The following is a 69,321-nucleotide window of genomic DNA, read 5'->3' as shown; positions in this document are numbered from 1 at the left end:
TGGCCTGTGGTTTTAGGTCCTCAGCACTGGCAGAATGGCAGACTTTGGGATCTCAGCAGGCCAGCTCGTGGCCGTGGTCTGGGATAAGTCCTCCCCAGTGGAGGCCCTGAAAGATCTGGTGGATAAGATTCAGACGTTAACTGGCAGCGAGAGCCGAGTGTCTGTAGAAAACATCAACCAGCTGTTGCAATGTAAGTGCCTACCCAGGTTGTCTTTACAGGGTGGGGTGGGCTGGGGACAATGGGTCAGTTTCAGCGGAGTGCTGCATTCCCATCATCCTTGACAGCTAAGTTTTTCTTTTGGATGGCACCTGACAGTAGAGCTAGTCACTCTCTTGTTTTTCAGTAGAGATATAATGGACTCAGTAGTGTAGCTGATGAGTTGTATAAGCATGTTTTTATTTCTTATTAGATACTCCAGATTTTTTTTATAAAAGAGCTTACTTTTTATCCAGCTCCTTTTTGACTTCTTTCCCTGAGCTTATTAAAGGCTGTGAAATTAGTAAGACCGAGGGAGAGCAGGACAGAAGCGACATTGCCCCTCTAGCTAGTGAAAGTGGTCTCATAGAATTTGCTGAATAGGTGGATATGCATTCTACAGGGCCAGGCCTGTAGCCTTCCTGGGGACTTGGGTGGGAGATGGCTTGTGGGGTCCAGGTGATGCTCATAGAATCTTGCTTCTTTTCAGCTGCCCACAAAGAATCCAGCTTTGACATGGTTTTATCAGGTGTCGTTCCTGGAAGCGCCACTGTGCACAGTGCTGAGACTTTGGCTGAGATGGCCCGGATCCTTCGGCCTGGTGGATGTCTGTTTCTGAAGGAGCCGATAGAGACAGGTGTAGGTAGGAAATCTTCACGTGAAAGGCTAGACTTGCACAGAGTTGAATCTTTAGGCGTGTGTGCTGCATCTCTCTGAGCAGGAGATACCATTTAGTAATCAATATTCCTGTAGCCGAACCTTCTCCTTAGAGATAGGTTATTGTCAAAATCTAAAGCAACACATCTGAAGAAACTGTGATCTTTGACTTGTTAGTTAGTACAACATTATAAAAGGAACCTGCCTATCTGAAACCGGCTGGGTCCTTCAACAGGTGAACAGTTAAACTTCGCTGTCTCTACCGCAGAAAACAATGCAACAGTATAAAAAGGAACAAACCTCATATAAGCAGCAGGTTGGATGAATCTCAGGAATCATGCTGAGTGCAAAAGCCACTCTTAAAAGTTACATGCTGTCTGATTTCGTTCATACAACATTCTCTTTTTTCCTCCCCTATATTCTTGAAATAACAATGTTATAGATGATGGAGAACAAGTTGGTTCTTGTGGGGGAGGCGGTGGCTGAGGGTGAAGGGGGTAATGGGACATTCAGTATCCTGATTGTGGTAGTGGTGGCACCAATCTTACAAGTGTGCTAAGATTGCATAGAAACACACACACGAGTATATGTAAAACTGGTGAAATTTGGATAAGCTCTGTGGACCATCAGTGTCCGTTTCGTGGTCTTTGTATTGTAGTAGAACTGTGTAAGATGTTTCCACGTGGAAGTGAGGAGAAGGCTCCTTGAGACCGCCCTGAACTTTTAACTTTCTGTGCCTACAGAGTTTTGGTTGAAAAATAGTGACTGGAATTCAGGGAGTGAAGAGGTAATTGATTCATGGGAAACTAATGATAAAATTCAAGAAATAGAAATCTCTTTTTTTGTTCAATGGAAAGCATCAAAGAATTATTCATTTCTGAATTTAAGCATATTTTACTACACTTTCTATCAAATTGTGATGACTTATTTCATCCAGTAAGATAATAGAAATGAAAGTATTTTGAAATGTATAAAGGTGTTTATGGGGAAACAGACTGTGATGTGTGTGGCAGATGTTAGTGTTCTTTGCTGGAAATGAAAACCTTGGGAGGCTAAACACAGTGTCTTTTGGCAGAACTATAAAGAGAGAAAACACTACTTGTTACTGTAGCGTTTCTAAGCCTCTTTCTCAGTCATTATCTAACAACCCCTGGAAGGTCAGGTATTTTGAAGAAGCAGAGAGCCCTAAGAACGATAATAAAATTATTATATAAAACTTAAGAGCATTGGTAAGAAAATTTTGAATAACCAAGTCAAATTAAAATATCACTAAAATATATGTATACATTAAGAAGAAAAGGTTATTGTTGTTGAAATCCCTGCTTTGCCTGTAAAGCTATTGATTGAGGGTTTTTCTCTTGGCAGTCGACGACAGCAAGGTGAGGACAGCCCCTAAACTGTGCTCGGCCTTGACTCTCTCTGGCCTCGTGGAAGTCAAAGAGGTATGTTGGTGGACGGCCTTCTTTGCTGGGTACTTAGACCTTGCGTCACTGTGCCCAGTGTCTCTTTGTCAGACGGTAGAAAGAGAGTCGGGGAAATGACAGACCTAAGGGTGAGGTGATAGGTTTGCTGAGACAGGAAATAAGTTGAGAAGTGCATTGCATGTGCGAGACATGCCTCAGAGGACAACTGGTGGGTAAGTCTCCTTGGAGAGGCGCGGCTGGGGCCTCAGGGTTGGGGCCTATTCTGGTCTCTGACCAGGTTTAGTGGTGGTGACCGCTGAGGCAGGCAGAGCAGGACACGGATCTCCTGATGGGTGCACATCCTGGGCCCAGCTGAAAGGCAGGCCCCTAGATCACCCTCAGCCATTTGGTGGGAGGCTGGAGTAGGCTGGAGGGGGAAATCCAGTGTTGGCAATTCATTAGAAGTTTTTGTTGTAGTTGTTCTTGTTTTGTTTTTTGAGAGAGATAGGAACAGACAGGAAGGGAGAGAGATGAGAAGCATCAACTTGTAGTTGTGGTGCCTAGTTGTTCATTGATTGCTTCTCATATATACCTTGACCAGGGGGCTCCAGGTGAGTCAGTGACTCCTTGCTCAAGCCAGGACCTTGGGCTTCAAGCCAGCAACCTTTGGGTTCAAGCCAGCGACCGTGGGGTCATCTCTATGGTCACACTCAAGTGGGTGAGCCTGTCCTCAAGCCACTGATCTCGGGGGTTTTAAATCTGGGTCCTCAGTGTCCCAGGTTGACTTTCTATCGTGTCCCACCACCAGATCAGGCTCAACAATCAAATCTAAGAAAACCAATGAATATGCAGAACAGACACAGACTCAGAGATACAAATAACACTTTACGGATGCCTGATGGGAGGGCGTTGGAGAGATGGGTGAAAGTGAAGGAGAAAGAAGTACAAATGGGCAGTTACAGAATAGTTGCAGGGATGTGAAATGCAGCATAGGGGATATAGTCAGTAACATTCAGTACCTGAGGATAGTGTCAGATGGGTGCAGTAATTATTGGGATGTCACTTAGTAAGTTACGTGATGTATAATTGCTGGGATGTACACCTGAAACTAATATAAAATAAAAATTATTTTAAAATGGCGGAAAAACAATATTCAGTGCTATAGATGGGCTGTGATTTAGTAACTGGTCTGTAATTGTTAGACACAGAGATCGCTACTGTTTTGGTGTCACATCACCCCCACCTATTCTACCGTCCGCTGCCGCCGCCCGAGGAACATACAAAGCATGTCCTCCTCTGTGGTTCTTTTCCTCGTAGGATGTGGATTTTACTCTCTTGATGGTGGGCATGCTTCCCCACTGTAGGTTGGGGTCCTAATCAACAGGACCGTGTCTGATTCATCTATCTAATAATCACCCCAACCCCTACAGTGACTCACATAGGGCCGTATACCTAATAAATATTTAATAAATATTTTAAACTTTCCAAAAGATAGGCTCAAAGTAAAAACATAGGCAAAAGTTATACTGTAGGGTTCTTATTTTTATTTTTTAAGACTTTATTCATTTTAGAGAGGGGAGAGAGAGAGAAAGGGGGACAAAAAGCATCAACTCCCATATGTCCTTTGACCAGGCAAACCCAGGGTTTCGAACCTGCGACCTCAGCATTCCAGGTCCATGCTTTATCGACTGTGCCACCACAGGTCAGGCTGTAGGGTTCTGATCAATGAGAAAAGGATGTGAGGCATGAGGTGGTGTCTGTTACTGCCTGCTGCTGTCCTGTGTGTCATCACATCCCCCATTCTGTGTACTTCAAATACAGAAATGAGGCCCTGGATGGTTAGCTCAGTAGTAGAGCATGCCTGGCATGTGGAAGTCCCGGGTTCGATTCCCAGTCAGGGCACACAGGAGAAGCGCCCATCTGCTTCTCCCCCTCCCTCTTTCCTTCCTCTCTGTCTCTCCCTTCCCCTCCTGCAGCCAAGGCTCTATTGGAGCAAAGTTGGCCTGGGCGCTGAAGATGGCTCCATGGCCTCTGCCTCAGGCACTAGAATGGCTCAGATTGCAGTGGAGCAGTGCCGCAGATGGACAGAGCATTGCCCCCTGGTGGGCATGCCGGGTGAATCCTGGTCAGGCGCATGTGGAAGTCTGTCTGCCTCTCCCCCCTTCTCACTTCGGAAAAATACAAAACAAAACAAACAGAAAAACAGAAATGAGTACTTGATGCAATCTAGGTGGGCATAGAACATCATTTTGCAGAAATAGTGTGGTCTGAATCTTTCCATATCTTGAATTCCAGCTGCAGAGGGAGTCCTTGAGCCCTGAGGAGATACAGTCTGTCCAAGAACACCTGGGTTACCATAGTGACAGCTTGCTCTCTGTGCAAATCACAGGCAAAAAACCCAACTTTGAAGTGGGTTCTTCTAGTCAACTTAAGTTTTCTGTTGCCAAGAAGTCTTCTCCTTCTGGTAAGACCGGCCGTTCGTCTGTCTCAGTAGACCCGGAAGGACACCTTAGAAATAGAGCCAGTGAGCTGAGTGGGGGTGGTGCTAGTATTTTAGAGGATTATTAGTCCTTCCTTCATGTCTGTCGTTTCCAAAGGGAAGAATGTTTAATACGCTGTTGTCCTGGGCATTTTCCAGCCCCAAACTGAAATGATGCCCAGAGACTGTCTAGTTTAGCCCCTCTGCACTGGGAGACATGCGGCCTCCAGCTTTGACAGGCCTGAGTCAATGGTTTTGTTATGAAGTCTTTTCAGGCCCCAGAATATTGACATTTATCCTCAGAAGACCTCGTGGTCATGGTCGTGGTCACTGTAGATATGAGTACCCTGCTCCTCTTCCCACGTGTCCTCTACTTTTGTGCCAGTAAAGTCGGCTTTTCTTTGAGGATCCTAAGACACTTGTAAAAATATTTCTTCTGCTCAGAAAATTTTACTCTCCCATTCCGCTTTGTGTTTCCGATTAGTTTTTTAATGCCTGAGTTGACAAAGTTGTCCCAGCTGTGAGGTGCGCAAAAATTCATAGGTCTGTTCACACTGCTGTTTTGAATGTCCAGCCTACATTCAAGAAATCCTTTGGAACCCTAATCCTTGGGTTCATATCCAGGAGAGGTGGGAATAGTTTAGGTGAGCGGTTTGCCCTGAGAGGGTCTGAGCATGCAGTTCTGAATGTGATCACTAGGGGGTAGTCTTACCCTAGGCCAGGGGTTGGGAACCTTTTTGGCTGAGAGAGCCATGACATATCATATTTTAAAATGTAATTCCGTGAGAGCTATACAATGACCCGTGTACATTACACATTATCCAATAACAATTTGGTGTTGTCCCGGAGGACAGCTGTGATTGGCTCCAGCCTCCCGCAGCCATGAACGTGAGGGGTAGGAAATGAATGGATTGTAATACATGAGAATGTTTTATATTTTTAACATTATTATTTTTATTAAAGATTTGTCTGTGAGCCAGACGCAGCCATCAAAAGAGCCACATCTGGCTCGCGAGCCATAGATTCCCGACCCCTGCCCTAGGCCCATTTGAGGACCAGCCCCACATTGAATGGGGCTGTCAGCCCCTTCCAGCTGTTCCTAACCATCTCGGGGCCTATAGAGGAACTGAGGGGGTATGAGGTTGGTGTTAAACTGCCACCCAGGGCCCTGGAGCTTGTTTTCCTGTATGTAACAGGTTTACGTGAGGCTCACGCTGTGCTCTTCACAATGCTTTTTGAGTTTCCCGTTTAATCTTCAGTCCCCTGCAGTAGGTGGAGGGAGACCCGCTGGCCCCAGGTTCTAGGGTGGAAACTAAGATAAGGAGGGGAAAGCAATGTGGAGTGGAAGTGAAAGCATTAGACAGAATTGCATTTGTGGCTTTGTGTAACTGGCCCGAAGATCTAAACCTGCTTTCTCATCTTTGAAATTAGGATGCCAGATACCTCCCTCTTAAGGTTGTTGCAGGATTGAGTCAGATGATGTAGGTAAAATGCTCCATATGGTATCTGCTACAAAGCAAGGGTTTAAAGGATGGTGGCTTCCGTTACTATCATAGGGACTGGCCCCAGGTCATGGCTTTTGTAAGGGGTAGAGCTGGGCCTTGAACCAGGCCTTTGACTGGTTCTCAGTCCAGTTTGCTCCCCACTCAGAGTCTCGGTGGAAAGCACCTGTTTGCTTTAGTCTGTGTAAGGCTTCTTCGCAGAGCTCTCTTTCTTTTGTTGGTCGGACTCAGCGAAGCCTGCCGTGGACCCTGCAGCCGCCAGACTCTGGACGCTGTCCGCCAATGACATGGAGGACGAGAGCACGGTGAGTCGGCGCTGAGGTCGCTTGACCGCTTTCTTGAGGCCCCACACTGGGTGTGAAAGTGTGTGGTCTGGAGTGGCCTCCAGGACGTGTAGGTGTGGAAGTATTTCAAGCCCGCATTGTGGCTGTGCCTGTCCTTGTCCCCAGCATTCTTGAATAAGAGGCACCTCCCCACGAGTGGCCCTTTAAATTCCTTTTCAGCATGTCTTTCCCCACAGATTTTCTGGTTCTTACCTCATGTGATCTATGAGAGACTCTCATGGGGAGTTTGTCAGTGGAAATATTTTCAGTGGCTCCCTTGGGCGAGTCATTGACAGTCACTTATAAAAAGCAGTATGTACTCCTTTATCTTTGATCAGTGCTTCGATAAGAAAGTTCTTCGTTTCCACAACTGTCAAATTTATAGTGCGAGCAAAACAGGTCATGGGTCAACTCCCTAATAGGACTTGCAGATGAATTGCTCACACGTTCATCAGAGTTACAGAAATGGCCCTTTTCTCTGGAATTCTAGTGAAAATATTCCCCTTTTCTCCTGACAGCCCTTCATATACAGGGTAGGGCAAAAATGGGTTTACAGTTGTTCACGTAGAAAATAATGAAACAATTAATAAATAGTAATATAGGAATTAACTTTTACGCACTCACAGCTGTATACCTTCATCTGCCCCTCCTGCGTAACTTCTCTTTGCTGTTCCTGCCCCCTGCTCCCATGCATGACTGTGTTCATTGTAAACCAGTTCCTAGTCCTCTCACCTGGAGCCTCTTCTGTGGGCACGTAGTTCCCCGTGGTGCTCAGCTGGAACATAAGGGCCAACCCGAAGTAGGATGGTGGGCGCCCTCCTTCCACGATGGCATAGACTGGCCCCCTTCGCCATGACCGCCTCAGCTCTTCACGAGCACAGACCAGGACTGTCCCTAACTGCTTGCACACTCTCCAGGACCTCATCGACTCCGACGAGCTGCTGGATCCGGAAGACTGGGAGAAGCCCGACCCGGCCTCGCTGCGGGCCCCTTCGTGTGGAGAGGGGAAGAAGAGGAAGGCCTGCAGGAACTGGTGAGTGTGCAGGGCGCAGCGGCGTGCTGCTGCCGGAGGCCTGGCTCCGGTGGGGCGTCGCAGTGCTCTGCTGCGAGGACAGCACGGGTCTCGCTGAGACACCGGGCACACTTGCGGAGGGTGCGATGATCACGTAGTGAAGTGGACAGCACGGCCCCAGGTTAGGAGTCAGAGACGTTTCTGGTCCCTTAGCATCTCCACCATGGGTTCCTCGGCTGCCTGCCCCTCTTCCCAGCCAGGCGTCCCCATCCCAACTTTGTGATAATCATTCCCGGCGTTTCTGATAGTGTAACCACCCACATGGGGATCGTGGAGCTGGGAAGAACTGACTAGTAAGCCCCGCCCGGACTAGGCAAGGGAGGATCAACACTCCACGTCCATGGAGGCTCCCAGGGAAGATAAGACAGACAGGGCTGATGGGCCTGGCTCCTCTGGGCACGGCCTCGGCATTTGTGTTACCCGCCTGGCCCGTAGGCATTGGAGCGAGGACACCCCGGTGTGAAGAGAAACGTCCTCGAGCACATTTCGGCATGTCCGTAATTGGGAGTCTGGGTGGTGGCCAGCCTCACTCACCAGCTACTGGTTTCCCCCAGCACGTGTGGCCTTGCCGAAGAACTGGAGAAAGAGAAGTCCAAGGAACAGATGAGCTCCCAGCCCAAGTCGGCTTGTGGAAACGTAAATATCTTACCCAGTGCCCACGCCCCTTGGGGTATCGGGCGTCACCCCACACTACGCACAGACCAGCTCCTGCTGTGTGGAACTCACTGCCCCTGTATTTTAATAACAGGTGGATACATGAGAACTCGGATGTGGGTCGCCATGGGGGAGCGAGTTGACCTCTTAAGGGAGGGTTGGCATGCTCGTGCCCAGGCAGTGGCTCTGGTGCCTTCTTTTTGTCCCCGTCTTCCTACTTCCTGTGGACCTGAGGCTACTCAGCTGTCTGGCTGAGCTTGACTGTGAGTGGACCTGCTGAGAAGATAGAAATAGGGCTTCCCAGGGAGCCTCTCTAAACCGCTGTGTTCCTGCAACCAGATCTTAAAGACTTAGTGTTTGGGTCCCCACTGGCCCTACAGGTGCGCCCAGCCATTCCCTCGGGCCAGTGTGGCCGTATGAAGTTAGGGTTCCCGTTCTTCTGGCCTCTGCCTCTGCCCCTGCCTCTGGGCTAACTTCCCGGTGTGGTTGTCTGTTCTCTCAACAGTGCTACCTGGGCGATGCTTTCCGCTGCGCCAGCTGCCCCTACCTCGGGATGCCAGCCTTCAAACCTGGGGAGCAGGTGCTCCTGAGCCATAGCAATCTCAACGATGCCTAGGGGCCCAGCCGGGACCCCTGCGCCTCGGCCCGCTGCCGCCCTCAGGTCCCGGCTCTGGATTTGCTCCCTCTCTGCTGGAGCGCCCTCTGCAGGGAGGGTGCCGAGTGGCCGTGGGGTGCAGGCTGGGCAGTGATGCTGTGGATCAAAGGGCCGGGGTGTCATGGGGCGCAGCCACCCTGGCCAGGCCGGTTTCTTCACCCAGTGTTAGGGAAGCGGAACGTGTCCTGACGAGATCTCTCCCGCTGTCAAAGTGTGACCGTCACACTCCGAGCGCGTGTTCTAGCGTATTGCTTCTGTGTTCTCTTCCTCTGCAGTTAGTAAACCTGAGTGCTTCCGTGTGTCAGTTGTGGAGAGGGGCTGTGTGTGTGTGTGATGTCTGACAGCCAGCCAAGCTCACTTGGACCACAGAACTTTGTCTTTTGGAGAGACCTGTGTCACGCACAGACGGGGCCAGTGCTCCACTTAGGGACCGGTCCTCCCTCCATCTTCTTCACAGGAGTTCAGGGTGATGAGAATGTGGAGGAAGCAGGACAGAAGGGTGAACACACAGAACATCTCTGAGCAGGAGGCCCTCGGCTCTTGTTACCCACCCACACTGCTCGGGGTGGATCTGAGAGACTGGATTTTATATGTTACCCATAAATAAAAGTGTTCTGTGTTCTTAGTCCTGGGAACTAGGCTGTCTGTTTGCATTTGCTATCCTGGTTCCTGCTGGTATATTTCAGTTATGGGCATGGCTAGACTCTAGTTTGACTGCAAAGGCCCTGTGGTGAGCAGTTCTAAGATGACCCCCAGAGCCCTGTGCCCTTGCGAATGCCCTGCCTTGCATTTGAGCAGGACCTGTGAGCACGATGGGACCTCACCACTGTGGTGAGGTTACATTATGTGGCAGAAGCGAGGGGACTTGGCAGATGTGGGTTCCTAACAGACCTTCAGTGAACAGGGAGATCATCCTGAGTGGGCCTGATGTAAGCGTTGGTCCCTTTAAAAGACCTAGAGAACCAAGAATTTGTACTGTGGCTTTCTCTGGCTGCTGTGTTGTGGGGGGACAGCGGGCACGGAACTGCGAGCGACCTCCGGGAGCCGAGAGCAGACCTCAGTGACCATTGAAGAGGAAGAGGGCCGTCAGCCCTGCTCCCAGAGAACAAATCTGAACCGAGCGAGAGGACCCGAGTGCCCAGTGAGAGCCACCCAGCGAGACCCTGCTCCAGGCTGAGGGCTCTCATTGAAGAGCAAAGTCAGACCCCGCACTCCATTGTAACGGTTTCCAGGGGCGCAGGCTGACCAGCTGGAGGGAGAGCCCCACAGAGGGGCCGGGCCTGCAGGAAGTACCTTGATTGTGGCAAAGGAGGCTTTGTGACTATCCAGCCAGCGGTCAGTCGTGTGGAGGGAGAGGAAGCTACTAGAACCGTTTCCAGCTGCTGCGAAGTTATGCCGGGTGGGAACTCACACACTTGGGGGATTGGTTTGGACAGTTACACCCGGTAGCGTCAGCTTCTTGCCCAGCCCTGCTCTGCTCTTCCCGCAGACCCCCTCGGGCCCACCCTGCCCGGCCTCCCACCAGGGCCTGCCCACACCCCCTCTAAGGCTCGGGTTTTTTTTGTCCCGGTCGAGGGCAGGGCAGATGTTCTCCGAGGGCCCCTCCGGGTGACCGCCTGGGGTGGACAGAGTGTGCTGACCCAGACTGAGGAAGAGAGACTTTAATTGGGGACTTTCTAGGCCGGGGTTCCAGTTCGGAAATGAGGACAGGGCTCCCCTTTGTGGGGTCCCCACCGGTCCCGGGCAGCTGGGGGTTGGGGTAGCGAACACTGAGGCCATCGGAAGTTTCCAGATGATCCCGGGAGATCTCAAGGCCGCACGGTTTGCAAGTATTTGACTGCCTTCCTGACCCTGGCGTCCTGGGGGTTCACGCAGATGGACCTGCCCCGGGCGGTGACAAACCTACACAGGGAGAGGACCGTCGGGGCGTCAGCGTGGGAAGGCCCAGCAGAGCCCTGGGCAGCCTCGTTCTGCACCAACCAGAATGAAGTCACCTGGCCTCAGTGGGAAATCTGGGGCATGGGCGTTGTCCTCTGTGACTCCTGACCCTCCCAGACACCTGGGCCCTAGAACCTCTGCCCCCACCCACCGCATCCTGCCCAGCCCCCCTAGAGCCTGGGAGGTCGGGGTGCACAGGAGAAACCTGGTGCTCAGAGCCCCCCGGGGCTGGCTCAGGCCCAGGCCAGGGGAAGGGACTGACTGACTGCCCGTGTGACACGGGGCTGTTTCATCTCGCTCAGGGCCTCAGTGTTTCTCCATGAATCAATGAAGAGGGTGGGCCTCACAGCCTGGGCCTTTGGGCATTGCAGAGTGGGGTACAGGGCAGGGCCAGGTGAAGGAGGGGTGACAAAGGCCATGTTCTCTCTTCCCAGTGGCCCCTCTGGGAGCTCCAGGACCTCCCACTCCCACACTCAGCCCCCAGGATCAGGGTGGGGGAGGGAAGGGCAGACTCACACAAGGGCTCTCCTGGGGCAGTCCTCTGAGGTCCAGTGCCATGTCACCAGCTTTTTGAAAGGAATGGCTCCTCTGAAGTACTCCATGCAACACTCCTGGCCCACATTAGTCCCCCGGGCTACGAAGGAAGACATGGGAGCAGGTGTTCGAGAGGGTCTGTGGCTATGGGGAGGGTCCATGGTGTGTCTGACGGCACATGCACATTCATGTGTGCATAAAGGGGTGGGCCCACGTTTGGGATGGGTTTGTGTGTGTTTGTGCTTTTGGAGGGATCTGTGAGTGTATCATGTGGGGGGTGTCACGTGTGTGTCTGTGATGTGCACATTTGTGTGCTTGATATCTCTGGGCTTTAGGAGGTTGTGTGTGTGTGTGTGTCTATAAATGTGTCTTCATATGTCTGTGTGTGTGTGTGCATGGAGGGTTTGTGTATGTGTGCATGAATGTGTCCTCATATGTCTGTGTGTGTGTGTCTGTGTGTGTGTGTGTCTGTGCACACTCAGTACCGCCCCGAATCAGCACGCGTGCACCCTGGACCAGCCTTCAGGCTGAGGCTTCCCCAGCAGCAGGTGGCAGTCCTGACGGCACTCCGGAAGAAACCCCATTTTACAGATGATAAAACCGAGGTCCACGGTGTCAAGACACTATTCCATGGCTCAGTTTCCTCATCTCCGCACAACAACAAATATCCAACACTTGCAAGAAGACAAACGGGAGACAGACTAGCCTGTTTACTAAGATGCCCTGGCTGCCCTCTGGGTGTCCGGGGGCTGTCACCTGTCTGTCTCACTCTCAGAGCTTAGCAGGCCCACCATCCCCCAGGAACGAGAGCAAACGTGCAGCCCACTGTGAAGGTGGCCCCGCCCAGAAGGTGACCTCAGAGACCGCCCTTGGGTTGCCAGGTGGTCACTCCCCAGCTTTGCGCCTGATTTCAGCCTTCCTCTCCCAACTGAATGGGAGAGTTGCTTTTTTCCACATCCTCTGGGAAAGGATATGAAGATATGAAGACTCATTCATAACACATACACTGGCAAATAGTTTTGAGAACTTTTCACTTTTCGCTGCCAAAATGCAACCCCAGTCACTGCCTCACACCCATTGGAGTTTGAGGTGTGGGCGCATGTGTTTTTCCCCACACCAATCCCGAGGTACTGGGCCTCCTCTTCCTCCCTCTCCTCATCAACTTCATGGCCTTTATCACCCTCATCATTATGCTCCTCTGAATGCCTCCCTCAACATCCTATGCTGCCGACCTCGCACATCTTTGCAGGAATAAACGAGGCGCAGATAACACACAAACACGTGTGTGTGTCTGCTGTGGCCTCAGTGCCCAGCCCGTCCTCTCCTCTGCTCTCACCTGCACGGGTTTCCTGCAGGAAAGCCCCCAGGAGGAGGGTGACCAGGAACAGCACCTTCAGTGGGGTCATGGTACCAGGAGCCCAGGCGACGGTGTCTGCGTGTGGGTCCCTCTGCTCGGGGAGACAGGATGAGAGCCGAGGGTGGAGGCGACCTATTTAACTTCTTTGGGGATCTTGCCCCACCTTCCGTCACCTTGTCTTCCCATCCTTCCCTAGACCAGCGGAGTTCGGAGAATTTGAGATGATTCATTCGAAGTCCAGCCTTGGAATGTTTGTGGCTTTTCAGAGAGAGTGGGCACACTCAGTTGGGGACATTGGTGGGGTACGTGTCCGGGGACCATAACAACACACTTCTCCTTTTGCCGGGATACTTTCTTGGTTCCTCTATTAGAAGAACAAAAAAAGTTTTATCCTAAACTGGGCTCGTCCTGCTTTGAGCCTCCCTTATGCACGGTTGTCCTGGGAGTGGGGATAGCCAGGCGGGGGCCCAAAGAGGCTGCTTAGCTCGGCCCGCAGGGGCTCAGGGTGCAGGAAGGCCTCTCCTCGCCTTACGGGACTGGCCGCATGGGCGCACGGGCATCTCCCTGCAGGGGGGGCCACAGCTCCCATCTCATTCTGGAAAGGCCTGAGGCCCGGACAACTTTGGTTGTGGGTCCTTCCCCAAATTCAACTTCAGGGTCTTCCCCTGGGGCACAGAAGGCCCGAACCTGCCAGTTTTAACTCGTCATTTAGTCCAAATGTGCATTTGTCTAAACTGGGCAGCCACATTCGGCAGGAGCAGGTGTTCAGACCGTAACCCGACGGTGAACCTGAGAGAGGAAACCGGGACACTGGGCTAGACCTGAGAGAGGAAACCGGGACACTGGGCTAGACCGTGGGAGGGACAGGCCAGGTGCTCCTCCTCCTCCTCCCCACCCAGGGCCGCCTTGGGGGGCTGCGGCGGCTTCAGTTCCCGGGCACAGGGCGTCGCCCTGCCCGTGGGAGAAGCTCCCTGTGGACAGGAGCCTCTCCCGTCACCTCGCTGCGTGGCCTCGGGCAGCTCCCGAACCCACCCCAGGCCTCAGTTTCATCACCTGCAGAGGGACATTTGGACTGTCCCAGGGCCCCCACGGAGATGGTAGACCTGAGGAAGAGAGGGTCCTCCTTTAGCAGACCTCACGCCAGCATTTCTTTGCTTCTCTTAGGGTCTCATCACCTGCCAGAGACCCCTAGCCCCACCCCCTCCTCAAGCCAGAGCCTGGGCCCACTTGCTGCCCCAGCCTGCCTGGCTGGACCGTTCCTTCTTCCCCCAGGAAGCCTTCCACGTGCACACGCCGTGGAGGGGCGGGGGGTGGGGCCCTCCTGCCTGTGTTCACGTTTGCCACCAGCTTCCTGCAGAGGTCGGGGCAATCACTACCTCCAACAGGAGCACCCCGCACTCTCCGACCTGCTGAGGCGGAGGAGGCCAGCCTGGGGGGCGAAGGGGTGCTGGTGCCCTGCATACCCTGGCTGGGGAGGGGGAAGCTCCCGCTGGAGGCAGAGCCTTGGGCCTGGAGGAGTCACGAAAGCCCAGAGGTCCCTGGGAGGGCCTGGGTCCAAGGAGGAGGCGGGGGGAAGGTGTCTGCTGCTGCTGACCGTCTCGGATGGAATGTCTCCTGACCTCTCTGTTCCCCACGACCTCTGCCCAGTGGCTTCTGCCCATTGTCTGTGGCTTCTCCACCTGCCACAGAGGTCCCCGAATGCTCTGTGCAGGACAACAAGGGACTGTTACGAGGATGAGTAGCAGTTTGGTAATGGTGAGGCCCCAACGCCCACTGCTGGGGAAACTCCCGAGTGGGTTTCAAGTCCCCCCAACCTCAGCACTTTTCTCTAGAAGGACCCAAATTCCCCTGTCCCTTCTAGGGAACATGACAACAGCGGGAACAGAAGGCCTGGACTAGCCCCGGGCCGGGTGCAGGCTGCTTGGCTGTCTGGGGAGGGAGGGGAACAGAGCAGACAGCGAGCGGGTGCGTGCCTGCTGTGCGTCTGGCTGTGCGGGCTGTGCTGGGTGGTGGGCCGCAGAGGTCAGATGCACCCCCCGCCCTTGGGGGGCTTCAAACCTGGTGGGGCTGGATGGCAAGGCCTGGCTCCACATGGGGACGTGCAGATGAGATAAAGGACTGCAGGGCCCAGATAGGGAGAGGATGCTACTGGCTAACTTGGAAGGCTGCTTGGAGGCGGTGGCCAGTAAGCTGGGCCTTGCAGGTGGGAGGATTCATACCAAGAGGAGGGGCAGGCATTCCACTTAGCAGAGGTGCAGGGGAGGGACTACGCAGAGATGTGTGAGGGAAACAGCACAAAGCGCCGGTGGATGAGAAAGACTAGCCGTGACTCCGAGAGAGTGAGCCTCCTGAGGACAGGGGCGTGTCTGCTTTGCACACCTTCATGTGCGTCCGCAGCTCCAAGCACAGTGCCCGGCACATGGTGGGCTTTCCAGGAGGCTTGGCAGAGTGACCGCAGGGCCAAAGGGCAAGGAGCTGAGACTGAGCAGGGGCCGCAGAGAAGCCGCGGAGGGCCGAGCGCGCCCCTTGGCCTCACTTGGAAGGCCGCAGAGACCAGGGATATTTTTCAGGTGGTTTCCTCACCAGGGATTAACCAGTTTATCGGTCCTCGCTTCTCCCAGGCTGTGAAGCGGATTCTAAGGGACCTTCCAGATGAAATGTCCTGGAGCCCGGGCCTGTGATAAGGACCTCAAGACCTGTACGGTGCGGTGCGGACTCTGCCACTCGAAGGCCCACCAGGGGAACCAGGACTGCTCCTCGGAGTGGGCAGCAGAGAGGCAGAGCTCCATGGAGGGGCCGCAGGCCAGGTGGCTCCCGCTGGAGGAAGGACGAGGGCACAGACGGAGACGAGCCAGACATGGGCCCGTGAGAAAACAGTCATGGGGAAATTGGATCTGAGTGGGAGGAGACAGCAATGGTGACTCCCTGTCTCAACACCTCTGACTCGAGCCAGCCAGACACATGGCCTGTGCTCCTGCCACGCCCCCCCCCACATGCTGCCGCGGGAGTCCCTCTGGGTAGACCAGATGGAGGGAATCGATACCCCCCTATGCAGCACCCTGCTTCACTGCAAGGGCTGGGCCAGCCGGGCTCTGGGTCCTTTACCCTGGAAGGGAGGGAATGAGGGTTCCTGCGCCACCGCTGGCTCTACTGTGTCCTGGGGGGGACCAGGGGTGCTGTGTCTCAACGCCAAGAACTCAGCCCCAGGTTACAGAGCGGGAGAACTCAGCCCCAGGTTACAGAGCGGGGACAGGCCACTGGGGTGGAGGCACTTTATCGTCCTCCATGGCAAATTGCACATGACAGTGTCACTGGGATGGCGACGTTGTCACCGCAGGTCATTCCCGTGTCAGCTGAGGCTTCAAGAGGTGCAGTGACTTGCCCGGGTCTCACGTAGCATCTCGATAAAAATCTAGTCTTTTATCTACTCAGCTCTGTCCTCTGACAGCTACAGCCAGACCCTGCCCGTGGTGGCTGAGAGGTCAAGGTCCCAAGTGTTTTTCCCATCCCCCAATCCCAAAGTATGTCCCGCTGCCCTGTCCCAAGGGCCTGATGCGCTCTCTGATGAGTCAGTCGTCCCCGACAGGTTGTCAGTCTGATTCCTCAGGTCAGAGACGCAAAGGGTCACCTCTCCCCTCCCATGTGCCGCCAGCAAGACCTGGTGAGTCGGCCACCTGGATGTGACCCATCTCCTCAGCATCCACATGGCTGCCGCCCCATCTCTCTGCTGGACCATGGCCCCACATTCAGCTCCCCGCTTCCAGCCTTGCCCCTCTAGACTGTCCTCCTCCCTGAAGTCCAGTGATCTCTCCAAAACACAAATCTGAGCAAGGCTCCTCACTGTCAAAGTTCTTTCAATGTCCCCCCATTGCTCTCGGGGTGAGGTCCAGAGTACTGCCAACCTGTCCGGCCTCACCCTTTGCCGCCAGTCCCACCACCCACCACATCGCTGTGCTCTCGCCTTTCAACCTGCTTTCGGTTCCTGGAAAATGCTAGGCTCTCACTGACACCCCAGCCTGTGTGCAGGCCGTTCTTCCTGTCAAGGGCCCTCTCCTGCTCCCTCCCACCCCACTTCCTTTCATTCCCACCCTCCTTCAGATTTCGGCCGAAGCCCTCACTTCCTCCCTTCCGCCCCCGCTGTCCTCTGTGTCCTCCCAGGTCACACACTTCCCCATCACGCTCCCTTCACATTGATTGCATTGTGGTCATTGGTTCATAGCTGTGAACTCCTAGAAAACGGGATCTCTTTTATGTCCCAGCTTGTACCGACAGGACTTAGCACCCTGTAGGTGCTCCATAAAAATATGCTTATTTAATGGATGAAGAAGTAGGTGATTGGATGGATGGGTGGATGGATGGACGGACGGACGGATGGATGGATGGATGGACGAATGAATGATGGATGAGTGGATGGATGGATGGATGGATGGATGGAAAGATAGAAGGAAGGATGGATGAATGGATGGATGGATGGACAGATGGATGGACGGATGGATGGACAGATGGATGGACGGATGGACGGATGAATGATGGATGGGTGCATGGATGGATAGATGGATGGATGATGAATTGATTGATGCATGGACACTTACAAGTTTCTGAACTACAACAACCCAGCTTGTGTTCTATCCCAGGAGTGCCTTCACCCTGGTACAACTTATTTTTGACCCAGTGTGCCCCGCCAGTTCACGAGACACCTGGACCCCGTCCTGGAGGAGGCAGAGGAACCCAGCGAGGCACTGAGTCCTTCCCCATCTAGCTCACAGCCGCCTCGTGGGTTGTGTCCGTGCCCGCCTCCTTCAGAACCTACATTGTTCCAGCTGTGGCTTTTCACGCCCGTCCTTCTTCAGGTTGCCGCGCACACCCTCACTTCCCTCTCCGGCCCCCACTCTCCTCTGTGGCCTCTTTCCTTCTCCATCCCGAAGGGCCTCCTCCCCTCCGTTACACGCCAGTGTCCTGGCTCTTCACGCCCTCCCATCCCGTGGTCCCCTTCCCCTTTGCTGATGACATAATACAGTCTAGTCTCTCTGCTGCCACAAGGCCGCTCTCTGACCCCAGCACACCTTCCTCCTAACACCCAACACATTGCCCTCCTGTTTCTCCTTTCGTTCATGACCAAGCTTCTCTGTTACGTAGCCTGCACCTCCCACTACTGTTTCCTCTCTGCCCACTTGTGATGTGATTCTTAGTAATGTGGTTTCTGGCCCTGCAGCTCTAGGGACACCACGCTTTCCAGGCCTGTCAAACCCCCCACGGCCACTCCTTGAACTTGTCATCCCCTCGCAAAGGGCAGGGGTTACCAGCAGATGTGCTGGAAGCATTATCTACAGCTGTGGTCCCAGTCCCTCTTCTACCTGATCCTGGTTGTGTGACCAAGGACAAGCCTATGCACCTCACTCTCCTCATCTGTAAAATGGGCACGCTGGTAGATGCCCCCTTGTGGAATTGCTGGGAGAATGAACTGAGATGATGTCTGTAGAGCTCCAGGTGTCCCGCTGGTTCAGTGAATCTCTCTGTCATCACTGGGACCGTTTCCCTTCTCGACAGTCCTGCCCCCAGGATCTGGGACGTGATTCTTTCCTAGGGGAACGCGCCGAGGGGCTCTCTTCTCAGTAACATCCTTGAGCCGGCAGCCCGGGCAGGGCGGGCTTGTCAGCAGATGTCGCTGTGGGTTTACACTGTCCTCCCAACAGCCCTGGGCAGTAAGAACTATTATCCACATTTTACAGATGAGGCAGCCGGGGGCCAACCACAGTGGCTAAGAAATCGGTCCAAGGACACACAGAGCTAGAAAGGGGCAGAAATCTGCCTGCAGCTCTGCCCTAGGGGGTTGTCTTTTCTTCAGTCAACCACCTCTCCCTTCTCGATGTCATCCACTCAGGCCCTGGGCCTTCGGATGGACACTTCCTAAATCTCTGTCCCCGGCCCTGACTAGTGACTGATCAAACACAGCCCCCTGGACCTGACCTCCTCCTCTGGCCTCCTCTTGCCTGTAGCGGAGGAGGACTTGGCTCTACCTTACGGTCTAGCCAGCGCTGTGCACACTGTCGCCCGTGCTGGACTATGGGCTCCTGAGGAGCCGACAGCTGCTCCCTCCTGCTTCACTCAGCCCCAAGAACAAGAAAGGCTGGACCGACTTCCATCGCAACCAACTTCCCTTTTTTCTGTTTGGGCCAGCGTCATTCTGCGCCTCCTCATCCGTCCCACCAGTCTGGGTATGGAACTTCGCCCTGACTCATTCCTCGCCTCCGGCCCCCACAAGGCCGACTGTGCTCAGCAATACCTTCCACTGGGTGATGCCCAGCTTCCTCGCTCCCACCTCGTTCTCACCGCCTCAGCCCAGATCCTTCACGCCCAGGCGGGATCAATGACTTTTCTCCCTCTCCTGTGGTCCCGCCTGACCCCGCCCAGCCTGCAAGCCTGTGTCTGATGACTCTTCCTCCAGGACGGCTCTCACTAAGAAACGCCCTCCTTAGGAACTGTCATGGCTCCCTGCCTCCGTCTCCCTCCACGTGAAACTCACCAGGTCAGTCTTTAAGCCCTTCCGTCAGTCTGGTCCCTCCCTGTCTATTCCGTTTCACCTTGCGGCTCCCCAGGTTCAATTTCTACGAGGATCAGTGTGTTTCCTCACTATGTGACTTGCTTTGCTGCTCCTGTCATCTTTTCTGTATTGCCCAAACCTCAAACCAAATTCTATCCATGTCTCATAATGCCATGCCATAAGGGGGACACTGTAAGTCAAGGGACCAGGAGCAGACCCTCAGTCAGGTAATCGGGTGTGAATTCAGCTCTGTGAGACTTGGAGCGAGTCACTTCTTCTCCAAGCCTCAGTTTCCGCATCCGCAAAATAAGAGTAATCATCGTGACTTCACTAAAAGGCTTCGGTTCACATCAACGGGCTTAGAGCATCTATCTGACAAACAGTGCGTGTTCCTGACTTTAAATGTCATCTATATGCCAGTGACTCCCAGATTTCTCTCCCCGACTCCAAACTTGTATACCAGCTGCCTATTCAACACGTTGAACACCCACCAAGTCTGAAAATGAATTCCTGATTCCTGTCCGCCCCCACACCAGCTCCGCCCCCATTCTTAACCAGCCCCTTCTTTACGGTCACTCGAGCCAGAAACCGGGGTGCCGTCCTTGACGTCTCTTTCTCTTACCCCTCTTCCCATCTGTCAGGCGCTCTCCTGGCTCTGCCTTCAGAATCCACCCAGAGCCCGTGATTCTGCCCTGGGTTTCCAGCCTGTCTCCTGACAGTCTCCCTACCTCCATCCTTGCCTCCTGCAATCTCTTCTCAGCAAAGTGGCCACAGGGAGAGAGAGTGTCCTCTGTGCAGTACATCCCATGGCTCTCCACTGCACTCAGGAAAAGCCAAAGACCCTACAGTGGCCACGAGACCCTGTGTGTCTGCTCCCCTCCCCTTCCCCCTTACTCCGCCTGGGCCTCGCTGGCCTCCCCACTGTGCCTCCACCACGCCAGGCACACTTCCGCCTTAGGACGCTTGCGCGCTGTCCTTTCGGCCTAGAGTGTTCTTTCCCTAGACACCTGCATGACTCACTTTCTCATCTCCTTCAGATCTGTGCTTAAATGTCACCTTTCAATAAAACTTACCTTATTTAACATTGTAACACGCCCCCGTCTCTTCTCCAGCTCTAGTTTTTCTTTCTTGTTGCAGTACTTGCCACCCTTTAATATACTTAGTTATCATATCTGCTGGCGTCCTGGAAGGCTCATTCACGCACAGTCGATGCAGATGCGGATGACACAGATGCAGAAGCTGATGCAGAGGCTGACAGAGATGCAGAAGCTGATGCAGAGGCTGACACACATGCAGATACAGATGCAGAAACTGATGCAGAAGCTGATGCAGATGCTGACACAAAGTAGATACAGATGCAGAAGCTGATGCAGAGGCCAACACAGATGCAGATACAGGTGCAGAAGCTGATGCAGAGGCCGACACAGATGCTGATACAGATGCAGAAGCTGATGCAGAGGCTGACACAAAGTAGATACAGATGCAGAAGCTGATGCAGATGCAGAAGCTGATGCAGATGCTGACACAAAGTAGATACAGATGCAGAAGCTGATGCAGAGGCTGACACAAAGTAGATACAGATGCAGAAGCTGATGCAGAGGCTGATACAGATGCAGAAGCTGATGCAGATGCTGACACAAAGTAGATACAGATGCAGAAACTGATGCAGAGGCTGACACAGATGCAGATACAGATGCAGAAGCTGATGCAGAGGCTGACACAGATGCAGATACAGGTGCAGAAGCTGATGCAGAGGCTGACACAGATGCAGATACAGGTGCAGAAGCTGATGCAGAGGCTGACACAAAGTAGATACAGATGCAGAAGCTGATGAAGAGGCCGACACAGATGCAGATACAGGTGCAGAAGCTGATGCAGAGGCTGACACAAAGTAGATACAGATGCAGAAGCTGATGAAGAGGCCGACACAGATGCAGATACAGGTGCAGAAGCTGATGCAGAGGCTGACACAAAGTAGATACAGATGCAGAAGCTGATGGAGAGGCCGACACAGATGCAGATACAGATGCAGAAGCTGATGGAGAGGCCGACACAGATGCAGATACAGATGCAGAAGCTGATGTAGAGGCTGATGCAGATACAGATACAGATGCAGAAGCTGATGCAGATGCTGACACAAAGTAGATACAGATGCAGAAGCTGATGGAGAGGCCAACACAGATGCAGATACAGATGCAGAAGCTGATGCAGAGGCCGACACAGATGCACAAGCTGATGCAGAGGCCGACACAGATGCAGATACTGATGCAGAGGCTGACACAGATGCAGATACTGATGCAGAGGCTGACACAGATGCAGAAGCTGATGCAGAGGCTGACACAGATGCAGATACAGATGCAGATACTGATGCAGAGGCTGACACAGATGCAGATACAGATGCAGAAGCTGATGGAGAGGCCGACACAGATGCAGATACAGATGCAGAAGCTGATGTAGAGGCTGATGCAGATACAGATACAGATGCAGAAGCTGATGCAGATGCTGACACAAAGTAGATACAGATGCAGAAGCTGATGGAGAGGCCAACACAGATGCAGATACAGATGCAGAAGCTGATGCAGAGGCCGACACAGATGCACAAGCTGATGCAGAGGCCGACACAGATGCAGATACTGATGCAGAGGCTGACACAGATGCAGATACTGATGCAGAGGCCGACACAGATGCAGAAGCTGATGCAGAGGCTGATACAGATGCAGAAGCTGATGCAGAGGCTGACACAGATGCAGAAGCTGATGCAGAGGCCGACACAGATGCAGATACAGATGCAGAGGCCGACACAGATGCAGATACAGATGCAGAGGCCGACACAGATGCAGATACAGATGCAGAGGCCGACACAGATGCAGATACAGATGCAGAGGCCGACACAGATGCAGAGGCCGACACAGATGCAGATACAGATGCAGAAGTTGATGCAGAGGCCGACACAGATGCAGATACAGATGCAGAGGCTGAAGGTGAAGTGACACATTCTTTCTTCTGTCTCTTCCTCCCTAGACTGTTTTCTAATCTGCCTCTTTGAACATTTGAGCACTTACTGTATATTAGATTCTGTGCTCAGCACACACGCATCTGCTCTCGTTAATTTTCAACCTCCCTGCTAAGGGAGCATTGTTATCCTAATTTCACAGGCACAGAAGCTGAGAATCAGAGAAATGAGATGACATGCCCAAGGCCACACAGCGGCCCAGTGGCAGATCTGCTTGTCCTCCCAAGCCTTAGACATCCTACTTGTCCAGGCTGCCTTAACTGCCAGGTAGAAACACATGTTCCAAAACACATCAGAACCATGCTGGGGTTTACGTGAGCGAGAGACCATTTCTAACTGCATGTGATCAGGGAGGCTTCTTGGAGGAGGTGTCTCTAAGGCTGGTCCTCAGGACAGAAAGGGACAGGAATGTCTGGGTCTCTGAGGAAGGTGAGAGAGAGAGGGCATGAGCCAATGCTAGATGTCTTGCCTGGATGAGTCACTTAGGCTTTCTGAGCCTCAATTCCCTTACCTGTAAAATGGGCACAATAATACCTGCTTCATAGGGTGGCTGTGAGAATAAATAGTTCTAAATATCTGAACCCTCAGAGCAGGTCCTCCTTAACAGCAAACACCACTGATACTTTGGACCACATAGCTCTTTGTCATGGGGGCTGTCTTATGTCCTGCTTCCGTTCGACAGCATCCCTGGCTTCTACTAAGGTAGAGCATCCACCAATCAAAAATGCTGGGACAGCCTGACCCGTGGTGGCGCAGTGGATAAAGCGTCAACTTGGAACACTGAGGTCTCCAGTTCAAAACCCTGAGCTGTCCCGGTCAAGGCACGTATGGGAGTTGATGCTTCCTGCTCCTCCCCCTTCTCTCTCTCTCTCCCCCCCCCCCTTAAAATGAATAAATAAAGTGTTTAAAAAATAACAACAACAAAATGCTTCGACATTTGTAACAACCAAAAATACTTCCACAAATTGCAAAATATTTCCCAGGGGGCAACCACCCCCACCCCAGGACCACTGTCCTGGAAATATCCACGCAGCCCCTACCTGGCCTCCCCCAGTGCCCCCTTCTCGAGAGGGCTTTCCTGATGTCTTAACATTTCAATACCTCCCCTCCACCCCTACTCCCACTTTTAAAAAAAATCACACCACTTTTTTTTCCTTCTAACAGATCAAGTCGTTTACTGATTTGTTCTGTGTGTTGTCTATCTTCAACATTCGACGTTCGCACCCTGAGGGCTGGGATCCTCGGCAGTTCTATTCATTGATCTCTTCTTAGCGCCAAGAACAGTGTCTGGCACACAGAAAGCCCCCAATAAATGAGTCAACAAAATGCACACGAAAGCACTTTGTGACAGAAAATCTTAACCAATGGAGAAACAGGGGAATGTTTATTTAAATTAGACGGGGTCCTGGATCTCACACCCTGAATTTAACCTCCCCCATGTTCCCCCCTGCACCGTTGAGCAGGGGGCAGACCACAGCAGCTTAAAGCAGGGGTTTTTTTCCTCTTTTTTGCCAGGGCTGGAGTGGGAGTGAATGCGTCAGTGCTTGGGGAGAAAATTCTCTGCTCTGACTTGTATCTGCAGGCTGGTTATATAAAGCAGCGTTTTGAATGTTTAGATTTACTTAGGGAGCTGGTCGTCTTTCCCCTCCATCTTCCATCTACTCCTCTGTCTTTCCCATCCTTCAAATTCCTCCTCCCCCGGCCAGCGCCTCCTCATTCCTGCCCTGCTCGTGGGCTGCAGACTGGGGCTCGGGGTGATCGGCTCTCTCCGTGGTCTCAGGTTGGGTTTATTAACGATGTGCTCCCGGGGGTAGGGTGGGAGCCGGGAGATGGATATGGAAAGGGACCATGAGGCCGGGAAGGGATGGAAGGCTAGCAAAGGTGTGACCGCAGGTCCCAGGAGGGTAGCTTCCGCCTGACCACACGGGGGCGCCAGAACTCGAGTTAGAAGTGAAAGCCGCTGAAGGGAGTGGGGACCTGGGGGCCACCAGCACTGTTAGCCACTCCGGGGGCCACCCCCACCACGTGAAGAGGTAAATATTACCGCTCACTGAGGCCCCACGTGCCTCTCCTAATCCATCCCTCTGTGGAATAACGGACACTGAGCTGGGCGTTTGTTGGTCCCATGCATTTTTCCATAGTTTAGCGACGAACCTGTGTACATCCTTGAACGGTACATAGCCGTGTTTACACGTGTTTTTAAGCCTTTTGTTAATACAATCATGTTGTGTCTGTGTTTCCTCATCTAGCCGTGTTCAACTCGAGAGTCATTTGTGTTGACAGGTGCCTGTGTATTTTCTTTCTTTTCACTGTAGTAAGCTGACAGTCCATACAATAACTATTTATTATATAGTTATAATAATATAGTTCTATAATATATAAGGTATAATGTAATTATACCACAATTTACAAAAAAAGGAGGAAAAAGAATCGGGTCTCTGGAGTTAGTCCTGCTGACTTAGTCACTTGCTATCTATGTGACTTTGGGTAAAATCCTTAAATCTCTCTGTAACTCAGGACGTTCATCTAGAAAGGAGGGATTGTATTACTGAGAGCTGACGCTGAAATTAAATGAGAAAATTTAGTCCAAGCCTCACAGGGGTGCGTGACAAGGACAGTGAGGTTCACATGGAGAGGTCCACTGTCTCTGGGCCGCTAGATACCCCCACCCCACCCCCACCCCCACCATGGGCTCCTTCCTCGGAAGGCTTGGAGACTGTCAGAGCCTTGACCCAGTATGGGCTTTTAAGGGGTCCTGGCTGGGCCTAGGGAGCAATTTCTTGACCAGGATGTGATGATGGAAGGTCAGAGGGGTTCAGGGGTGACTTGGACGCATCTTTACAGATGGCTGCGTTTAGTCTCTGACATCCCTCTATAGTCACTAAATATGTTTCATCAGAAAATGCTGTGAAATGCAATTTCTCCCATGGACGGTGGGCTTTCATAAATCAGAAAGCTGGGTGGGACAGGCACCAGGTCAGACTGTGCCAATGGATACAGATGGCCTTTCCACTCTTTCACTCCTTCCAGGACGTGTGGTAGTCTCTGGGGCACAAAGGGGACCAAGGAACACACGTGCTTGCCTTCACAGATCTTACAGAAGCACTGTGAAACAAGCAGGCATAGCAGGGTCGCTGGAGGCTTGTGACAGGCACAGGTGGGGTGAGTCCTTATAGCAGGGAAACTTCCTTAGGGTAAGAAGTCAGGGAAGGCCTGCTGGAGGAAGCAACATCTAAGACATCTAAGCTGATGAGTAGGAGTTGGCCAGGAGAACAGTAAGAGGGGAAGTTATTCCAACAGGAGAACAGCTAGTGCAGTGGCTCAAAGGTGTGTGTGTGTGTGTGTGTGTGTGAGAGAGAGAGAGAGAGAGAGAAAGAGAGAGAGAGAGGTGTTGGGGAGGGTTGGGGAGATGGGGGAACCAGCATCCAAAGAAACAAGGTTGGAGCCAGCAGACCAACTGAAATCCTCCAGGAAAACAAAGACACAGAAAGAGCCCGTGTCAGCCCTTAGAACTGTGTGAAAACCCCTGATTCCTGTGCCAGCAGCCCCAGGTTACCCTGGTCGGGCTCCTGAGCTTCAGAGGTACATGAAAGACTGGTTGATCCAGATCATCTGGCAAACAGCTGGTGCTCACTAATGTTACTATTTTTCTCCCATTCTACTTCCTTGTTTGCTCAAGTGATCAGCAGCACATCTGAGCCGTTAGAACGCCATTAGAACCAACGTATTTCAGAGAAACTACAGAACATTCATTCCTTCTCTCCAATTCCATTCAGTGAGAATTCCAAACAAATTCACAGACAGCTAGCTGAGCTAAGGTTGACCTTTATTCTGTCTGCAGAGAGAGCGAATGAAAAGGTCCAAGCTACATGATGGAAAGCCTATGTATCCCAGGTAAGAAATGCTTCCAAGCCTTTCAACAGCAACACATAGGTTCTGACAAGTTATCCCTTGTGAGCGCAAGAAACAACAGACATTTTCTTCCTGACTGCTCGACCAGTCAGGATAGGCGAAGCTATGCGACAATAACAACTATTCTCAGACTCTCAGTTGCTTAAAACCACGCCGTTTTGCTGCTCTCACAAAGATTAGCCGGGGCTCTTTCCACGGCTGGCGGCCCTGAGTCATGTTCACTCTGAGACTCAAGATAACAGTGTCATCATTTTTTGCTATGAGGCCAGAGGCTGGGTTAAAGGGACTAAACATGTTCTCTCTGGCAATTAAATGTTTGAATCTTGTGACACATGTTCTTCCACTCCCAGCTCACTGGCCAGCGCTGGTCATTTGGCTCCAACCAACCCCAAGGGGGGTAGGGAGAGCACTCTTCCTATGAGTCCAGAGGGCAGCAAGCCAGAAATACTCAGGGAGCCTGACTACCACAATCTCCAAGGACTGGAAAACTAATAAACTTTCCTTCTGTACGAGGCTAAGACTCAGACGTCTTGCAAGTCTGGTTTTAATAAGTTGGAATTCATGAGTTTTGACCTTGCCAATTGGTTCAAAGGAATTTAGAAAAGTTACATCAACTTGAACAGATTTATTATTAACTTGGGGGGATATACAAATTATTCTTATCTGCTTAATGACAACATGACATTTTTTCACCCTACTTTAATGGAAACTAAGAAATCCCATAATTCCATAGTCTTTTTTTTTTTTTTAATTTACTCAGTGAGAGGAGGGAAGGCAGAGATACTCCTGCATGCACCCTGATGGGGATCCACCTGGCAAGCCCATCTGGGGCATGCTGCATTGCTCAGCAACCAAGCTCTTTTTAGCACCTAAGGCAGAGGCTACAGAGCTATCCTCAGTGCCCAGGGCCAACTCTCTCCAAAAGAGCTATGTCTGCAGGAGGGGATGGAGTGAGAGAAAGAGAGAGACAGAGAGAGAAAGAGAGAGAGATGAGAGGGAGAGGGGTGGAGAAGCAGACATGTACCCTGACCAGAATCAAACCCGGGACATACACACACCAGGCCAACACTCTACCACTGAGCCAACCGTCCAGGGCCATAATTCCATCGTCTTGTTTGGGTATCCAATAACAAAAGCCAATGGAAATAGGATGTTTCAAACCCTCAGGAAATATCTATGCATAATCATAAGTTCTATTTACCCAGAGCTCACTGTGGATTTGTCATTTTTCTAAGTGTTTTAGCAAGGATTATCTCAGGGCATCTTTACCCATGAAGTGAGTTGTTATTATCCCCATGCTACAGAAGAGAAAACTGAGACCCAGAGAGCTTAAGCAACTTTCCCAAAGTCACACAGCCAGACAGCCCCATGTTATATTTCATTCCTGTTTGCTTAAAAGCAAGATGCTTGCTGCAGATAATTTTATTCCATCCTCTGGGGACAACAGATCCCTTGAAGGCAGGAGAGGGGCCTCTCTTTTATAACACACACCACTCTGGAATACTTCTGCACTGAGAGGTATCGCCACCCCCCACCCAGACTGGTGAGATTAAGGCGACCCCACTTAGTCCGGCTGCTGAAGTTGGAGGCCAGCTCAGGAAAGCCAGCCTGGAGCCCGGTCTTTTCTTAAACCCCAGCAGCTGAAACATTATCCAAGAAAGCACGTGACTGAGCAGCAGCGACTAAGCAGGGCACGTACACACACACACACACACACACACACACACACACTCTCTTATGGCTCCCAGCACCTATTATTCAGCCTCGATCTGGAAATTCCCAGCCATTCGTTACTGTGTTGTTCTGCCAGGCCTCACCCTTTCTGGGGAATGTACAGACAGCACAGAACAGGGAAGGGACAGGGAAGGAGCAGGGGAGGGGCACAATGACAAAGGGCAGGGAGTGAGAGGCTAGAGGACCCTGCAAGCCTCGGCAAGGGAAGAGCCGTGACCTGCTGCAGGGGCTCTAAAACTTTGGGTAGCCGCCAAACCCCCTAACTTGGAGGGCAGTGCAGGGTGGAGGCAGCGAGGGAGGAGAGGAAGAAGGTGGGAAGGGAGCCACGGCTTGAAGGTGCAGATTCCCAGCGCCCCCCCTCCCCCAGTCGGAATTCAGTAGGTCTGCAGTGGGGTTCAGTGGTCTGTACTTTAAAGACTCTGTGGCTCATACTTTCAGAAACAGTGATTATGATCCCAGTTCTGGAGAAAGGCTTCGGGTCAGATCCTGACTCGGCCTCTAAAAGGCGGTGTGACCTTGGGCAACATTCATATTCTTAGAGAGCTTTTCTTTAACGATGGGTTGGTAGATGGGGTTATGATTGCCTGGCACGGCGGTGTAGTTCAGGCAGAGACTCCAGAGGGCTCCAGGTCGCCATCCAAGTCTGCAGTTATTGTGGGAGTCGCTTCAGCTAAAGTTTAGCTCTGTAACTGAGAGGGAAAAGGAAACACAGACACCCCCAGGTCCCCGGGGAGCTGCTCTGGGCTCAGTCGGAAGAAAGGCTCCCCTTCTCCATCCTCTTCCTGAGTAGGAGAAATTTAACCTTTTTATCAAATGACAGGAGCAAATATTTTCATCGCAAACCTGTCGGTGTTTTATGTGCTGAGAAGGAGGTGGTGTTGGGGAGAGCTTGCAGGGCTGCAACGTTGGTTTTGGGTAGAGCCCCTTCCTGGGGGTGGGAGTGGGCAGAAGCAGGCGGGAGTGTCTTTGGGTTGCATGCAAGGGATGGTAGAGACCTGGGGTCTCATAGCCTGGCCAGTCCCATCTGCCGTTCAGGCTCCGCCCACCATCATCCTGGGGCGGGGCCGACCTTCTGAGTCACCTGAGTGAACCGAGGAAAGTGGGTCTGTGTGTGTAATTTCCTGGTTTTCATGTTGCCTCTAATTTTTAAAGACATCTTGTTGACATAGGATCTGAGATGCCATTGAATGTAAGTTAATGAACATTCTGATAGTTAATGAACTAATTAAAAAAAAAGAGAACTGTTAATTAAGCTAATGACAAGTCATTGACCTAATTCCAGAGATCTCACGATGTGAAAAAATGTGCATCTTAGAACCCATGAAATACTGTATCAATAGCTTGGAGTCGGCCTGTGGTACCTTGTGCAGTTCCCAACCTACACACCTGTTCACAGCAGCTTTTATGATGCCACGCTGGGACAAAGGAGGACTTGGGGGCCACCAGGAGGTTGGTACTTGGGTCATATCTATGGATACCCAAGACCTTTAAGAAGTAATCAATCTTTATCTGGACCATGAATGAGTGAAGGCAGCAGCGAGGAAAATGTGGCCCCGTTTGCTCCCATGAGTCACTAGGTCACCAAGATGGTGGTTCGGTAGCATGTGGCAGGGTGACACCGCACAGCTGGGCGGAGCAGAGCCTGGGCAGGGCTCCGCCCTTCTCACTCCCCCCGCCCTCGGGGGCCCTTCCCCTGTTGGCTATAGAAGAGTCTACCATTCTGCTCCACGAGGACTAGACACAGGGGTCTCCAGGGCTGACACAAGGCATCTTGTCCCCTCCTTTGTTCCATTCCTCCTGAGGCTCTACGCCTACCCTCCCCTAGAAAAAGCACTTTTATTTGATTCACAAGACTTTTCTGTTTTATTAGTAGTAAAATACAAAATGGCACAGACATTGGGGATAGGGTTGGAAAAGCAAAAGGCTCAACCAGTTCCTTCTAAAGTCCTCCCCAAATGGTCCTTGATCGTGTCCTGCTAGGGGGACTAACAACGTCCACGGAAAGGGGGCCAGCTGCCCCAGCTGCTTTCTGACAAAGGAGGGGAGCGCCATCATGGGGACCCCGCCTCTTGAAGGCTCCCAGCCACGAGGAGCCCGAAAAAGTGCATTTGGACCTGCTGTCCCCCTAAAGTGCCCCCATGCCAGCCAGGCCCAAACAGGGGGTGCCGGCCCAGCAGGGTGTGCAGGAAGGCCGTCCTTTCTCTGTAAACCAGGGCTGTGCTGCTGCTGAGCCATCACCTGCAAAGAAATGTGTCACGTATACCTGGAGGAAGCCCGGCCCATGGGAGGTTTCTCAGGTGCAGGGCAAGGGTCACCTCTTGGGGACAATGAGAGGGAGGTGGGGAACTGCCCAGGGACCCGGAGGAGTGAGGCTTGCCGGCCCGGCCCTGACTGTGGGCCACTGGCCAGCCAGCCAGCCTCTGGCCTCGCCCAGGCCTGCCGGAGTCCTTAGCAGCTGAAAGAAAGTCTTGAATTCGTCCCACAACTTCCCTTCTCCCGCAGGTCCCCCCGCCCCATGGGCCAGAGTTCCTTTCAGAAATAAACACGAGAGCCTCAGGCATCAGCAGTGGAGTCTGAGCTCATGGGAAACTTCCCGGACATTCCTGGCCCTGCCTGCCGTGGGGGCAAAGGTGAGGAGACTGCACAGGACAGTGCTCTCGGGGAGCCCAAGAGGGCGATGGGAACCCAGGCCACAGGTGGGAAAACCAGCCGCTGGACCCAAGTCCCTGCCACGGAGCGTGACTGCTCTCTCCAGCTTCTCCCCGGATTTTTCTGTGGGGCCTCAGCACGCCCACCTCCTTCAGCCTGTCCCATGTCACCAGGGCTGTCTCAGTGTCCCCGCAAGCCTGGTGGTCACAGAAGAGCCGTTCCCAAAGTCAGAAAGTGTCCTTCAAAACTGATCTCTGCCCCACAAGTACCAGTCTGGGGGCCCACGGTGCCAACTCCCTCCAACAGGGTAGGACTGGGCTGTCAGGCCCTCCAGGTCACAGGGCCCACGGTGTGCCAGCCTCACAGACTGGTAGAGACTGGTGAACCTGCTGATGGCGGTTGTGAAGCTGTCCCCCAGGGTCTGGGCAAAGGGGTCTCTGGACCACTTAGTGATGCCCGCCAGGGGTACAGGTTATTGCCACGTATTTGCTGTCCCTCGTTCCTTTCACAGATGGGAAGCCAGAGGGATGGATGATGGCGGGCCTGGGACTAGAACCCCAGGCTTCACACCGAGAGTCCATGTTCCTTTGCTGCACAGCCCAGACCAAGGAGGGGGAAAAAATCAACACCACTGGGTCACTTCATGTTTCCTTCCCATGACGCCCAACCAAGGGCAGAGCCTTCGCTGAGAGCAGTGCCAGCAAACACCACATCCACCTCATGCAAGAAAAGACAAGTCCCGGCGGGGGAGTGGACTGTACAGGGGACAGATGACATAGCACCGCAGGTGGCCGGGGTGACTGGCGACTGCAGCGGGACCAAGAGACACGATGAAGTTGGACGGAGCGGGCAGGAGGGCCTGGCCTGAGGCTCACTTGTAAGAGGGGATGACCGTGGTACCCTCTTAGGGTACCAGAGAAGATGAGCGTTCAATAAATAATGGTTCATTGAGGCTGGGACAGGGTCAAAGGGAACCTCCAGCCGGCCAGCAGCAGCAGAGAGCTTTCTGACTTAGGGACATTGGTGTGAGTTGCGGAGACCACTCCCTCTGTCTTCTGCAGGTCAAGGATGGTCCACGGGGCCTCCCGGGGTCTGCCCAGGAACCGGAAGCAGTTCCACCTAGAGGATCCTGCCTCCCTGCTGTGATCATCCAGCTCAGGCCAGGCCCTTGGGTGAAGGTAGGAATGGGGGGGGGGGGGCCCAGGCAGCGGTTTGAGTTGAACATCTGGACACAGGTAGGTGGGCAGTTCACACTGGCACCAGGACATAAGAGTTACTGCCACAGCTCCGGGGGACATAACGAAATCCTTCCACCATGTCCCCCGCTACATTGCGGGGACAGCCCTGCAGGCTCTGATAGGCGAACATGGCCACCCCCAGGCAGAAGAGGAGGCCAAGGAAAGCCAACAGCCCCACTGCCTGCCTTCGGGTGGCCGCCTGGGTGTCAGGGACAGAGACATGGGGCATGCTGCCCGGCCCCATGAAAGCATCCGTGTGAGCTGACACGGGACCCATCGCCTTGGACCCTAGAGAGTTCTCTGGCATTGGATCTTGTCCATCGGTCCACACAGGTTGGCCTTCAGACCCAATACTGTCCTCTGGGGCTGTGTGTAAAATGGTGGGGGCCTGCGTGGAGGGAGTCTGGGGGGGGAAGGCCTGGGTGGAGGGGGCCTGGGTGGGGGGGGCCTGGGCGGAGGGGGCCTGGGTGGAGGCGGCCTGGGTGGGGACGGCCTGGGTGGGGGGGGCCTGGGTGGAGGGGGCCTGGGAGGAGGGGGTCTGGGGGGAGGGGGAAGAGGCGGATGTGGCTTCAGAGACCCTTCCCTCAACCCAGAGGTCTGAGCCAGGTTGGGAAGCAGAACTCTGCCAAGAAGTGGTGGTGGTGACAGTGGTGGTGACGACGGTGACGTTGAAAACCTCAGTTCTGTCAGGCCCAGCGGAAGGTTCTCCATCCGGAGCCTTTGAAGTGATTGCGGACCTGGTCCCCCAGGAACTAGCCACTCCTATAGGCACCTCTGGGGAGGTCCCCAAGGCCTTCTGTGTCTCCTGGCTACTGCTTTGCCCGGTGGCTTTGGGCTCGGAGACCGCAGACCTGTCCATTCCCGAGGCAGCCGGGGTGTTGGTGGCGCCGATCTGCTTCTCAAATGTGCCGCTACTTTGAATGGAAGCAGTAGCAGCCTTCTTTAGATGCTCCACTGCTTCCTGGACCCATTTTTCTTCTGGGTTAGCACAGAGGGTTCTGTTCTTGATGGTCGTCAGGCTACAAGGAAGGGAGACAGGGACCCAGTGGAGCCTGGATGCCACGCGGCGTGGGGGAGTCATGCGGGGGCTCTGCAAGTGAACGGGCCTCGCCAGAAATCCTGCCCCCACCATTTCCTAGCTGTGAGCTTGGCTAGGGTAACTTGCCTTTTCTGTCCTCACCTGAGAAGTGGAGATAAGATACTTACCTTCTGTAGGGTGACCAACTGTCCCAGGAAAACTGAGATGCAGGACTTTTCGTGAGAAAGTCTGGGCAAACAGGGACAAGTTGGTCACCCAGCTTCTGTGTTGTTGTATAAAACAGAAATGACCTAAAGCACCTGGCTCAGCATAGGGGCTCAGTAAGGGCTGAAAATAATACCAATGTTAATAACATTGGGGTTGCCATGAAGGCGGGAGTTCTGGGCTGTGAGTCTTCTGATCGGGAGGAGAGGTCACAGGTGTTCTCTGTCACCAGGTGTGTGGCTGGCAAGCCCTATGGTGAGACCTCCTCTCTCAGGAAAGGACCCAATGTCCCAATGTCATCTTCTTCCTCTCCCTCAGTTACTGGCTGCCCTCTGGACCTCTACCCTTCTCTCCTAGTGTGTGTCTTTGGGTTGAAAAAAACACTTATTGAGCTATAGGCATGCATACTGTAGCCTTGTTGGGACCCCAAATGCCACCCAAATCTTGAGCTTCCTCTGAAGCTGTGTGTGGCCAGTTCCCTGCTGAGGCCACAACTCAGAGCTGATGGGGCCCTTGCTCCATGCCATGGCCGCTGCTCGGGATTTTGCCTGTTTAAACCTCTCACCCCTCCTGCAAGGTGGCTACCACGATCATCCCCATTTTACAGGTGAGGAAATCAAGGCTCAGAGAGGTAACCTAAATGCTCCATGCTCCAGTGTACTGGGAGCCACAGAAGTCCAAGAAGCAAGCATGACCCCGTAGGCCCCAGAGGCACCGATAGGACCCTAGGGCTGAGATCTCCTCCTCGGTGCTCCCCACTTCTCTTTCCCTTAGAAAACGGAAGCAAATGTGTGTGGGGGGGTACATGGGGGAAGCCAGTCTAGTCCTGCATGGGGCAAGCGGAGATGTCGGAGAGAAGCACAACTGTCCCTCTTGAAGCAACTGCACAGTCGCTGGACAGTTAATGGGCAGCGCACGACTTCCTTTAGCTGAGCCTCTATTTCAAAGGGCCTCTGGGTCTGTGTCGCTTTAGGGCCCAAAAGTCCTTCTTGAAGAAAGGCCTCAGGGCTGGGCGATTGAACAGTACCCAAGAGGGACCCCAGAGGAACAAGCGGCCAAGATGGGCAGGGGTCCCTACGGCCATGGGGGGAGCTGGCTTGGTCGGACCCCTGCCCAGAGTCTCAGTGAGATGCTGTTTCCTCGTCTATCAAACGGAGAGGACAATCTCTGCCCCCCTCATTGTCAGCAGCTTCTGGGCACGCTGCCAGGCTCTTCGGCTGCATTGTCTTTTTGATCCTGTCAACTACCCATGCTACAGAGGGCAGGCCACGCAACCGGGGCCACCCGGCCTGCTCGTGGTAAAGCCAGGATCCGAACCCCATCTCTGCACTTTGAGACCATGCTTTACCTCCCCATGAAACCCAGCAGGCTCCAGAGCTGCACAGAACACTCTGGCCGGGGAGCAATGCCCGCCCCTTGAGGACTGCTCTGGGCCACGAGCCACGCAGGAAGCCACGTCCCACCTAGCATGTGGCACAGATATTAAGGTCAAGGAGGGGCCAGCAGGCCAGAAGCAGGAGAGCATTTGCTGAGGCCCGTGGCCAGGGGTCCGGGTAGGTGTGGGACGACTTGGACAGGGACTAGCAAAGGACCACCCCCAGGGCCTGACAGGAACGCAGAGGCTGGGAGAGAATACCTACATGATGGCGGATTTGCGGCAGGATGCTTCATTTCGTTGAAAGCTGGCGAGATTTTTCAAAGGGATCTTCGGGGTCCAATTCCCGCTGCATGTGTTGCTGCATTTTGACATGCCGTGGTGCTGTCCTGAGCCCACAGAGGCCCCCAGTCAGCAGGACTGTCCAGGGGCATCTGGTTGCCCAGCCCCGTAACAGTTTGTCCCAGCCACACCACCCAAGAACCGATGCCCTGCACTCCTGGCCTACAAGGCTGTTGGTCTCAGCCTCCTACTCTGCCCCCACCCCCAGTCCCATCCTTGGCCAAATCTCTCTATGCCTCAGTCTTCCCCACCTGTAAAATAAAGACAAGGATAGTATCTACCTCACAGCCTTGTTGTGAGCACTCATTCAAGTGAATTCTTTCTTACTTAAAAAGCTCTTATTGCCTGGCACATAGTGTTTATTCATTTATTTTAATTTTTTATTGAGAGGCGAGGAGGCAGAAAGACAGGCTCCCACATGAGCCCCAACTGGTATCCACCCAGCAACACCCTTCTGGGGCTGATGTTCTGCCCATCCGGGGCTGCTGCCTTGTTGCTTGGCAACCAAGCTATTTTAGTGCCTGAGGCAAGGCCATGGAGCCATCCTCAGCATCTGGGACCAACTTGCTTGAGCCATTCGAGCTATGGCTACAAGAAAGGGAGGGAGAGAGAGAGAAGGGGGAAGAGTGGAGAAGCAGATGGTCGCTTCTCCTGTGTGCCCCAACTGGGAATCGAACCCTGGCCTTCCACACACCAGGCCTATGCTCTACTGCTGAGCCAACTAGCCAGGGTGACCTGGCACGTAGTATTTAATTTTAAAAATGAAGTTGCCATGCTTGCTCTGTTGTAAGCAGAGGAGACTGTGCCTGAGAGTTACAGGGATCTGTAACTGGGGTCCCACAGACAGCAAGTGATAGAACAGGCTCTGCCTGAGGTCACACAGCAGCCCATCCCAACCTCCTGTTGCCTTTACCCCCGTATGTCACCTGCTCAGCTCACCCTCCCCCACACACATATACATTCCATCCCCCCTCTCAAACTGTCCATATTCATGGATTTCCATGACCTCTGAGACACATCGATCTCTCTCCATCCACATCTCATGTGCCTACCTGTGACTTGCTCACATGTGCTCGTACGCGCACGTGTGCAAGCGCACACACACACCAACACAATGGCATATATATATATATATACACACACATCGCCCTACACACAAACACATATATACAACCAAGACCACATAGCAGATAATATTAATAAAAAATTTTGAATATGTGAGTACAACTACCTGCTATGGACACTGTGGGGAGGGGTGACTATCCTTTGTCCTGTCAATAGGCGCCAGGATGAGTTTGAGAGAAGTGGCTGAGAGGAACTAATTGAATGGGCCATTTGGAGACCCCAGGGCAAGCTGGGGGAGCCGGAAGGAGTAGGTGCATGGGGTGGGAGCAGAGTGGGGAGCAGGGGTCTGCAGAGGGCTTCCTACCACAGGGAGTCAGAGAGAAACCCCAGGCAGGGTGAGGGGGACTCCACAGACAGCCGAGAACCCAAATATTTTATAAAAACATTTGAAGTTGTTCACGTTGCCTTTCCGTCTCCCCCTCCCCTTAAAATCTTCGGCAAAATTTATCGCAGCTGCTTGGTGTAAGCTGGGCAAGGGTATGTAAAAATTGAGGAAGAGGCTGAGTTTCAGTTCTGGGTCAAGGTATATGCAGCAGAAGCAAGACCCTGGAGGGTGTTAAAAAAGTCCAGAGGCCAGAATTTGCACGGCAGTGGAGTAGAGAGAGCAGCCCGACCTCATCCAGCTCCGCAGGGCCCTCAAGGCCCCAGCTGGTCCTAGCACTGCACCTGAACACTGCCCAAGCACAGACACAGGCCTGTGGGCATGCACACATGCCTCAGGCGGGGTGGGGGAAGCTCCCGGAATCTGGGTAAGTTAGATAAAGTCAGTTTGCTCCCTGGACTCAACCTCCCAGGATGGGGAAGGTCACTGCGTACCTCTGGGGCTTTAAGGAGCCACCATCAGCCTGTCCCCAACGTCCCCATCCTCTGCCAAGGTGTCTAGATGTTCTTGGCCAGGGAAGACTGTATAAATACCCAAGGAGAAAAAAAAAATACCCAAGGAGGATTTTCTTCTTGGAACTGAAGTTTTCCTTCTTGTAGGTGGAGATAATGCTTCCAGCCAGCCAGTCATTTATTGTCACATGAGTTTCAAGAGTGTATGGACTTGTGTGTCTTGGTGTCATAATGTTTTCTAGCACAAGGTGGATACTCAATAAATATTCACTAAACAAAATAATGTCTCAATCTACTACTTATCTGTCCACCCACTTATCCATCCATCCATTCATCCATCCTTCCTTCCATCCATCTGTCCCCTTTGTCAATCCCCTACCCATTCCACATCCACCCACATGTCTACCTCCCACTTATCCCTACTCCCCCATCCATCTATCTACCCATCCCCCACTCACCCACCTACCATCTGTTCATCTGCCACTCATTCTCTATCTCCTCTCATCTATCCTCTTATCCATAGCACACCAGTCCACTCACCCATCCTTCGGATGCATGCATGCATCCATCCATCCATCCATCCATCCATCCATCCATCCATCCATCATGTCCTGATTCAGCCAACATTTATTTGAACTACTTTTGAATATCTACAAAGACCCAGGTCCTCTGGTTCTTAACCCTGAACTCTTCTCCCACAGGTGTTGGTGCTGAGCTTGGGGAGATAACTTCAATCCCAGTACATGCTATTAGGGTCACTGTGTTTGCTCAGTCAACCAACAAATGCTAGCCCTGCCAGGAACAGTGGGATGAACGAGGCCCGTCTCTGCCTTCCGAAGGCTCCCAGCCTGAGGGACAGCTAAAAAACACCCACAGAGGATCAGGACATTTCGCATTTGAGCACGTACTGTGTATTAGAGCCTGTGCTCAGCACACACGCATCTGCTCTTGTTAATTCTCAACCTCCCTGCTAAGGGAGCATTGTTATCCCAATTTCACAGGCGCAGAAGCTGAGACTCAGAGAGGTGAGATGACATGCCCAAGGCCACACAGCGGCCTAGTGGCAGATCTGCTTGTCTTCCCAAGCCCTAGACACCCTACTTGTACAGGCTGCCTTAACCGCCGGGTAGAAACACATGTTCCAAACACATCCCAACTGTGCTGGGTGTTTGGTTTTTTTTTTGTTGTTGTTTGTTTGGGGTTTTTTTTTTGTGCTGGGGTTTATGTGAGCGAGAGACCACTTCCAACTACAAGTAATCAGGAAGGCTTCTTGGAGGAGGTGTCTCTAAGGCTGGTCCTCAGGACAGGAAGGGACAGGAATGTCTGGGTCTCTGAGGAAGGTGAGAGAGAGAGGGCATGAGCCAATGCTAGCTGTGTGTCCTGGATGAGTCACTTAGGCTTTCTGAGCCTCGATTCCCTTACCTGTAAAATGGGCACAATAATACCTGCTTCATGGGGTGGCTGTGAGAATAAATAGTTCTAAATATCTGAACCCTCAGAGCAGTCTTCCTTAACAGCAAACACCACTGGTATTTTGGACCACATAGCTCTTTGTCATGGGGGCTGTCTTATGTCCTGCTTCCGTTCGACAGCATCCCTGGCTTCTACTCTCTAAGGTAGAGCATCCACAAATCAAAAATGCTGAGACATTTGTAGCAACCAAATTTATCTCCAGAAATTGCCAAATATTCCCCGAGGGGGGGGGCAAACACTCCCCACTGAGGACCACTGCCCTGGAAATATCCACGCAGCCCTTCCCTGACCTCCCCCAGTACCCCCTCCTCAGAGAGGCTTTCCTGACCCCTTAACTTAAAATTCCAACACCTTCCCTCCACCCCACCCCACTCTCTTTTGAAAAAAAAAATCAATCACAGATTCAGTCATTTACTGATTTGTTCTGCGTATTGTCCGTCTTCAGCATTCGATGTTCACACCCTAGGGGCTGGGATCTTGGGCAGTTTTATTCATTGATGTGGTCTCAGCACCAAGAACAGTGCCTGGCACACAGAAAGCGCCCAATAAATATCTGTTCGGTCAAGAAATTGCACACGGGAGCACTATGTGACAGAGAAAATCTTAACCAATGGAGAAACAGGTGAATTTTCATTTAAATTCTACAGAAACCTGGATCTGACACCCTGAATTTATCCTCCCCCGTGTTCCCCGGCCACCCCCATCGCTGAGCAGGGGGCAGACCACAGCAGCTTAAAGCAGGGTTTTTTTTTTCTCTTTTTTGCCGGAGCTGGAGTGGGAGTGAATGCGTCAGTGCTTGGGGAGAAAGTGCTCTGCTCTGACTTGTATCTGCAGGCTGGTTATATAAAGCAGAGGAGCCTCCTGCTTGCCTGACACAGCCCCGCAAACCCACATTTGGGAACTGACGTAGCTGCCCTGCACCTGCCAGGGCAGCAGCCATGAAGCCCCCAGCCCCCCTCAGGGTCTCTCTGGCTTATGGACCACCCCCTAGTCCTGCAGGGGCTCTGGGAGGGGGGCGTTCTCAGAGCCATAAATGTCAGCTTGGGTAAGGACCTCTAAGGTGAGCCTGGCTGGATGCCCATTGTTACAGGAGGAGAACGGAGGCTCAGGAAGGTGGAGGTAAGGTAGGTATTTCCCAGCAAAGACGGTGACTAAGATTAGGACAGGAACCTGGCGGTCCTGAAGCCTTAGCATCCAGGACCTCCTTTCCACCCTAGCATAGGAGCGCCGCACCTCCACCCCCGGCTGAGTATAAATGATCTTCCTCTTCTTCCCACTTCCAAAATGCACTCTGAGGCACTGGTCCTCACGACACAGGCGGCAATAACTATATCCAAAGGGGCAGTCGCTGCGACCAAGGCAAGACCCCTGCCAGGGTCATGGCAAAGACCTTCCATCTGACTCACTCTCTCCAAGCGCCGTGGGCCTCAAGGTTCAAGCCCAGGAAGCGGGAAGCCAGAAGAACTTGGCTACCCCCATGCACCTGCTCCTCGTCCCTCTGGTGGGTTTTCCCCACGCAAAGGGACTCGGAAGCAGCTGGCTCCGTGGAGTTGTTCTGGAAGCTGGAGACTGGTGCTCATTCTCCCAGGCTCACTGTGTGCCCTGAGGCAGGCTGCCGCCCTCTCTGAGCCTCCACCTGCCGGATGACCTGGGCTCTCCCTGAGGATGGGGCTGACTTGCTCGGTTCTCCGAGGACACCGTGTGGCCCTCGGAGGGGGTGAGCCCACATCACTCTCCCTCCTGCAGCCAACCCCACCCTCTCCTGTCCTACTGCGGGCTCTGCAGCCTCAGGCCAGTTTCTAAACCTCTTTGGGCCTCCGTCTTACTCCTGGCAGGTGGGATGGCTGTAGCGTGGCCTACCAGGTCCCAGGCTCCAGAAAGCAAGGGACTGGAGGTGCAGACATCTTCTCAGCTCTGCTTGGACGGTACCATGGGAAAGACACAGGAGGGGGCTTGGGGCTCACAGACCAGAGCAACGGTGATGCGCCCACCCTAGAAGCTGCAATGACCTTGACCTCCACTGGCCCTGGGACCTTACTCCTGCGATGGCCTTAGAATCAGGGAAGGAGAAAGTCCCCACCGTGGCCTAGCCAGGGACCAGGAGTCTGGACTTCGGGTTACATATTAACCCTGGGTTTCCATCAAGGCTCCTACCTGGAGCTTCCTCTGGCTGCTCCCACCCAGCCCCGCCCTCCTGGCACCCGCACCAGGTGCCCCTGTGCCTCCCACCTGCTTCCTGTGCTCCGGGCAGCAGCCACCTCACCCAGTGAGCCAGACCTTTCCCCGGGGAGGAGAACCCCCTCATGGCCACGCTGCACCTCCCACAGATCACATCCCTCAGGCGGGGGCTGCCGCAGACCTCAGCCTTCCCCAGGAAGGGTCGGGTGCCCTGATGTCAGGCCTGCGGGGCTGAGGTGGGGTGGGGGCTCCCCTATCCCGCTCGTGCCCCGTCCAGCCCACTCACCAGCCGGCAGCATGGTTAGATGCCAGAGGGTAGCCAAGCGCAGCAGCCAGGAGAGCAGCGGGGAAGCCATGGCTGAGGGCAGGCGGGGGTCTAGGCACGGACCCAGGAAAGGAGACAGCAGACGGGCGGGCGGGCAGGCGGCTCAGTCCTGTCCCGCGCCGCCTGGCCGCCACCGTCGCCGATGAAGCTCCTTTTACAATGAAGCTCTAGCTCTTTTATAGTGAGTGCCTCCGCCTCCCTCAGGCAGGCAGTGGGAGGGGAAAGGCAGGGAACCATTGGATTCCTCAGGATGTTGCCAAGGAACGGAAGGAAGGCTCGGCTCTGAGTGAGAGCCCACGGCAGGGGGCGGGGTGGTGCGGGGTGGTACTGGGCTGGCTGCTCACGACGCCTCCTCCAACCCCAGCCTGCCTGCCAGGGAGGCTAGAGCACGGCTGCGAGGGTTCAAAGGGCCTTCTCCCTTCCCATTCGGCCGGTCACCTCCTTATTGGGAGCAGGCACATGGCCTTCGGTCCGGCCTGGGGCCCTGGCTCCTCAGTGGGCAATAAATGAAGGACAGAAAATTGAGACGGCTGGCTGCCAGCAAACCAGGGGGACCCAGGGCCTTGCCAGTCTGGGAAGCGCTCCCATCCCGGCCGTTATCCCTGAAAACCCCATCTCCTGGGGAAGCTTGATCATCAGTGCATCCCCCCAAGCCCAGCCTGGAGCTTGGTAGACAGGGGCTTGGTAGAGTAAGCGTTTGCTGAAAGAACAATCCAGTCCTACATCATAAGGGCAGATGGGGAAACTGAGGCCCAGGGAGGGGGCAGAATCACCCCAGGTCACAGAGAGAATCAGGGGGGAAACCTGCTACAGAAGAGACGACCAGGCGTGAGCAGGGAGGTAGGAAGCTCAGGACACAGAAAGGGCCTCCCTGTCTCTAGCCCCCCTGCCTGTCCTTTCGGCCTCTGAACCTACTCCCCTCTCGGCTCTGGCCCCTGTAAACAACGCAGCTACCAACCGCACTGCGGTAATTCGTAATTCGGCGCGCAGCGCATCCTTAACTCTGCGGTGTCCCCTGCCTCTCTTGGCGCCTCAGTGCTCACCTGTACAAGGCGAGAGCTGGGTCCACAAAGGAGGGAGCTTCGCAGCTGTGACTTGCCGTGACAGCAGGACCAGGCATGACCAGGCAGCAGCCCCGCACCCTGCAGGCCGGTGTGAATGCCTGCAGGGGTTGGGCTCTGCAAAGCGGCTCCACCAGCAACTTCCCCGAAGTCAGCCGCGGCACAGCCTGGAGCCAGGGGGGAACCGTGAACCTGCCCCATCCAGCTGTCTCTGGGCTGCCAGCCACCTGAAACCAGTTACTCTGGGAGCCACTGCCCCAGGCTACGGAGCCAGCTGGTCTAGGCTGGGCTGTGCAGAGGGGTTATAGTTGGCTCCCAAGGTTTGGGGACCTCTCTCACCCAAGCACGGTAAGGCTGCTTGGGGTGTGGGTCTCAGAGGTTGGATGTTGCTCGGCAAGGAGGAACACCCCCAGCATGGGCCGCCCCCTGTTTCAAGGGCTTTGCATGACTAAATCACATGATCGTGACAACAAACCCAGGGTGTAAGCCCAATACCATTGACATGGCCCCGTTTTATGGATGGGGACACTGAGGCATGCAGAAGTTAAGAAATTTTCTGAGAATCACCAGCCAGAAAAGAGAACACCAGGCTACCCCACCTCTCTTCACTTCCACTTTGAAGACTGCTGTGAAGATTAAGCCAGTTTATGCCAATAAGGTGCTGGTTCAGAGCCTAGCATGTAACAGATGCCAAAACACAGAGACCATCACTGATTTTCCTTGCTCAGCCCTTGCGTATGTCTCCTGCCCTCTCTGGCCCACTTTTTCCTCTCATAAAATTGGAATAGGTCCCCTTACCGACCTCATCAGGGTATTAAAGATTAAATGGGCTTAGATTCAATTCAAACACAGTATCCAGGCTTTCAGCTCAGCCAGACCTGTAGCCAAACATGATTCCACCACCTGTGAGGGGTAGCACCTTGGGCAAGTGACTTAACCTGTTTGGGCCTCAGCTTTCCCATCTGTAGAATGGGATGCTAATAGACACCTCACCAAATCAGTCACTGGAGGAGTTAATAAAACTAAAGACTTTCACCGTGGCTGGCACACAGAAGCTACTAGAGTTTGTTACTGAGCCCTGGTGTGTTTCTGGCGCTGTGGTGGGACAGCGGACCCAGAGGCGAAGTCATAAGCCAAAAGCCTTTCCCCAGGGGGCCCCAGCTAGGCAGAAGAAGGTGCCAGTCCTGGGGGAGGGACTTTCTTCTTCTTATCCAGGCATCTAAGAAGGCAGAGAGAAAGGGAGTGTTTCACTCAGAAGAGGGGCAGAGTTTTGTTTTGTTTCTTTCATAACATTATTTGAAAATGTTTAAACAATAAAAGAATGCTCATATCTCTGCCACCTAAATTCAACATTTAGCATTTTTCTATATTTACTTCCTCTTTTATTTTGGCCAGGCCGTTTCAAAGTGAATTATGGATGCCCGATGCATTGCCCTGACACACATCAGCGTGCCTCTCTCTAGTGTCAAGCCACTGTCTCGTATAAGGTGAGAGACTATTATCCCACCCTTTAAAACGAATAATCATCCCAATGTCACGTACTTTTCAGGTAATGTTAAATTTCTCCAATTGTTCCAAAAGTGTTTCGTTTCTTCTCTTTCTTCTATTCCCCCCTTCCTCCCCCCTTCCTGCCTGTTTCCTCCTTTAACTTTTGAAGCAGGACCCGATCTCGGTTTATGCACAACAGCGTATGGTTCTTTTATTCTACAACCTGACCCCCCGACACGTTCATGACATTGACTTTCTAACGCATCAAGACCTTGTCTTAATTTACCTCATTATGTCCTTGTGATGTCAGCTAATTAGTTCCCCTATCCTATGTTATTTCCTGTAAACGGGAGTTGTCAGATCGACGGGCTCAATTGGATCCCGGCCACGTTCTTGGCCAGGATTCCCTATGAGTAACGCGGTGTTGCACATCACGTCCACCACAACAGACAGGTTATTCCGCTGTACATCTCTGTTGGAGAAACATCTTCTTTGTGATTCACAAGTAACCTGCAGGATCTTCACAGACCGTTCAGGCAGAGGGAAAAGCCTGACCGAGGTGGGGGTGGGGAGTGCTGGCCCTATGCAGGGGACAGGGAATGGTCTGGTGCCATTGGCTCCCAGGGAGGACCAGACAGAGAGGCTGCCGTTAGACACTTGGAAACTGGAGTGAGAGGTGGGGATGCTGTTCAGGGGCGAAGAGGAGCTGGGAAGGGACTGAGGAATAAGTTGAGCTGCATGCGTGGTTGAAAAGTGGAGCAGCAGCTGGGCAGTAAGAAAGAGGGCTTCCTGAGGGTCAGTGGGGTGGGGGCAATGGAGGGGCCCCTGCCCATACCTTCCTGGGTGCCCCAGAGGGCAGGCAGCCTGCACTGGTCTTGTGGGACAGGCGGGATTCCCCCTACTGGCCCTGGAAGCAGAACAGAAACAGCTGCGGGGAACAGGGCAGGGAGCCCTGGGCACTCCTGCGGGGTCCCAGGATGGTAGAAAGGACAGGATGGCCACTGAGGTGGCCACCACCAGGGACCCTAGGGTTCAGCCTCACCTAGCTTTACCCTGCCCCCACCCAAATCTGCCCGGCGCACGGTTCTAACCACTAAGGAGGGTTCCCACATGCACTTGGTGCTTCCTCTGGCCCACAAGTGGCCACACCCTCTCTTTATTGTGGTGAAGTATACATAACGTAAAATGAACCATCTTAACCATTTCTAAGATGACAGTTCAGTGGCATTAAGCACATTCACATTGTTGTGCAACCATCACCACATCCATCTCTAGAACTTTTTTTATCTCACAAAACTGAAACTCTGGACTCCTTAAATAGCTCCCATGTCTTCCTCCCCCAGCCTCCAGAAATCTCCATTCTACTTTTTGTCTCTATGAGTTTGACAACTCTAGGAATCATACAATATTTGTCTTTTGTGACTGGCTCATTTCACCTACCGTAATGTCTGCAAGGTTCATCCGTGTTGTAGCAGGTGTCAGAATGTCCTTCCTTTTGAGGACGGAATACTATTGATATTTTGTTGTATGTATGTAACACACAGCTTGCTTATTCATTCATCCTTCAATGGATACTTGGGTTGTTTCCACCTCTTGGCTATTGTGGGGAATGCTGTGCTAGACATGGGTGTACCAATATGTGTTTGAGTCCCTGCTTTCAATTCTTTTGTGCATATTCCCAGAAGTGGAATTACTGGATCAGATGCTAATCCTATGCTTATTATTATTATTATTTTTTTTGGTATTTTTCTGAAGTTGGAAATGGGGAGGCAGTCAGACTCTCGCATGCGCTCAACTGGGATCCACCCGGCATGCCCACCAGGAGGCGATGCTCTGCCCCTCTGGGGCGTTGCTCTGTTGCAACCAGAGCCATTCTAGTGCCTGAGGCAGAGGCCATAGAGCCATCCTCAGCGCCCAGGCCAACTTTGCTCCAATGGAGCCTTGGCTGCAGGAGGGGAAGAGAGAGACAGAGAGGAAGGAGAGGAGGAGAGGTGGAGAAGCAGATGGGCGCTTCTCCTGTGTGCCCTGGCCGAGAATCGAACCCAAGACTCCTGCACACCAGGCCAACGCTCTACCACTGAGCCAACTGGCCAGGGCCCTATGCTTAATTTTTTGAAGAACCACCATGCCGTTTTTCACAGTGACTGCACTGTTTCTACCACCAATCACAAGGGTTCCAATTTCTTCACACCCTCACCAACCTTGGTTTTGTTTTGTTTTGTTTTTGATAAGATCCATCCTAATGGGTGAGAGGTGGCATCTCACTGTGGTTTCGATTTGCATTACTAATGATTACTGATGTTGAGCACCATGTGCATGTCTTCTCTGAAGAAACGCCTAGTCAAGTCTTCGCCCATTTCACTGTCAGGCTGTAGGTGTCTCCTTGCCTCATCAGGTTCTCACAGCCACCTGCACTGACATCTGCTTTTGTGCTCTCTATTCACAGAGGTAGAGACCGAGGATCAGAGGGATGAGGCAACTTGTTTTGACACCCGGACAGGGAGAGTTCCTAGTCTGTCTGAATCTGTGACATGTACCCTGCCCAGTGCGTCTTCCTGCATGCCCCCACCCCAGACAGGTACTCTGGGTGTCTGGAGCTACCACCGGGTAATCCCACTGTGAAACCAGGTCTGAGGGGGAGCATAGGGCCATGATGCCCACGGAATGGTGTCTACACAGAGGAAATACGGTGCCCCGAGGGAGAAGAAGTACTTTCTGCTGTCCCGGCAGAGTGAGCTGTGTCCAGGAACTCCAGGAAAGTGGGCCCTTTTGAGGGCCCAGGGGAACTCAGCACCAGATGAGCTAGGTGCTCCCCAAACCCACTCCCTTTGCCTCCTGGACACACGGCTTGGCTCTGCTTCCCAGCATCCCTTGTGGTCAGGGTGGCCATGTGACTGAGTTCCACCAATGGCGCGTGGGCAGAAGGGATGAGCCCCTCTTTCTCATCTGGCTTATCAAGCCCTCCCACAAACCTCTGTTCTCGTTCCCCATCTGCTAGATGATGGAGAGAAGTCCAGGCCCTAGAGGAGGGCAGGGGGCCATGAGAAGAAAGGAGCCTGGGTCCCTGAGTGATCATGTGGAAGGTCACCCACAGACCAGGAAGGCCTGAACGGACTTCACATGAGAAGGAAAAAATAAAAAGGTCTATGGAATTGAGCCACTGAGATTTTGAAGTTTGTTGCATACAGTGGGCTTTTCTGACCAATACACAATCCTCTTCCTTCGTGTCTACCCTTGAAGGAGAAAGGCTGAGGTTGGATTATTGAAGGAATGACTGAATGAGTGACTGCGCTGCTTAGAGCTCTAGACTTGGGACTGAGTGAATGATTTCATCAGATCCTCGTGACCAGTGGTCCCGGGGGGGCTGGGGGCTGGGGGACAGATGTTTGGGCTCCCTTCCTGGTACCTGCGCAGTTACTGCTCATAGCCTCATGGCTAGTCCTGGCTCCCCACCCCCTCACAAGGTGACTTTCTTGGGCAAGCCAGCTCATGTGTCAATGTCAAGAGCTTTCCCACTGGAAAGGAGGGGCACGGTGCCTCCTGCCCCACCTCACAGATGCAACAAATCTCAAGGAACAAAGCAGACACCGTTGTAGAGGATTTATTTTCTAGAAAGTCTGAGAGGCAGGCAGGACAGGAAGGTAGGGGGAGTCCCAGGACATTTGAAGGCTCTGTGCATGGACAGCAGTCAGGTTAACACTTCCAGTATCCTGGAAGACACTGAATTTTATGGCCAGCAAAGTCATTGCCCGGACCTTGGACCTCACTCAGCTCCATGGCAACCCTGTGAAATGGGTATTCTCATTCTCAGGTGAGGTTCAGGGAGGTTAGATGGTCTCCTCGGGGTCTCATGCCAACAGCCACCCCTCTGAGCTGCACTAGGCTCCCTTGAAAAGGGACAAGCAAAGGAAATATAAGCGTATTTCCTTTACCTGGGCACTCTGTTGTCCCCAAGGAACCACCGTCACCCACAGCTCTTTCACTTAACTATACTCCACATACCCAGTCCCGGGGCCAGAAAAGCTCTGCCTTGTTCCCTTCCCACACAGTTCCTAAAATTCTTCCCATCATCCATCTGGCCGCTTAAGCATTTCACCTACAAACATAACCAGAGCGTGTAATACCAAGCCAAGGGTAGTCATTCACACCATAGCATGAATTCACTTATCAGCCATTTGAGGAAAGAAGAAGGGAAAATGGGGGACTCTGAAAAGATCAGGCTTGGTTTTTGGAAGCTGGAGGAGCAGTAAAAACCTGAGGGAAGCAAGAAGGGTAAAGAGACCCAGTACATAGGTAAAATGGGGAAGAAAAGGGAATCTGGACAAATTAGAGGCTTCACCATCGACTCAGCTGACTTCTCCCTGGACGACCTTGAGCCTCTGTATTGATGTGTGAGGGCCTTCAGGGGGTGGGAGAGGGACACTATTTTTATGGATTCAGTCTGCACCCACTTGTTGAACCCTGATTCTGAGCCGGGCCCTGTGCTCTGTCCTGGAGGCCAGGAGACAAAAGTAACTCAGGTGTGGACTTTGGTCCTCACAGAGAGGCTGGAAGACAAGCAGCTCCCAAGTTCCCAAGAACTCTGGGAAGGCTGTAATCAGGGCAGAGGGCCAGCGGAAGCCTCAAAGATAAAACTCTATTACTTAGAAATAGTGTGTCGCTTTGGATTCTTTGGTAGAAAGTGATAGACATGGACTCTGTCAACCTAAGGGTAAAAGAAAAGAAAAGAAAAATAATAAGTGGAACTCATTTGCTGGCTGCTTCGGCTGAGCAAGGGCTTGGAGGGCCGGTGGGGTCAGGCGTGTGCAGGGGAGGGGGAGACATTCTGGGTGTCAGGCGCAGCACGGGCAGAGACTCAGAGGTAGAATCGTCTGGCATGGGTTTGGCGAACAGGGAGCTGGAATCCAACGTGCCCGAAGGCAATGAGGTGGGGCAGGAGGCAGCTCGGGACCCAGATGCGGGGCGCAGGAGTGCGAGGCGCAGATCTGACCTCAGCCCAGGGCTGTGGGGAGCCATGGAAGGGTTTCAAGCAGGAGACCCTCTGGCCACTAGGGGGGCAGAGGATGGGTTGGAGGAGTAAGAGGGGAGATGAGAGTGACAGTTGAAGGCTGTCAGCTGCAGGGACGGGGACCAGGGATTGCAGAGAGCGTCACTGGCTGGGAACAGCTGTGATGATGACAGGAAGTTAGAGCTTCACGAGTCTTCCTGGAGGAGCCACGGCCACGGTCAGCAGGGCAGGACCCTTGCTCATCTGTCCAGCAGCTGGAGCACCTTCTTCACCCAGGACAACCTGGGATTAGCGCAGATCTCCCAGCCCTTCCTGGTTACCAGGCTGGAAGGAGGAGATGCCAGGGAGACAGTGAGACAGTCTGAGGCATGCAGGGAAGATGCCACCCCCTCCCCTAGAAAGCTTGGCAGTTACGAGTCACCTACTGCCCATAGAAATACCTCTTATATAGAGTAGCTTAAGATTTATGAGCCACCTGCTGTATGCAAACACATTTCTTAAGGAGGAGAGAGAGAGAGATGAGCAGCAGAACTTCCCAGACCCTCAGTCCCTCAGCCTCAGCCTTGAGTACCAGGTCGGCTAGGGAATAGAATGCCCCAGAGTCTCATGATCATTGTTGACACAGCTTTGGGAGAGAGAGTATTGGGTAATGGCCAAGAGCATGAATTTTGGAGCCAGCCCTTCTGGGTTCCAATTCTAGCTCTTCCACTGGTTAACAAGTCCTTTAATTTCTCAGATCCTCAGTGTCCACATCTGTAAAATGGGGATGATAATCATGGTCCAACCTCCTAGGATTTTGATGAGATTTGGTGCGTTAATATAAACTGAAGTGCACAGCAGATACTAGGTACTGTAATTGTGCCAGGAGCTTGCCTGAACCCTTAACATTGATTTTCTTAATAAATTCTGACAACAGTCCTACGAGGTCGGACAATTTCAGAGCTGAGGGAAGAGGACAAAGCAACCTGCCCAAGTGCTGGTGCCTTAGCTCACTGTGCTCACTGTGAACGGGGTTCGCAGGGGACAGTGTCTTTGGAGAGTGTCCCCACCCAGGCCCCCCGAGAGGCCCGAAGCACAGGGAGGTGAATACTGGCCCAACATCACACAGCAACTGTGGTGAACAGCAAGCGGAGTCCTTGGGGCGCTCTGCCCCCACCATGATCGGTAGGACATCCCCCAGCCCAGGACTCCCTTCCTGCCTTTCAAGAAAGCCTGTCCTTGGTGCCAAGGGGCTCCTAGCTCCCTTTACTTCCCTGACCTGCCCCACCCCACAGACCACCAACGAACAGAAAGAACAAAGAAGCTGCAGTGCGGATCAGGGCCGCCCTAGGTCTACAAAAGGCAACTGTTACGCAACACTTTTCTCACTGCAGTTGAAAACAAAAAAAAAATCAGTACAACAAGCACAATCATATATGCAGTTTACTCAGTGTCACAAAACGACCAGAAACTGTAGTTCGCATCACAACTGCTGTGAACTAAGCTAATATCTAGCTAGGATGCTAGAGAAATGAAAAATACAAGTAGGCCCCTAGGCTTACTTAATTTTATCCAAAATATTTTGAACTTCGTGGATTAGTCTGCGGGCCGCACAAAATTGTTCGGCGGGCCGCGAGTTTGAGACCCCTGCTAGTATAACCTCTCTGTGCCCATTGTTTCACCTATAAAAAGGGATTGTAGCAGTGCCTACTACCTAAGGTTGTTTCAAGGGTTAAATGAGTTACTATTTATAAACTGTTTATAACAGTGTCTTGCACTTAACAAGCAGTCTCTACAAATTTGATAAAAATAAGTGAAAGTCATCATTTGGGGATCATGATGAGGAAACTGAGGTTCAGAGCTGCAGTGACAAGAACCCTGGGAGGGTTCCCTGCTTCAGCTTTCTTTGTTATTCGCCTGCTCACCCCTCTGAGGGCTGAAGATGAGTGCTCGAGGAGGAGGAAGATGAGAAGGTGACGGAGCCCCAAAGATGTCATGAGTCCCCCAGCCCAACCTCCCCCCCCCCGAATGTGTGGTTTGGCAGCAGGCTCTGCGAGACCGGAGCAGCAGCTGGGGGCTGCCCCAGGAAGGACAGGTGCAGTCTCAGGGACAGACACGGGGTGTCAGGACACAAGACACTGAGAGAAAGAAGCAAAGAAGGAGAAAGCCCTGAGGCTGGGCCATCTTGAGCAGGTCACTTCCCCTCCCTGAGCCACTTTCTCCATTTATAAAATGGGAATAATCGCACCTCCTCAGAGCGATGTTGTGGGGGTCAATGACCACCCAGTAACACTCAGAACAGTGCCTGGCCCAGATCAAACACTCTGGAAGTGTGAGTTCTTAATAGTCTTCTTCTGGAAAGAATAGCTACCTTGGGTAACTCCCAGGGCCTTGGGGAGGACCCAAGATGCTTCCAATGGGAGCATCTTTATCGGCTCAGGGACATCAGGCACACTCGTTATACCCTGTACCCCATGCCCTTGACCCTTTAGCTCTATACTGGGGAACACCTGTTCACTCAGCTCTGCATCCTCAGATCCTGGCACACTGCCTGGCATATCGTAGATGCCCCATAATAGCTCTTAAATGATCACACAACGTTCTTGGCACACCCAAGCCTGGCCTGGCCCATCTATTTCAGCCAAGCACTCCCGCTAGCATCGCAAGCCCAGCTGCATTCCCCCACCCACCTGCACCCGGGCTCTCCTGGGCCACACCGGCCAGGCTCCCCGAGGCCCTGCCTCCCCAGTGCCCTACTCACACCACACCAGGCCTCCGGCAGGAGTCCGAAGTGGAGTAGTAATGATCCACCACATGCCAGGGCAGGGCGTGACGGATGTAGCGCTGGCAGCAGACGCTGTCTTCCACGTTGGCTGCGTAAGGGCCTGGGAGAAAGGGGTGCTCAGAGGAGTCACAGACTAGCTGGGCACAGGGAGGTGTCCCTCAGCTCTAGCCTCTGGCCTAGTTTTTCTGTTCTCATGAGGAAGGTTGGTATCCAGGGGATTCTGAGCCCTCAATGTCCCTGACCTTGAGACTCTGAGAAGCCACTAAGGGCCCAAGGTCATTACTCTGGGTCAGTGAGTGAGGGATTCAAACAACTGAGCATTTATGCTGCCCTAAGCATCCAGATGGGACCCAGAGACTCTGAACAGGAAGGAGCCTCGCTCTTTAAGGTGAGGTCCACACATGGCCACCATCAGCATCACCTAGGCGCTTGTGAGCCACGCTGGGCTCCCAGCCCCAGCACTGCTGAGTCGCATGGGCCTTCTGATGTGATCCCAGGCAACCTTCTTCAGCTCGCATCCACCCTAACCCTCTTCATGGGGACTGTGGTTACACAGCACAACCCTGGAGAGTCGGGACAAGGGCTCGGACAGAACCCAATCACAAAAGTCCCCTCTGCCCCGAATCACCAGACCCCTTTAGGAGAGTCATTTAACAATTCTGAGGCTCAATTTCCTCTCCTGACCAAGAGGGTAATACTTGCACTGACTTTGTGGGGCGTTAATGCAGGAAAAGCATTCAGGAACCCAGTCACTGAGCAATTATTGTTCTTTGCTGCCTGACTCCCAGTCCAGTGCTCCTTCCCCACCCAACCCAGCAGGAGCGTTTACACTGGCATGGAGAAGAGAAACCAGGACCCCAGGGTTAAGGGCAGATTCTGGAACAGAAATGGGGTAGTGGGAGGGCAGGACCAGCTTTCCAAGGGAATGTTTTTTGCCCCACCTCCTGTCCCCCGCCCCAGCCGCCCATCTTTGGAAGCTCCTTCTCCATACCCCAAGGGCCCTATGCTCCAGTTCTCTGTCATAGAGGACCCCAGACCATGACTATCAGAACCCCTAATCCGGCTGAGACAGATCCTAGACTCAATCCTTTAAGACTACCCATTTCATAGATGGATAAGCCAAGGCCCAGAGAAGCATTGGGACTAGCTCAAGAGCCAGCAGCAGACTGGGGTACCTGCTCTCAGTCCGCTGTTCTTTCCGCTACACAGGGAAGGTGCCCCGGGGTGCGTCCCTGGCTTCTGCAGGGAGCCCTCCCTCGCCCCGGCCTTACCTGCCTCAGTTGCTGGAAGTACCGTAGCAAGGAGGATGAAAGCAGCCAGGAGCGAGGTCTGTAGGCTGGCCATGCTCCCGCCCTGTGTGTGTGTGTCCTAGCCCGGGTGTTTGCTGTCACCGGAAGACAGCAAGGCCTGATATATAAGTGCTCGCTACACCCACAGGCCTCAGACACTCTTAGTCACTGGTGAGCAGAGAATTCTGATATTCACATTATGAAAGAAGAACTCCCGCTTCCTCCAAATTAAAGGAAATTTTCTGTGGCTCAAAACAATCAGAGGGGACCCCCACCATCCTTCCTTCTGAGTCTCAAGAGACTTGCGAAATCCCCCTCGAGCCGGGCCTCTTGGAGGCCTGCACTCCCGCGCACCTGTCTGTGGCCATGCTGCTGGATGTCTCTGAACATGGGGAAGATGGTTTCACAGCCCTACCTTGTCACCTCCATGTTGGTCAGCAAATCAAGTGAGAATGTGGACAGGTGCTAAATAACCCCAGACCCTCAGCTGGAATCGAGACCCATCTTATACCCTTGACAGCCATGACCGGTCTCTCTTCCAGGGGCGATGCTTATGAACACTGATGGGGTTCAAATAATTTAACAACTGGTTCTCTGCTCTAATGACCGTTTTAAGTATAAAAAAATGATATACCGAAAAGTAGTTTATTATTTCATGCATTTAATACTTAATAACAATAAAAGACGGACACAAAACTAGATTGTTATAAGAAAGAGTTTTAAAATATTAATAAAAAATATTAAATAATACCTGACCAAAAAAAAAACAATAAAACTATTCTTTAAGATATTTTCATATTGCTTCTTGATTGGCATCCTTGCTTGCAATTTTTTTCACCTGTGGACGGAATGACCGTGACTACGGCACTTAGAGGACGCTGTTGCGCAGATAAATAGTAAAAAAGAGTAAGGAATGTCAGTTTGTGATTTCCACATTGGGCGGCTGCCCAGGTGCCCACCTTAGAGAGGACCCTGATGACAAGTGCCATTTTAACAACCAGTTTGCCGAACTCAACAAAAAATTAGGTATTTGTTCTGTCGAACCGGCGCAAACCAGCTGAATCCCACCACTGCTTATGGATGCACTGGGCTGGCTTCTCCGCAGCACCAGCCAGTTCTGAGGTTTCTCACCGAGCCCCGACTTGGGCCAGTTCGTGGTCCATGCAACAGCAGCAGCTGCAAGGCGCTTCCACACACGTGCCCCTCTCCTGTCTGCCTCCCCGGCGGCCCCTGGGCTCCTCCTCACTGCTCCTTCCCAGCCTCTCACTGTGTCCCACTTCCTAAACCTCTCTTGGTCTGTCCTCTTGTCTCTGTCCCCGTTGTCCCTGCCCAGTCCAGGCCGCTTCCATCTCAGGCTCGACGCTGGCCCCTCGGTCCCCTCCCTACACGGCAGCGGCCGGAGTGAGCAGCCCAGACTCCAGGCGGCACCTGTCTCTCGTGCTTCAAAACCCTGCTGTGGTCTCATGACCTGAAGGGAGAGCCACAGCTCTTGGCTGTGGCCTTCAAGGCCTCCTCTTGCAGACACGCTTCCGCCCCCGCTGGTCTCCAACCGCACCCCTCACAGTTCCTCAAAGAGCTCTGTGGCCTGTCCCGGCTGTGAATGCCCTTTCCACTTCTCTACCACATAAACTCCTACTCGTGCGTCAAGAGCCATTGGAAATGTCACCTTCTAGGTGTCTGGCAGAGCCAGTATGAGACGAAGAGATAGTTCTTCCTGCCGCCAGGACAATCAAGAGTTTTGATCGGACCTTTGAGCACACACGGAGATAGTGAGGAGCCAGGCGCCGAGCATAGACTATGGCGCTAAACAGATTATTGAGGAACTCAGTGCTTTGGCCTGTGACCTTCCACTGCAATGTTCTTCAGGTCCAGTCAGGGTTGATATGTCTCATTGGCAAGCCACAACTACTGGACCTAATAACAGCCCATCTAAAGGTGGTGTAGGTGGTGTATTCTTTTTCTTTTGACAAAGACAGAGAAAGAGTCAGAGAGAGGGATAGATAGGGACAGACAAACAGGAAGGGAGAGAGATGAGAATCATCAATTTTTCGTTGTGGCACTTTATTTGTTCATTGATTGCTTTCTCATATGTGCCTTGACCACGGGCCTTCAGCAGACCAAGTAACCCCTTGCTCAAGCCAGTGACCTTGGATCCAAGCTGGTAAGCTTTGCTCAAGCCAGATGAACCCACGCTCAAGCTGGCGACCTCGGGGTCTCGAACCTGAGTCCTCCGCATCTCAGTCCGATGCTCTATCCACTGCACCACTGCCTGGTCAGGCAAGGTGGTGTATTCTTTTTGACAATTTATTTTCCTACCAACTATCCTTTCAAACCACCTAAGTTTGCATTTACAATTACAACAAGAATTTATCATCTGCATATTAACAGTAACGGTAGCATTTGTCTCGATATTCTAAGATCACAGTGGTCTACTGCTTTAACGATTTCTTTTTTTTTTTTTAAGTGAGAGGTGTGGAGGCAGAGACAGACTCCTGTATGCACCTCAACCAGGACCCACCTGGCAAGCCCTCTACCTGGAGATGCTCTTCCCATCTAAGGCCGCTGCTCCGTTGCTTGACAACCAAACTATTTTAGTGCTGAAGGGGAGGCCATGGAGCCATCCTCAGCACCCAGCCAACTTGCTCAAACCAATGGCAATGGGAGGGGAAGAGAGAGAAGGGAGAAAGAGAGAGAGAGAGAAGGGAGATGAGTGGAGAAGCAGATGGTTGCTTCTCTTGTGTGTCCTGACCAGGAATCAAACCCAGGACTTCCACACGCCGGGCCAATGCTCTACCACTGAGCCAGGGTTGCTTTAATGATTTCTAAAGTTCAATTATCCATCTGTTCAGTGCTTTGTGACCCAAACTCAGATGACTGCTAGTGCCAGAGATGGCACAGATATATAAAACAGACAGTGATAAATACAACAGAATGTCTTGGGAATTGGCTCAGAAGTATGCCGTGCTCAAAACGGCAATGAGATACCACCTCACACCTGTTCGATTAGCTGTTATTAGCAAGACAGGTAATAGCAAATGCTGGAGAGGCTGTGGAGAAAAAGGAACCCTCATACACTGTTGGTGGGAATGTAAAGTAGTACAACCATTATGGAAGAAAGTATGGTGGTTCCTCAAAAAACTGAAAATAGAACTACCTTATGACCCAGCAATCCCTCTACTGGGTATATACCCCAAAAACTCAGAAACATTGATACATAAAGACACATACAGCCCCATGTTTATTGCAGCATTGTTCACAGTGGCCAGGACATGGAAACAACCAAAAAGCCCATCAATAGATGACTGGATAAAGAAGATGTGGCACATATACACTATGGAATACTACTCAGCCATAAGAAATGATGACATCGGATCATTTACAGCAAAATGGTGGGATCTTGATAACATTATACAAAGTGAAATAAGTAAATCAGAAAAAAACAGGAACTGCATTATTCCATACGTAGGTGGGACATAAAAATGAAACTAAGAGACATTGATAAGAATGTGGTGGTTACGGGGGGAGGGGGGAAAGGGAGAAGGAAAGGGGGAGGGGGAGGGGCACAAAGAAAACTAGATAGAAGATGACAGAGGACAATCTGACTTTGGGTGATGGGTATGCAACATAATTGAAAGACAAGATAACCTGGACTTGTTGATCTTTGAATATATGTATCCTGATTTATTGATGTCGCCCCATTAAAAAATAAAATTATTAAGAAAAAAATAAATAAATAAAGAAGTATGCCATGCTACTCTACCATCAAGTCAGAATAGCCTGCATTATAGCTGGAATACACTTTAAATCCTTGTTCCTTTTCTGATTTTCTTATCTGGCTGCTCCCCTAGCAGACCTCATCTCTTTTCATTTTATTTTTTGTTTACCTCCCTTCATTCATTCACATGCTCATCTTAAGTTTTTCCAACTTTGGAAAATAAACGCTTTTTAGAAACTGTAAAGTAATTACAAGAGAACAGTTGCCTGAGAATCAGAACTTTTTTAAAAATAGAGCATGTGTATTATGTAGCCATTGTCCTCGCTCTAACTTGGTTGTGAGGCTAGACTCATCCTCCGTGCTCTAACATGCTGAAGAAGTCCCGTGACGCGGAGGGAGACGGGTGCTCAGTTGTCCCATCTGAGGAAGCACGTTATTCTAGGAGCACCCATGATTGTTTAAGCCTTCCATGGTGAGAGAGACGAGGTTATGTGATAGACTTTATGCTCATGACTGATGCGGCTGGAGAATTGGTACTGAATTTATAGCATCAGCAGAACAACAACAAAACAATGTGATGTGTTTTCTCCATGACAATAAAGGAAGGACCTGTTCTTGTTTTACAGAGGAAAGAAACCACAAATACTTATGGAGACTTTTAGTAGATAGAATAACAGCCCGCCCAAGAAAATGTTCACTTCCTAATTCCCCAAGCCCCTGAATATGTGACCTTATATTTCAAAAAGGCTTTGCAGATGTGTTTAAGGTGAGTTACATAGAGTTCTTGGGTGATCTGGACGGCCCCCTGTAATCACAGGGTCGTTAGAAGAGGACAGCAGTGGGTCAGACTCAGGAGACGGGATGACAGAAACAGAAGTCCAAGTGATGCGAGACTGTGAGCCCAGGCATTCAGGAGCCTCTAGAAGCAAAAGGCGAGGAGACATTCTCCCCTGGAGCCTCCAGGAGCCCAGCCCTGCCGCCACCCCGGTCTCAGCTCGCTGACGCTGATTCAGGACTTCTGGCTTCCCGCCCGGGGAGCTAACTAACCCAAGTGCTAACTAACCCAAGTGTGTTGTTTTTAAGCCACTAGTTATGTGGTCATTTGTTGCAGCAGCAACAGGAAACGAATTCAAGCCCCTGCCAGGTGCCAAATGCGCTGCCAGGATCCGGGGTCACGGCAGTGAACAGGACCCTGCTCTCGTGCAGTTTACTCTGGAGATAAACAGACGAACAAATGCCAAACATGGTGACATCAGGTTGTGGTGACTGCCGTGAAGAAAATGGAACAGAAACACGGTGACTATAGGGAAGTGGTCGTGGGTATCCAGGAGAGCGTCTGTGAGGGGGTGACCTTGAAGCCAAAATCCAGAAAATACTATGGGGTCCGCCAGGGAGGACAGGGCAAGTGCAGAGGCCCTACCTAGCAGGGTGAGAGGGCTGAGCTGGGGCGGGGGAGGGGGTGGAGAGCAGGGGGCAGCCTAGTGGGAGAGGGGGCAGGCAGAATGGAGCCGCCTGATGGATATGCACACAAGGACACAGCATCCCCTGGGAAAACCTCTCGTCAGAGGTGTCACCCAAAGCCAGTCACAGCAGGACAGCCCCGTACAAACCCACTTCCGTGAGGCTCCTAGAGTCATCAAATTCATAGAGACAGCAGAACGGTGGTTGGTGGGGGCTAGGGAGAGGAGAGAAGGAAGAGTTATCATTTGACGGATATAGAGCTTCAATTTGGGAAGATGAACAAATTCTGGAGCTGGATTGTGGTGATGGTTGCCCAAGAACGTGAGCGTATTGAATGCCACAGAACTGTGCACTTAAAGTTGGTAAATTTTTTTTGTCTATTTCTCCAGTGAAAAAGAAAACAAAAGCATGTGAAAAGATGCTCCACATCATCTGTCATTAGGGAAATGCAAATTAAAATGACAGTGAGACACCACTACACATATATCAGAATGGCCAAAATTGGGAGCACAGACAACACCAAATGCCGGTGAGGATGTGGAGCAACGGGAACGCTCATTCACCGCTGGTGGGGATGCGAAGGGTGCAGCCACTTCGGGAGACAGTTTGGTGGTTTCTTACAAAACTGAACATATTGTTACCATAAAATCCAGAGATCACTTCCCACAGCATTTAGCCAGAGGAGGTGAAATTTTATGTCCACACCAAAACCTACATGATAGCAGTTCTACTTATAATTGTCAAAACTTAGAAGCAACCAAGATGTCCTTCACAGGTGAATGGATAAAGCATCTGAGGTGCACTCAGATGAGGGAATTATGATTTAATGCTAATAAGAAATGAGTTCTAGAGCCCTAAAAGACACGGAGGAAACTTAACTACATATGACTAAGTGACAGAAGCCAGTCTGAAAAGGCTACGTGTGTACTGTATGATTCCAACTATATGACATTCAGGAAAAGGCGAAACTCTGGAGACACATTGATACAGGGGGAGACCACGCATGTCAGAGGCAGGGAGTACACGGGAAGTCTCTGTACATTTCTCTCATTTTTCTGTGAACCTAACCCTACTCCCCCAAAGTCTTTTTTTTTTTTTTAAAAAAAAAAAGGAAAATAAAAAGCATTACCTAGAATCTAATCAGGTCTATAACTTTTCGTTTATAAGAAATACAGGGGATAGAAGAAAAAGATGAATGATCCTCCCAGAAAACAACCAGATAATTCTAGAAGGTAGAACCTTCCAGAACTTCAATAAGACAACTGACTGTCTCAGGATCAACAAAAAAGACCATGTTGTGTAAAAAAAAAAAAATTGGTTAAGAACATTTAAGATGAAAAGACATTTACGAGACAGCCAAAAAAGTGTAGTAAGTAGACTCTGAATCCTAGTTTTGAAAAACACCTGTAAAAGACCTTTTGGAGACAAGTAGGAAAATTTAAATATTAGATGACAATAGAGCTTTTTTGTTGGTTTTCTTAGATGTAATACACAGAGAGTATGCAGGAAAATGCCCTTGCTCTTAATGGATGCATACTAAAATATTTAAGTGTGAAGGTCAGGATGCCCTTACTTTCAAAGAGTTCATATTCAAAGGAATGTGTGTGCATATACAGATAAGTGTGTTTATGTGTATGTGTATATGTGCATATGCACGTATATGTATGCATGCATATATATGTACATATGTTTGTAAGTATATTAATTTCCCAAAGAGAGAAAGGGACAGACAAAACAAACATGAGAAAGTGTTAACACTGTTGCAGCTGCTGGTGGATATTCTGGCCATCACTGAACTAACCACTCAGCTTCCCTGAACATTTCATATGTTTCATAGCAAAAACCTGAGGAGAAAAAAAGAAATATTTTTTAAATGTGGAAGACATCCTTGAAAGACGGGTTGTGCTTGGAGGATTGCAACTGAGAGACAGAGAATTGATCTGGTGGCTCTTCATCTGAAATGGGGGTTTTCTTACATGGGGCCCTCCAGGGCTGGGGCCCTGCCATGGGGTAGGCTCAGGGGCTCCCCCGCGGAGAGCACCTGTGTCCCCAGGGACTCGCAGGGCCTGCCCTTCCTGCTGGCTCAGCTTCTTCCACCCTTCACCCCTCCCCCCTCCCCGGGGTAGAAGGAGGGCGAGTCACACCGGTAACCAGCCGCCCTCTGCTCCCCTAGGGCCTCTGGCTTCCCTGGAGCTGGACTAGAGGCAGGTACAGCATTCAGGGAGCCCTGAGCTCCCCGGCAGGGTGCAGGGCCGGCTTTCAGAGGAAGGAAAGGGGAATTCCTCTCGGGCTGAAGGCGGGGAGCCCCCGCAGGTGCGGGTGAGGGGGTGTGCCGCTTGTGGTAGTGATGCGGTGGCTTGGTCCCTGCCGTTCAGTACTCGCTGCAATGCGAGGGGACCTCCCAGTGCAAAACTTCTCCCCCCAAACTTCCTTCTTCTTTTATTTAAATTCATTTTTGTTTATTGAAAATATATAAAGGTGGAAACAACCCAAATGTCCATGGGCAGATGACTAAACAAAATATGGTGAATCCATGCAGTGGACTATTATTCAGCTTGAGAAAGGAAGAAAATTTGACACAGGCGACAACGTGGATGAAACTTGAGACCACATGCTACATAAAATGTCAGACACAGAGACAGATACTGTATGATTACACCTACATAGGCACCCAGAGCCATCAAATCCATTGACAGAAAGAATGGTGGCTGCTGGGGGCTGGGGGAGGGGCTGGAGAGTTATATTTAATGGGGACACGGTTTCGGTTTGGGAGGATGAAAAAGTTCTGGAGACGGCGGAAGGTGGTGCTTAATGCCAGTGAAGGGTATGTTAAAAATAGTTAAAATGGTAAACTTTATGTCAGGTATATTTTACCACAACAAAATATATCTGATTACAGATAAACATGTAATTACACAAATGCATAGTGTATATCTTGAAAGATACACAAGTGATCACATTAGTAGCCCTTGAGAAGGGAACCGAGATAGAAGGTGGGGACAAGTGACCAGAGCAGGAGAGATGTACTCCCCACCAAATAAATACCCTTCAGTATAATCTGAAATGTTTTTCTTTGTCCATAATTGACCTATTCAAAAGGATACAATTTTAAACTTATGCAGAACAAAGAGGGGTTGACTGGAAAGTACTTGTCCCCCCTCTGACCCATCACCACCACCCCCATGTTTCATTTCCCTGTCGCAGAGACAAACAGGCTTAATGATTCCTTTCTTTTTTTTTTTCCTTCTTTTCCAAGTGAGAGGAGGGGAGATAGAGAGACAGACTTCCTCATGTGCCCCAACCAGGATCAACCCAGCAACCCCTGTCTGGGGCCATGCTTGTAACTGAGCTATTTTTAGCACCTGAGGCAGAGGTCCATGGAGCCGATGCACTCTAACCAATCAAGCCATGGCTGCAGGAAGGAGAGAGAGAGAAAGAGAGAGAAACAGAGAGAGAAGGGGGAGGGGGAGAGGTGGAGAAGCAGATGGTCGATTCTCTCCTATGTGCCTTACCAGAAATTAAGCCCAGGGCATCCACACATCAGGCCGATGCTCTACCACTGAGCCAACCGGCAAGGGCTAATGATTTTTTGTTGTCCTTCATAAGCCATCTGTGCACATGCAAGCACCCCTGTAAAGGCATTCCTTTGAAAGATCTGGAAGAGAGGAAGGGAGAGAGGAAGGGAGTAGGGTAGCACATAGTTAATACAAAAATACTTGTTTTGTACCTTGCTTTTTTCATCTTGGAATCAGTTCCCTATGGTACATTTACGTCCACCTCGTTCTTTCCAATGGCCGTGTGCTTTTCTATGTATGGGTGGACCAAAATGTGCATAGCCCGTCCCCTACTGATGGACACTTTGGGTTTTCCCAGACTGTTCAGTCCAGTAAATAACCTTCCTTGAGCACAGTCACTAGAGGTACTGCATCTGGTGAACACATTCCTAGAAATCAAGTGGCTGGGCTTTTGCAAAGAGAAAGTCCCTGCCAAGAATGGTTGCCCCAAACTTCCTCTTTTAGGCAAATGAGGGGGGTCAGGAACAGGCTTCATGTAGGGCTCCTGATTTCTGAGTGGCTCTCTGTGAGCCTTACCCGACACCTCCCGGGGGGGATCCTGCCATCTGTCTCCTTGGGTTGAAGGAGACCAGCACCCCATCTAGCCCCAGGGGCCAGAAAGAAGGATGAACGCATTTATATGAGGGCTGATATGGTGGGCTGGCAAGTCTGGCCTCTCCTGAGCTAAGAGTGAGTCCAGAGCTGGCTGGGAGGCAAGGTCTTTGAAGCTGAGTCCAGACCACCACTGAGCCAGACAACTAGACTGTGAGGCAATTGGGAAATCCTGGGATGGATGGAAAGAAAGGGGTGGCGAGGAAGAACTAAAACATTGGGGGGCTAAATAGCCACAATGACAACCACTACAATAATGATGATGGTGATGATGCTGGTGATGGTGATGGTGAAGAAGACAACCAACTGGTACTTACTGAGTGCCAGACTTACTGTGTCTTGTATTTCACGTTCACCGTCTCATCATTTCCCCACAGCAACACTTAGAGGATCCCGCCATTTTCGTCCCCATTTCTCAGACAAGGAAAGTGAGACTGAGAAAGAGTGACAGTCGGCAGTTGGTGGGACTTGAATTTGTGCTCAGATCTGACACCAGAGCCCTGCTGCACTCTAGCAGCCCCCTGCCTGCAGCCGCGGTCAGGTCAGGAGCAGAGGCACCAGTGAGAACAGCAAGCCAAGCGTGGCGTCCATCTCAGCCGGTTCAGCCTGAGTTGCTGTCCCCTAGGATGAGGAACCGAGGCTCAGCGAAGGGAAGCCATCTGCTGGGGCCACAGTGAAGGACTCTGTATTCGACCCCAGGTCTTTTGGTTTTTACATTGAAATATAATTCCCATGCTATAAAAATCATCCTTTTAAAGGGTATAATTCAGTGTTGTGTTGTTTTTTTAATGTATTCACAAGTCATATAACCATCATGGCTCATTCCAAAATATTTTCATCACCCTCAAAAGAAACGCCATTCCTATCAGCAGTCACTCCTGATTTTCCTATTTCTAATCCCTGACAACCACTAATCCACTTTCTGTTTCGATGAGGTTGCCTTTTAAGGACACTTCATATAATCATGCAATCTGTGTCTTTTTGTCTTTTGCTTAGCCTAAGTTTTCTAGTCACATCTATGCTGTATTTTTTTAAACCTTTTTTTTTTAGATTTTATTTATTCATTATAGAGAGGAGAGAGAGAGAGAGAGAGAGAGAGAGAGAGAGAGAGAAGAGGAGGAGGAGCAGGAAGCATCAACTCCCATATGTGCCTTGACCAGGCAAGCCCAGGGTTTTGAACCGGCAACCTCAGCGTTTCTAGGTTGACGTTTTATCCACTGCGCCACCACAGGTCAGGCCTATGCTGTATTTTTTATGGCTGAACAGTATTTCCTTGTGGATAGACCATATTATTCTGTTTATCTGTTCATCAGCTGATGGATTTTTGGATTGTTCCCACTTTTTGGCTATTACTAAAAATGTTGCCATGAACCAGTGTCTATAAGCTTTTGTGTGAACATCTGTTTTCAACTCTTTGGGATGTACAAGTAGGAATGGAATTGCTGGGCCGTATGGTAACTCTGTGTTTAACTCTTTGAAGACCTACCAGACTGTTTGCAATTTGGCTCTAACATTTTACATTACCACCAGCAATGAATGGGAGTTCCAATTTCTCCATTTTTCCCCCACCAGCCCTGTTACTATCCATCCTGTTGATACTAGCCATCCTAGTGGGTGTCAAGTGGTAGGCCATTGCGGTTTGATTTGCTTTTTCTTAATGACTAAGGGTGTTGAGCATCTTGTCATGTGCTTATTGGTCATTTGTCTATCTTCTTTGGAAAAATGTCAATTCATAGCCCTTGCCTATTTTTAAATTGGGGTTTTTTTATTTTTTGTGGTTATTCTGTTGCAACAGTTCTTTATGTATCTTGATATTAGATCCTTACTTTCTCCTATTCTTTGGCTTGTCTTTTCACTTTAGTGGTTGTGCCCTTTGGAGCACAGAAGTTTTCATTTTGATGTCCAATTTATCTATTGTTTCTTTGGTTACTGGTGTAGGCATCATACCTAAGAAACCACTTCCTAATACAAGGGCATGAAGATTTAGCTTTACATTTTCTTTTAAAAGTTTTATAGCATTAGCTCTTACAGTTCAGTCTTTAATCCATTTTGAGTTGATTTTTGTATATGATGTGGTGTAGGTGTCTAACTTCATTCTTTTGTATGTAGCTATCTCATTGTCCCGGCATTACTTGTTGAAAGATCCTTCTTTTCCCATTGAATTGTCTCAGAACCCTTGTCAAAAACCAATTGCCTCTAAAAGTATACATTCATTTCTGGGCCCTCAATTCTATTCCATTGGTCTGTATGTCCATCCTTACACCAACCAGTACCACACTATCTTGATGACTGTACTTTGTAATAATCCCCCCAGGTTCCATTGTAAAATTTCAAAGGAAATCTTTCAAACATACAGAAACACAAAATCTTGGGATCTACAACCCAGATTTAACAGCAATTGATATTTTGCTATGTTTTGGTTCATTTCTCTTTCTTTCTTTATGAAGAAGTAAAATCTCTCTCCACAGGCAACCACAAAACCAACATCCTAAAGTTGCCCAGGGTTCTTCCCAAGGACGCCATTATCCTTTTACAGCCTATAATAAAACATAGTATTGCTTGGTGGTTCTTAACATTTTTCATGAGTAGCATCATACTGAGTGTAACCTTTCACAGCAGGCTTATTTCACTCAAATTTGTTTGTGAGCTTTTCCTCCATTTTGCTCCACGTGGAGTTAGTACATTCATGTTCACTACTGTTTGTAACAAACTCCACTTTGGACTAATCTATTGTTTATGCATCCATCCCCCTGGAGTGGGCATTTAGGCTGTTTCCCGATGATCACTGGTACTGAGAGTTCTGTAATGAATGGACATCCTCGTCTGAGTCTTCCTGTTCCCTCCATCTTTTTGATCTGAACTTGGTTCTCCCCTGAGGACCTTGCTTCCCTGAAGCTTCTTAGCAGAGGCTGTTCTATCCCCAGAGTTGACCATCCATTACCCACTCCTGTGGCCACTATCTAGACACACCCCAGTGTCATCCTTCTCTGGGTGACAATTTTAGCTCCCAGCTCATAGTCATACTTTCCAGTGTGATTTTGTCATAATCATGGTGACATCGATCACCACCTCTTGGTTCCATGACCTTCTCTGCTCCGGTGACCTTATCCTCCACCTACCTCAGCCCCTCATGCCCAAGGCCACATCCTTGACCACCTCATCATCAGTAACTACACTTGCATAATCTCAGTTTCCAACATCCCCTTTCCAACCACCACCTTATATCTGCTCAGCTCTTTATCTCAAGTATCCATCCCAAAGTTCTTCCACCCACCAGACTGATCCCGTCCCCTTTCCCTGTCTCTTGCTCCTCCCTCAGGTCCTTACGTCTCTCCTTACTCACCTCAACTTGCATACTTGCATGGTCTCTTATTACACACATTGTCTGCCTAGACTAGGCATGGCCAACATACAGCCTGCGGGTCAGATCCGGCCAGGGTAATGAGTTTATGTGGCCCGCAATTAAATTTTTAATATTCTCTGCATGACACACTGTGGAAATGAAATAAGTGGTACTTGTAAATTATTATACATAAACTATGATATCTTCAGTCATCTTCAGCTCAACTTATATTTGTGAACAAACTTTTTCTTTAATGAATCTAAATAAAACAAGATCAAGATTGAATGATTTACATTTGGAAGCTGTGTTAAGAATAGCTACTACAAGTACAGAGCCAGATATTAAAAAAATAATAGGTGATACAAAGCGCCTCAACACGTCACATTAGGTTTTTTGTTAATTTGTTGTACTAAATTACTTACATTTATTCATAAACAAATTACATAATAGAATTTTGTTTACTTAAATGAATCGTTTTTGTATTTAACATTTTTTTATTTTAATATTTCATCCGGCCTGTGAAAAAAGTTTTCTTTCTAATCGGGCCCGGGGGCAAAAACTGTTGGCCACCCCTAGCCTAGACCCTCAACTCTTACCCAAGTAACATCCACTCCCCTCTTCTTGTTACCTCCTCCTAAAACCACAATTGGGGTGAAGCCCAACTCCTCCCTCACTGCACTGACATCAGGTGAACATGGCTGGAGAGAAGAATTAACTGAAAACTCAAGACCTCTAACCTCCCCTGGTCCGTCCGGGCTGCCTGGAATCCTGCTACACTTCCCTGGCTATTTGCTCTCCCATTCTCCTAGACAGTCTCACTCTTCCTTCCGTCGACTCAAACCTTCATCCCCTGCTCCCTGATCATCATTCTCAACTGATGACCCTGATTCCTATTTCTCTGAAAAAAAACAGAAATTTTCGGAAGAGCACACCCACCCACACCCACCGCATCTACCCGTGACATGCCTTTTTCTCGCTCCTGACTAAACCCCTCTCCTACTAACGGCAATCACCCCTCAGTTCTCCTGTTTCTTTCCTGCCTCATCAGTGTCCCCCGCTACTGTGTCATTCTTATCTGCCTGCGATAGACTGTTCTTTCTCCCATCTTAAGAAAACTGTGCCTTGACCCCCCATCTACCTCCCATACTGCACCTTTACAGTAAAACTCAAAAGGATTGTCTATATTTGCTGTCTCTGATTCCTCTGCTCCTGGCTTCTCCACTCCCACTCTGATTCCAAAGATTCATTTGGAATTTCCAGTGATGATAAAGTCATGACAGGAAGAACCACTGGGGGTGGGGGGAGGATGGAACACAGAGCACATTGTATTCTAATGTATCGACAGAGATGTAAGAAAATATTTTGGGTTTCTGTGGGTTTGGAAAAATTATTAAACTCACGAAGGAGATAAAATGTCTTTTGTAGTTAAGAAACGAAAAAACAGGTAAAGTCAGGTAAGCTAACTAGATGCTGTCATGAATAAGCCTCCAACAAGCTCAAACATGATACAAGTTTATTTCTCACCACATGAAGTCCACAATGGGTGTTTCTGGTTAAGGGCAGTTTTTCTACCAGGAGTAGTGCAGGGACCCAGACTCCTCCCACCTGCTGCTCTGCAGCGTTAACAGGTCACCATGCTCATCTACATGCAGCTAAGGAAGGGAAACAGAATGGGGCATGGAGCATGAGAGGCTTTTATGGTTCAGGTCTGAAATTCAGGGGCATGACCTCTGCTCACATTTCATTGACCAAATTAGACACCTGGCTTTCCCTAACTATAGAGGAGGCTGGGAGACATTGCCTCACTGAGTGTCCAAGAAGAGGAAAGAGCTTGATGGAGAGCCAGACAGTCTTTGCAAATAATGGAAATCCTCCGAGGAGCAGCGTCCAGGCAAGTAGAAGATTGTAAGGTCAGTAGCCACGGCCACCATCATAGCCGCCTGACCCATGCAGGTTTGCATTTGATTCGAACAGATGGTAATAAAACAATGGAGCCAAGAACTGGTGGGCCATTAGGTTTAATCTTAGCTTGCACCTGGCAGGCAAGAAATACACACAGTGGGAAAACACTTCCCTTTCCTTTCAGGGCTCCCAAAGCCACTGACTTAATCTGAGTTTTCTTAGGTTCAAAGGTTTGTACCTCACCAGCCTTATTCACCTCTGTTCCCCATCTCCTTCTCTCTGCACAAACTGGCTTCTCCTTCAACACTCTGCCATCTTAGCTGCTTCTCCTCTCCTCCACGTGGCCTTTCTCTGCTCTCTTCTGCATGGGCTCCTCTGCCCCATTTTATACTGTAGATATCAAAGCCTTTAATCCAGTATACAAACAAGAAAGTCTCTGATATAAAGTCACTTATTTGAGACATAATGGGATTCCTCATGAGAGTGTACCACCCCACATCAGGCAAGAGCCAAGGGTGTGGGGAAAAGCTTAGTTTTGTAACTAAGCCTTAGGCGGCTATAATGACTCTGGATGCTTACACAGCCTGTCCCCACACCCAATGCAAACTATAAGTGAGCAAACATAAATATCATATTTACAAACTTACTTGACCAACAAAGATGATTCATTCTCTAGCATACTATTCTGAATGAGGAGTTTGCTCTGTCCTGGATTCAGAGAGCAAATCCCATTATAAAACTTAATTGTTTTTTTCCAGGAAAAAATCCCTTAGGATCAAAAAATCCTACACATTCCACGGATCCCTTCTGCCATGTGATACGTCTCCTGGGTTTCCAGTTTGGTTTTTCCGGTGTGCCATGAAAAGAAAACACACCTTCGAGCCCGTAGAGTGTGACCAGTGTGGCTTTTACCCCAAGTTTCAGAGGTTGGGACGCTGGCACGGCGCCACTGGCCACTGGCAGCGAGAGCTAGGCTACAAAGCCTCGTGTCCCTGGGGCTCAGGGTCCAATCTGTGAAATGGCGATTAGTAATCCTTGCCACAACACAGTTATTCATGGATCAAAGACTTTCTTTTTCTCTGCTCCAGTGGTCCTTCCAACAGCCCTTTGGGGTTGAAAGGGCTTGGGTGGCCACTGCTCATTTCACAGATGGGGAAGTCTGAGCTGGAGAAGTGACATGCTGGCCCAGGGAAACCCCAATTCATAGTCCCTAGAACAAAAGATGGTGGTTGAAGCTAAGCGAAGAGATGACATCCTACAGGGAAACAAACAAGGATGAGAAATGGGGTAGAAGGAGGAGAGAAAAATAAACCCATAGATACATCCCCAAGTCCAAAGTTCTTTCCATAGTGCCTCCTGACCCTCATTTTCTTGTGATTTGTTTACCTGATGCCTGGTGATCCGGGCGCAGGGGGGAACTACAGAGGCATGGAAGGAAACTAAGGGCACATGAGACGCCCAGGAGCCTTCAGGCAGGAGGATGACCTAAACTAATACTATCCTCGTGGTCAATGGCTGCCTGCTTGGGGAAGGGTCCTCTAGGACCTACCATGAAGGAAGGGGACCCTCTCCTTGCATTCTTTTCCTCTGAGTTCCAGGAAGTTACAGCCCCAAAGATGCTACATCTCTCTGCTGCATGGACCTAGATCCTTTGTCCGGAAGGAAAGAATAATTTTTCTTTTTTAATGTGACAAAATGTTAACAATGAATGAGGGTTATGGAAATGCAGGAGTTTTACTATTTTTGCAAGATTGCTATAAGTTTGAAATTACCTTACCTGACCAGGCGGTGGCGCAGTGGATAGAGCATCGGCTTAGGATGCTGGAGGACCCAGGTTCGAGACACCAAGGTCACCAGCTTGAGCGTGGGCTCATCTGGTTTGAGCAAAGCTCACCAGCTTGGATCCAGGATCGCTGGCTCGAGCAAGGGGTTACTCAATCTGCTGAAGGCCCATGGTCAAGGCACATATGAGAAAGCAATCAATGAACAACTAAGGCGTCGCAACAAAAAATTGATGTTTGATGTTTCTCATCTCTCTCCATTCCTGTCAGTCTGTCCCTATCTCTGACTCTCTCTGTCTCTGTAAAAAAAAAAAAAAAAAAAAAAATTACCTCAAAACAAGAAGTAAAAAAAATAAAATTCAGAGGATTAGCAGGACCCAGAAGTCCCCTCATGACTTCTAATCTCCATTCCCTCAAGGGAAGCTACTGTCCTGACTCCTATGACCTAGACCAATGTTTTTCTATTTGGATCATGCAGAAAACATTCCCATGTGTCTGACTTCTTTCATCAACATTGAATGAAAAAAAAAGGGATTATAATGAAATATTGGGAACAATCACATGACGACAAATTAGAAAACCTAAATGAA

General features: G+C 51.1%; 4 protein-coding genes and 1 pseudogene across 4 annotated transcripts in view; 2 read left to right on the top strand and 3 right to left on the bottom strand.

The window, feature by feature from the left end:
• CIAPIN1 (cytokine induced apoptosis inhibitor 1) overlaps positions 1–9,577 on the top strand; it is a 14,323-nt gene extending 4,746 nt beyond the window's left edge. Inside the window, exons 3-10 of the mRNA XM_066244230.1 lie at positions 17–191; positions 688–840; positions 2,220–2,296; positions 4,553–4,721; positions 6,470–6,543; positions 7,479–7,594; positions 8,188–8,269; positions 8,793–9,577. Coding sequence (XP_066100327.1) covers positions 35–191; positions 688–840; positions 2,220–2,296; positions 4,553–4,721; positions 6,470–6,543; positions 7,479–7,594; positions 8,188–8,269; positions 8,793–8,903 — 939 coding nt within the window. The 5' untranslated portion in view covers positions 17–34 and the 3' untranslated portion in view covers positions 8,904–9,577. The remainder of the gene's footprint in view (positions 1–16; positions 192–687; positions 841–2,219; positions 2,297–4,552; positions 4,722–6,469; positions 6,544–7,478; positions 7,595–8,187; positions 8,270–8,792) is intronic.
• Positions 9,578–10,588: 1,011 nt separating this feature from the next.
• Positions 10,589–20,062, bottom strand: CCL17 (C-C motif chemokine ligand 17). Its single transcript, XM_066243355.1, has 4 exons — positions 20,041–20,062; positions 12,751–12,862; positions 11,397–11,514; positions 10,589–10,844 (listed from the first exon to the last, which is right to left on the bottom strand). Exons 1-4 carry the CDS (start codon positions 20,044–20,046, stop codon positions 10,751–10,753), a joined length of 330 nt encoding a protein of 109 aa, XP_066099452.1. The 5' UTR covers positions 20,047–20,062; the 3' UTR covers positions 10,589–10,750.
• A 9,743-nt stretch (positions 20,063–29,805) lies between these two features.
• On the bottom strand, positions 29,806–40,916 carry CX3CL1 (C-X3-C motif chemokine ligand 1). The gene is made up of 3 exons (XM_066243011.1): positions 40,715–40,916; positions 34,742–34,865; positions 29,806–32,877 (listed from the first exon to the last, which is right to left on the bottom strand). Exons 1-3 carry the CDS (start codon positions 40,782–40,784, stop codon positions 31,869–31,871), a joined length of 1,203 nt encoding a protein of 400 aa, XP_066099108.1. The 5' UTR covers positions 40,785–40,916; the 3' UTR covers positions 29,806–31,868.
• A 5,980-nt stretch (positions 40,917–46,896) lies between these two features.
• CCL22 (C-C motif chemokine ligand 22) lies at positions 46,897–52,451 on the bottom strand. Its single transcript, XM_066242964.1, has 3 exons — positions 52,346–52,451; positions 51,051–51,174; positions 46,897–48,634 (listed from the first exon to the last, which is right to left on the bottom strand). The coding sequence occupies exons 1-3, from the start codon at positions 52,416–52,418 to the stop codon at positions 48,550–48,552; spliced, it is 282 nt and encodes a 93-aa protein (XP_066099061.1). The 5' UTR covers positions 52,419–52,451; the 3' UTR covers positions 46,897–48,549.
• Positions 52,452–54,174: 1,723 nt separating this feature from the next.
• LOC136313571 (ubiquitin-conjugating enzyme E2 D3-like) lies at positions 54,175–59,741 on the top strand (annotated as a pseudogene).
• Positions 59,742–69,321: the final 9,580 nt, after the last annotated feature.

The sequence above is a fragment of the Saccopteryx bilineata genome, chromosome 9, assembly GCF_036850765.1.
Source record: "Saccopteryx bilineata isolate mSacBil1 chromosome 9, mSacBil1_pri_phased_curated, whole genome shotgun sequence".
Taxonomy (NCBI): Eukaryota; Metazoa; Chordata; class Mammalia; order Chiroptera; family Emballonuridae; genus Saccopteryx; species Saccopteryx bilineata.
Note: the sequence above shows the minus strand (reverse complement) of the source record. Positions and strands in the feature narration are given on the sequence as shown.

Bases quoted from the DNA above. Each gene is read 5' to 3' on its own strand.
- CCL17 (XM_066243355.1), bottom strand. The intron at 11,515-12,750 runs GTGAGAGCAGAG...CTTCCTTCGTAG, and splicing joins CCTGCAGGAAACCCGTGCAG to CCCGGGGGACTAATGTGGGC. The intron at 10,845-11,396 runs GTGAGTCTGCCC...CTCCCTGTGTAG, and splicing joins TGCCCCAGGAGAGCCCTTGT to GTTTGTCACCGCCCGGGGCA.
- CX3CL1 (XM_066243011.1), bottom strand. From the start codon at position 40,784: ATGGCTTCCCCGCTGCTCTCCTGGCTGCTGCGCTTGGCTACCCTCTGG. The intron at 34,866-40,714 runs GTGAGTGGGCTG...CTGTGGGCTCAG, and splicing joins TCTAACCATGCTGCCGGCTG to GACAGCACCACGGCATGTCA. The intron at 32,878-34,741 runs GTAGGTATTCTC...CCTTCCTTGTAG, and splicing joins TGCCGCAAATCCGCCATCAT to CCTGACGACCATCAAGAACA.
- CCL22 (XM_066242964.1), bottom strand. From the start codon at position 52,418: ATGGCCAGCCTACAGACCTCGCTCCTGGCTGCTTTCATCCTCCTTGCT. The intron at 51,175-52,345 runs GTAAGGCCGGGG...CCTTTCTCCCAG, and splicing joins ACTTCCAGCAACTGAGGCAG to GCCCTTACGCAGCCAACGTG. The intron at 48,635-51,050 runs GTGAGTAGGGCA...TCCTCCTTCCAG, and splicing joins TGCCGGAGGCCTGGTGTGGT to CCTGGTAACCAGGAAGGGCT.